This window comes from Zingiber officinale, chromosome 1A (genome assembly GCF_018446385.1).
Source record: "Zingiber officinale cultivar Zhangliang chromosome 1A, Zo_v1.1, whole genome shotgun sequence".
Taxonomy (NCBI): Eukaryota; Viridiplantae; Streptophyta; class Magnoliopsida; order Zingiberales; family Zingiberaceae; genus Zingiber; species Zingiber officinale.
This window is the reverse complement of record NC_055987.1, coordinates 60,546,465-60,618,553: the sequence shown is the minus strand read 5'-3', so window position 1 is coordinate 60,618,553 and position 72,089 is coordinate 60,546,465. Positions and strand designations below refer to the sequence as shown.

Sequence of the window (72,089 nt, the reverse complement as noted above, 5' to 3'; positions counted from 1 at the left end):
AGCTTTCCTTAAAAGGCTTTGCCTAGGCGGTGGTGGTTGCTCCCATATCCAAGAAGGTCATGTGCCTCGCCATGTAGTCCTGGAAGCCAATTTTGGAAATTAATATTTATGGAATTATTAATCTAGGTAGATTTGAATCAATAGTGTTAAGTTCCGCTTGCGATTCAAATCTAAACCATTAAGAACAGATAAGTTAAATTTGGAATCAATGATGTTAAGTTCCGTCTGCGATTCCTTATTTAACTTCTAAAGAACATAATAGGTTATTTAAGGAAAGGTTCGACACTTGTACAAAAATTTTTATACAGTGGAACCGGTATGTTTTCCTAGGTTTAACCAACACCTGTGTGGTCGAGAGGCTAGGACAATGACAACTGTACACACTACCAACAGTCACTACTCTTGAGTCGTGTGAGTGGACAGTTTGTTGAGTAGCTATCTAGCTACATAGCAACGTGGTCCTTACTGCTCGCAACTCCAACTAACACTACCCCTGAGTGAAGCAAGTTGGGCATGTCAGGACAAGCTACACTCACTCACTCCAAGCATACTACCCCGAGTGGTTGAGTGAGCAGTAATGGTCGATGACTCTCTCAACCAAAAGAGAGACATAGTCGTCGGCAAGCATGCAATGCTATGAGGAGCAAAATGTAAATAATCATCACCACATATATAGTAAACAACTATGCCACGGTATAACTAGCATGTCCATTACATGTATATACAATAATAAATACAGATAAACAAGATACCCAGCGTCTACTAAATATGATAGATGGCAAATATGAGACTATATAGATATGGAATTGATATTCTCAAAGATCAAGCAACCAAGTATTAAGCTCATAAACTAATTCAAATGGAGTCAAGGCAAATATAGCAACCTATATAAACATAGCTTATGTACTAAGGTCAAAGTACTAAAGAGACAAAGTAGGAAGTACCCGCCTTTATCTGTCGATCGTGCTAAACAATCCCATGTTGAGACGCTCGTCTCAAATTAACGTCCTGTAAATCACATAAATAATTTAGATATATCTGCAACAACTAGCTAAACCTCAGATCCAAACTATTAGGGAAAATCCTAATCAAAATAATCATTAATTATCCTTAATTAATGGTTAACTCCAATTATTTATTTACTGTTATCCATGAATCCTTTAATCTTTCCAACTATAATCTATAATCAATTAATCAATCCAATACAACTTAATCAATTTCTATAATCAATTAACTCATCATTCAATCCATTATATCATCTACTAAACATCATAAATCCAACATACATAATTCATCCACATGATCAATTGTTAACCACCAAATCTGATAATTAATCAAATTCATTAATCCAAAATTAACCTAACACAGAGCATATCTTACCCAAATCCGGAGGTGGTTGACAGTGATTCATGGCTAACAACGGTGGTCTACTACTGCCCCCACATCCTTCACTTGCTAGCCTAGCAACCCAATCATCAATTAGCTAGCAAATCTAATGCAAAACTGAATCAATTTTTGTATTAATTAGATACCCATCATAGCTTACCCTAAGATGATCTACAGTCGCATGATGAGGGACTCTCGATGCAGCATCGTAGAGATGGGAGCTCTCCACTTAGATCCACAGTCGTTTGATGGAGATCCAAAAAGTAGCTGTGAGGAATTGATGCTCCCCTCTTCAAGTCCGCAGAGAAGATGATGTCTTCAAGGGTTGTCCTCCTCCCCAATCTGGAGAGGACACAGCCTCTGGTCGTCAATTGGGCATGCAAAGCCCGACCCCTTGTCGTTCTCACGGCTCGATAATAAGTGAAGTGACAATGCTGGTGGCAAGAGATGGGGATGCCCACGTTAGCCTATGTTCGCAACAAGGTGCAAGTGGAGAGAGTGTTGACTCATGGGGAAAAGAGGTCTCACATGATCAGATGTGTCGCTGATCTAGCCTCATGCGAAAGGTCGGTGGCATTGGGTGGCCCTTAGGCCGGCAGTGATGGATCAGGAGCTAGGGCAGGGTGTCGATGTTGCTTAGCGTGAGGAGATTAGGAGAGGAAAGGCATGTTGGAGCAATCCCAATGGTCCATGCGATCATGTATTTTAGTGTTTGAGCAAAGGGTTTAAGTTAGGATTACCCTCGTTATTTGATATGTGTATGTGAGTGTGTAGGTTTGCAGGATACACATATGACTCACCTTGATGGTTTCGAATCCGGTGAAGAATGGAGCATCAGAGGGACCATGGACAGGCAGCAAGGAAAAGGGTCGAGGGAAGCAACTTTGAGGCATACACAAAGGATGACATTGGGGGCGAGCCACGGGCTTGGATGCATCCGAGGGACGAGAGCCAAAGGAAGTACGCTTGAAGGCAAAAGGTCAAGGCTGCAAAGAAGAGTCAAGTGAGTCGTGAGGGTATGAGTACATGAGAGATTATACCTAGAAAAAAACTTGGGGGGGTACTGTAGCAGTCAACGGGTACTATAGCAGTTAACGGCACTCTGTACCAGTCGACTGATGCATTATAGCAGTCGACTGGTGTACTGTAACAGTCGACTTGAAGCAGTCGACTGGTAGAGAGTCGTTGGGCTGGCACCAATCAACTAGTACAAGGACCAGTTGACTGGTAACGGTAAAATAGCAGGGTTGTTTTCTTCCAAGCTCTATAAGAATGAGCTTGGGATGGCCAACCAAGATGATGAAATTAGAATTGGTTAAAGCCTAATTAGTAGTCACAAGAGTTCTCAAGTGCTTGTGTAATCCAAGAGGTCTTGGTGAGTTTTGTGGTGAGATTTCTCCACCCACAAGGAGCGACTTGAGATAGTCGGAGTTTGTTGGGGGCTAATCCACCGAAGGATCGGGATCGTCCACTTCAAGGACAGCCGTGGAGTAGGAGCAAGTTATCTCCGAACCATGTTATATTGACGTACATTGGTTTGTTTGTTCTTTTTCATTGTCTTTAGCTTTCGTATTCATATTAGTATTTGTATTATTCTGTTGTGCAAGCTAACATATGTAGGAAGATATCAAATTGGGGGCACCGCCTATTCAACCCCCCTTCTAGTCGACCGTAAGATCCTCTACAAGTGGTATCAGAGCAAGGACGCTCTCCTTCGGACTAACCGCTGAGGAAGCAAGGATGACCAGCTTGACTGAACCGTCGAAGTTTGAAGGCGAAGGCTTATGGGACATCACCTATTGGATGATGAAAATGGAGGTCTTCTTCAACACGGATTGGGACACCATGATGGTGGTTAAGGAGCCATTTGAAGTCCCAAAGGACAAGAAAGGGAAGAAGTTCTGACCACAATATTGGACGGAGGAGCAAACCACACGATCGGAAGCAAATTCAAAGGTAACATCTATTTTGATTGATATTTTGCCTAATGATGTGATGAGTCATGTAGGTGAATACGAGAATGCTCACGATTTGTGGAGCAAGATAAAGAAGGTTCAATGGGAAGAATCTATGCCTACACAAGAAGAGGAAGAGCCCAAGGAGATAGGTTCAATTGCTCAAGAAGAGGAGGTGGAGCAACCGGAAGTTGAGTAATGCTCAACATCCGAGGAGAATAAGGAGGATGAGGAAGCATGATCAACATCCTCAAGGGTTGAAGAAGAATCCAAGATGAATGAAGAAGAGGTCTTGGAGGTCAACTTAATGAGTGTCTCCACCGAAGTCAAGTCAAAGGACCACATTATTTGCTTCAGGTGCAATGAGAAGGGACACTACAAGAGTAGATGTCCATTAGGTAAGAAAGAAGTAACTCCTAAACTCAATTCAATTCCTTTATAATCTAATTTGACTTGTACGAAAGAATAAGTCCAAAGAAGGAGAATGTGCATTAGATGCTTCACATGTGGGGAGAATGGGCACTTCCACACCAAATGCCCCAAGAAGAGGGAAATCAAGAAGATTGCACATTTAAATAAATGGGAGAAGAAGAAGAAGAGCTAAAGTCAAGGGGGAGCTTCAAGGGTAATGGAGGTTTATCCTAATTTGAATCGTAATTCAAATTCAAATTCTTATGTTCTCATGCATGCTAGAAGAAATGATTTTGATTATCATTGTATGCCCATGTCAATTTTCATATTTAAATATCATGATAGAAGTAGGGTTAATGTGAATCATAACCCTAGGAGACCAATTCATGATAAATCTATACACGGTAGCCCTAAGGAGAACCAAGAAATTAATTCCAAGAAAGGGAGACACATGCCTAGAAAGGGTAGGTCTAGGAATGTCCAATGTGGAAAAATCAACTCTAGGGTTAGGGACCTAGAAAGATAAAATCAATCTTTGAAGGCAAAGCTTGATCAATTGGAGAAAACCCTAGCTAGATTCACGGTTGGATCTAGAGGGTTGAGTACGGTGTTGGGTAATCAAAAATCCAACAATAATAAATCAGGTTTGGGATACCGATCTAGTGTCTCCAAGGCTAAGGAGAGATCATATGCTAAGGTGGCAAATGATCATGGCAAGGGAGAATCATCCAAGGCTAAGGGAAAGTCTTATGCTAGGGTTGCATATGACTATAGCAAGGAGAAACCAATAAATGGCAAAGGAAATAAATTTAAAATTAAGGAGAAATTTGTTGGTTGCTACTCGGAAAACCTATAGGTTCTACTGTACAAAAATTTTGTACAAAGGTCTGAACCTTTTCCTAGCTACCATGTGTTCTTTTAAATTAAATTTTGGATCGCCTGCGGAACTTAACACGTTTGATCCAAAACTTAATCTATTTGTTCTTTTAGGTTTTGACTTGGATCTCCTGCGGAACTTAACACGTTCGACCCAAGTCTCCTTAAGTTATTAATTCAATTAAATATTAATTTCCATAATTGGTTCCCAGTACTGACGTGGCGAGGCACATGGCCTTCTTGAATATGGGAGCAACCACCACCGACTAGACAAAACCTTTTATAGAAAGCTAATATTTAATTTCCTAAAATAACTTTAGGTTAACCAAAGAGAACAATCAAATCACAAGGAAAAGAAAATACAAAAGAACACAACATCGAAAAACATATTCGAAATTCTAGAACGTAAGCCTCTTGTATTTGGTATTATTTCCATAAATAACTAGCATGATGCGGAAAGAAAAATTACTAGTTATACCTTGTAGAAAAAACCTCTTGATCTTCTACCGTATTCCTCTTCTAACCTCGAACGTTGTGTGGGCAACGATCTTCCGAGATGAGAAACCACCAACCACCTTCAAGCTCCAAGAGATGCTAGCTTTCTCTCCTTCTTCTTCTTCTTCTCCGAGTAGTATCCGGCCACCACAAGAGCTCCAATGGAAGAGAAGGGTTTGACCACCACAAGAGGAAGAGAGGGAGAGGATGGTCGGCCACACCAAGGAACAAAAGAGGGAGAGGAATAATAGAGTTGATCACCCATGAAGGCACCTCTACGCCCTCTTTTATAATCCTTGGTCTTGGTAAATAAGGAAATTTAATTAAAAACTTCCTTAATTCTTTTGCCATGAAAAATAAAAATTTATTTAATTAAAAACAATTTTCCTATTCTCAATTTACATGGCCGGCCACCATCAAGCTATAAACAAGGAGAGTTTTAATTAATTAAAACTTCCTAATTTGTCTCCAGAAATTTATAAAAAATTTCTCCAATAATTTTCCCTTCATGGTGGTTAATAAAAAGGAAATTTTATAAATTAAAATTCTTCTTTTAAACATGTGGATAATTTCCAAAAGGAAAGTTATCTCTTAAAAATTAAAATCTCTTTTCAATCTACAAATAAGGAAAGATATCAAATCTTTTCTTAATCTTTTATAGAAACTAATAAAAGAGAATATTTAATTTTTAAACTTCTCTTTTAAATTATTATCATGGTTAAAAAGGAAAGTTTTTCTTAAAAATAAAATCTCCTTTCAATCAACAAATAAGGAAAGATTTCAAATCTTTTCTTAATCTTTTGTAGAAAGATATTAAACGGAAAGATTTAATTTTAAACTCTCTTTTAAAACTATGATATCCACCTAAGAAATAATTTTAATAAAAATCCTTTTAATATGATGTGGCCGGCCCTATTGGCCGGCCACCTTAAGGCCAACCTTTAGGCTTGGCCGGCCCTAAGCTTGAGCTTCAAGCTTAGCTTGGCCGGCCCCTATTGGTTGGGTAAGAAGGTGGGTATGTGGTGGGTATAAATCTCTATATACAAGAGGCTACGATAGGGACCGAGAGGAGGAATTAGTTTTGGTCTCCCGATAAAATTAAGCATCTCGTGCTCGCCCCAAACACACAACTTAATTTTATCAATAATAATTCATTCCACTAGAGAACTATTATTGAACTACCGCACCAATCCCAAATTACATTTTGGGCTCCTTCTTATCATGAGTGTGTTAGTCTCCCTGTGTTTAAGATATCGAATGTCCACTAATTAAGTGAGTTACTGACAACTCATTTAATTAATATCTTAGTCCAAGAGTAGTACCACTCAACCTTATCATCATGTCGGACTAGGTCCACCTGCAGGGTTTAACATGACAATCCTTATGAGCTCCTCTTGAGGACATTATCAACCTAGTATCTCTAGGACACAGTTTCCTTCTATAATCAACAACACACACTATAAGTGATACCATTTCCCAACTTATCGGGCTTATTGATTCATCGAACTAAATCTCACCCATTGATAAATTAAAGAAATAAATATCAAATATATGTGCTTGTTATTATATTAGGATTAAGAGCACACACTTCCATAATAACCGAGGTCTTTGTTTCTTTATAAAATCAGTATAAAAGAAACGACCTCAAATGGTCCTACTCAATACACTCTAAGTGTACTAGTGTAATTATACAGTCAAGATAAACTGATACCTAATTACACTATGACCTTCTAATGGTTTGTTCCTTTCCATTTTGGTCGTGAGCTACTGTTTATAATTTATAAGGTACTGATAACATGATCCTCTGTGTGTGACACCACACACCATGTTATCTACAATATAAATTAATTAAACAACTACATTTATCATAAATGTAGACATTTGACCAATGTGATTCTTATTACTAGATAAATGTTTATACCAAAAGCTAGGCTTTTAGTATACACCCTAACAATCTCCCACTTATACTAAAAGACTAAGCTGCCATACATCTGATTCATAACCCTTCAACATGTCCATCAAAAGCTCTTGCCTTAAGGACCTCGGTGGAAGGATCTATAGGTCATCACCTGATGCAATCTAGGCAGCAACAACTTCTCCTCGTTTATACGATTTCTCGTATTGGGTGGTACTTGCGCTCTATTGTGTTTACTTGCCTTTATAGACTTATGGTTTCTTCGAGTTTGCTACTGCACCAATATTATTACAATAAATTGTAATAATCTTTGGACAAACCAGAAATCATATCTAAGTCTATCTTGAGATTATTGAGTCATTCAGCTTTTATAGCTACCTCAGAGGCTTGCCATATACTAAGCTTCTATGGTGGAGTCCAGAAAAACACCTATGCTTATCACTCTTCCATAGTTATGACTTTACCTCCTAAAGTAAATACAAAACCCCGAGGTTGACTTATTATTGTCCCTATCCAATTGGAAGTCAAAATCCATGCAACCCACAAGGACCAAATTAACTGTCTTGTAAGCTAGCATATAATCTATAGTGCCTCTAAGGTACTACAATATATGCTTTACTGCAGTCCACTGTCCTTGTCCAGGGTTACTTTATATCTGCTAACTATGCCTTTGGCAAAACAGATTTCTGATCTCGTACATAACATACATTAGGCTTCCAACAGCCGTAGCATAAAGAACTGCCTTTATTTCCTTTATCTCCTTTGATGTCTACAGAGACATATCTTTAGATAAAGTTACTCCATCCTTAAAAAGTAAGAAACCTTTCGAGGAGTTTTGCATGCTTAAAACGAGCAAGGATTTTCCGATGTATCAAGCTTGGGATAAGTAAAATATATTTTTCTTTCGATCCCTTATTATTTTGATCTCAAAAATATATACATTCTCCCAAGTCCTTTATATCGAATTATTTGGACAACCATACCCTTACTTCTGACAACATTTTGATATTGTTTCCAACTACCAAAAATGTTATCTACGTATAGTACAAGAAATACCACCACGCTTCCATCACACCTTTTATATACACAAGACTTATCCAGTTACTAAATAAATCCATAGATCTGGATTACTTTGATAAACCGGATGTTCCAAGACCTTGAAGCTTTGCCTCACTGACTGATTGAGCTTACACAAGATGCTCTTAGCCCTTTGCAATGAACCCTTCTGGTTGCTTTATATGGATGCTTTCTTCAAAACTTCCATTAAGGAATCTTGTCTTGACATCCTCTTGCCAAATAGATAAAAGAATCTGGATAGACTTAAGCATGACTACCAGTGAAAAAGTTTCCTTTTTCATCAAGCCTTGCTTTGAAAGTTACTACCTTCCTGTCTATCCCTCTTTTCCTATTATAGACCTTTTTATACCCAACGGCTTTTACACCATTTGGTGATTCTACAAGCTTCCGGATTTTATTAGAATACATATATTCTAATTCTTTTATTCATTACTCTTTGCCAAGATGCTGCATCTTTATCTTGGAGTGCTTCATCATATGACCGGAGATCAGGTTCATGCCCTCCAGGGATCGAGTCCAAAAACTCTCCCAAAACATGAACCTCTTTAGGTTGCATAACAACCCTCCCACTACAATAAGACACTTTCTGTAATTGTGTATCAATTTATGATACGTGTTGCAGTTTTCTTGTGGTATCTCATCTTGTACAGTTGGTACTAGGTTAGACATGTCCTTTATTATTTCCTTAAGAACAAATTTACTTATGAGCACGTGGTTCATTATATAGTCCTTTTCTAAAAAATCAATCATTGATGCTAACAATGACCTTCTGATTTTTAAGACTATAAACCTACTTTTGTTTATCTAGGATAACTTACAAACAAGTGAACTCCTATCCAACTTATCATTGTCTCTCTTTAACATATGTGCTGGATTACCCGAATCCGAATATGCTTCAAAATAGGTTTTCACCTATTCAGCAATTCTATATGAGTAGAGAGTTCTAACTTGGAAGGTACTATGTTCACTTTCGTTATCAGAGTTTATCCTTAAAACAAATTTGGTAATTTTCTAAATAACTCATCATCTATCTAATTATTTCATAAGAGTCCTTTACCTTCTTTCTACTACACCATTCTGTTGGGGTGTACCAGGTGCAGTTAGTTGGGATTGAATCCCTACTTTTGATAAGTGACTCCTAAATTCTCCCAAGAGGTACTTGCCACTACGATCTTACCATAGTGACATTTACTTTAACATTTCTCCGCATCAGCCTTGTACTTTTTGAACTAATCAAAGTACTTAGTCTTGCGGTACATTAAGTAAATTTATTTGTATCTTGAATAGTTGTCTATAAAATAGATGAAATATTCAATACTACCTCTTGTTTGGATAGTCATAGGATCACACAAATCAGAATGAACCGATTTCAACATATCTTTGACTCCATACCCCTTGGACTTAAAAGCTTCTTGGTTATTTTCCTTCCAAGTAAGACTCGCAGGTTGGAAAGATTTCCACTACTAATGAACCCAAAAGTTCATCAGCTACCAATGAATCCTACTTAAGTTAATATAACCTAGCCTTAGATGTCAAAGATATAATTGGTTCATTTTCGAAGGTTGCTTTCTCTTAAGTTAGAAGATGTGTTATTAATTTCCATTTGTTGCATCATGGGAGTTATTGGATTATAAATTGTCAACCAATCATAGAATAGATAACTTGCCTATTTTTCTTGATAACAACTTTGTTATCAAAATAGACACAATATCTATTCTATAATAGTTTAGAAACTGAAATCAGGTTCTTTCTAAACTTAGTATGTAAAGACAATTCCTAATAATCCAAATTTTATTCCTATTAGAGAATAAACCTCTCCCACTGCAACAGCTGCTACTTTTGCAGTAGTGCCCATGTGGACGGTGTTTTTTATTTTCATTTACAATGAATTGCAGACATGATCAGTGACTCCCATATCTACACACCAGGTACCGGTAGATAACTCCACTAAACATGTATCAACTAATGAATAAAATACACCTATATTGTTCTTAGTTCTAAGAGGATCTACCTTAATGTCCAAATTCTATTTCCAATCAATTATAATTGAGACCACTAAGTCTATCCTAAAGTATATCAGCTAGGGATTGACCTTCTTCCTAAGAATCACAAAAATATTTGGTTAAGACCAACTCCTTAAAAATCCCATGAATTTTGTATGCCACGTTAGTGTGGACGTATACAAATTCAAAGAGGGTATGTTATCATTTAATCTTATTATCTCGTCAACCTTACTTTATTTATAACATTAATAGTTGGTCTATCTTTAGTCAATTTTTTGTTCAAGACTCTAAATTTAAAATAATATTGATTCCTCTAACAATACTATTTAAATTTACCAACACCTCAAAACACCGTGAATTTTGCATGCCACGTTAGTGTGGACGTATACAAAATCAACATTTGTAAGAGGAGGGTTTTACCCATTAACTATCTTGTCAACGTAACTTTATGACAAATAAAATTATCTCAAACACCGTTAATTTTGTATGCCACGTTAGTGTGGACGTATACAAAATCAATCATTTGTAAGAGGGTTTTAACCCTTTAATTTTATTATCTTGTCAACCTAGTTTTATGACAAATTAATAGTTGGTTTCATTTGGTCACACAAATAATAGCAGTGACTCCGATGGGGAGGATACTATTAGATGTGTCTAAGTGTATACCATTACTTGACACTAAGTCCATTAATAAGATTATGCCCCTTCCGTTGGGGAAGATCACACGCTCTTAATTAACTTCCTATAGTCATCCAAAAATGGAAGTCTGTTCTAGTGATCCGCAAACAAGCTCATCCGTTATGGAGGAAGGCACTCAGAGCCAACGCGCAAGCTTGTTTGCATCACTTACAAACCAGTAATGGAGACCATGGGATTTACTTAAAAATTCCTCTCCCACTTAGTTATTTATAAATGAGGAATTTTAACTATGCTAGCCTACTAAACTTGTAAACTAACATGCACACACAGCACAATATAAAAGCAATAAATAGAAAATCTAATTTTCAACTATTATGGCTTTTGTCTCTAGTTGTCCTCCGTGTGTTGTCATCCCAAGCTGCTGCCATATTTGGCCACCGCCATCGGGTCTAGCTGTCGCCTCCATCTTGCTCCTAGTTCCGCTGCGCCTCTGGTCCTTAGAAGGTTCCACGCTTTGCAAGATTCGATCCGCGACATAAATAGAATTTTACAATTTTGATCCTATATTCCATAAAAGGAATGTACATGTATCTAGATCAAAATAAAATCCTAATAAAACTAAATACAGCTGCCGTATTTTATAATACAATCATGCACACACATATAAATGCCCTTGACATGTCCAAGGGTCCAATCACACACATAAAACTATAAGCCATAATAGTTGGATCCTGCATCCACAAAGTTAGCACATCCTACTATTATCCTGCCTAAATTATGTATGACATGTGCATAATTAAACTAATACCAAATACACAGAGGCAAAACCCTAGCTCTGATACCAATTGTTGGTTGCTACTCAGAAAACCTATAGGTTCTACTGTACAAAAATTTTATACAAAGGTCTGAACCTTTTCCTAGCTACCATGTGTTCTTTTAAATTAAATTTTGGATCGCCTGCGGAACTTAACACGTTTGATCCAAAACTTAATCTATTTGTTCTTTTAGGTTTTGACTTGGATCTCCTGCGGAACTTAACACGTTCGACCCAAGTCTCCTTAAGTTATTAATTCCATTAAATATTAATTTCCATAATTGGTTCCCAGTACTGACGTGGCGAGGCACATGGCCTTCTTGAATATGGGAGCAACCACCACCGACTAGACAAAACCTTTTATAGAAAGCTAATATTTAATTTCCTAAAATAACTTTAGGTTAACCAAAGAGAACAATCAAATCACAAGGAAAAGAAAATACAAAAGAACACAACATCGAAAAACATATTCGAAATTCTAGAACGTAAGCCTCTTGTATTTGGTATTATTTCCATAAATAACTAGCATGATGCGGAAAGAAAAATTACTAGTTATACCTTGTAGAAAAAATCTCTTGATCTTCTACCGTATTCCTCTTCTAACCTCGAACGTTGTGTGGGCAACGATCTTCCGAGATGAGAAACCACCAACCACCTTCAAGCTCCAAGAGATGCTAGCTTTCTCTCCTTCTTCTTCTTCTTCTCCGAGTAATATCCGGCCACCACAAGAGCTCCAATGGAAGAGAAGGGTTCGACCACCACAAGAGGAAGAGAGGGAGAGGATGGTCGGCCACACCAAGGAACAAAAGAGGGAGAGGAATAATAGAGTTGATCACCCATGAAGGCACCTCTACGCCCTCTTTTATAATCATTGGTCTTGGTAAATAAGGAAATTTAATTAAAAACTTCCTTAATTCTTTTGCCATGAAAAATAAAAATTTATTTAATTAAAAACAATTTTCCTATTCTCAATTTACATGGCCGGCCACCATCAAGCTATAAACAAGGAGAGTTTTAATTAATTAAAACTTCCTAATTTGTCTCCATAAATTTATAAAAAATTTCTCCAATAATTTTCCCTTCATGGTGGTTAATAAAAAGGAAATTTTATAAATTAAAATTCTTCTTTTAAACATGTGGATAATTTCCAAAAGGAAAGTTATCTCTTAAAAATTAAAATCTCTTTTCAATCTACAAATAAGGAAAGATATCAAATCTTTTCTTAATCTTTTATATAAACTAATAAAAGAGAATATTTAATTTTTAAACTTCTCTTTTAAATTATTATCATGGTTAAAAAGGAAAGTTTTTCTTAAAAATAAAATCTCCTTTCAATCTACAAATAAGGAAAGATTTCAAATCTTTTCTTAATCTTTTGTAGAAAGCTTTAAAAGGAAAGATTTAATTTTAAACTCTCTTTTAAAACTATGATATCCACATAAGAAATAATTTTAATAAAAATCCCTTTTAATATGATGTGGCCGGCCACCTAAGCTTGGGCTCCAAGCTATTGGCCGGCCACCTTAAGGCTCAACCTTTAGGCTTGGCCGGCCCTAAGCTTGAGCTTCAAGCTTAGCTTGGCCGGCCCCTATTGGTTGGGTAAGAAGGTGGGTATGTGGTGGGTATAAATCTCTATATACAAGAGGCTACGATAGGGACCGAGAGGAGGAATTAGTTTTGGTCTCCCGATAAAATTAAGCATCCCGTGCTCGCCCGAACACAACTTAATTTTATCAATAATAATTCATTCCACTAGAGAACTATTATTGAACTACCGCACCAATCCCAAATTACATTTTGGGCTCCTTCTTATCATGAGTGTGTTAGTCTCCCTGTGTTTAAGATATCGAATGTCCACTAATTAAGTGAGTTACTGACAACTCATTTAATTAATATCTTAGTCCAAGAGTAGTACCACTCAACCTTATCATCATGTCGGACTAAGTCCACCTGCAGGGTTTAACATGACAATCCTTATGAGCTCCTCTTGAGGACATTATCAACCTAGTATCTCTAGGACACAGTTTCCTTCTATAATCAACAACACACACTATAAGTGATACCATTTCCCAACTTATCGGGCTTATTGATTCATCGAACTAAATCTCACCCATTGATAAATTAAAGAAATTAATATCAAATATATGTGCTTGTTATTATATTAGGATTAAGAGCACACACTTCCATAATAACCGAGGTCTTTGTTTCTTTATAAAATCAGTATAAAAGAAACGACCTCAAATGGTCCTACTCAATACACTCTAAGTGTACTAGTGTAATTATACAGTCAAGATAAACTGATACCTAATTACACTACGACCTTCTAATGGTTTGTTCCTTTCCATTTTGGTCGTGAGCTACTGTTTATAATTTATAAGGTACTGATAACATGATCCTCTGTGTGTGACACCACACACCATGTTATCTACAATATAAATTAATTAAACAACTACATTTATCATAAATATAGACATTTGACCAATGTGATTCTTATTACTAGATAAATGTTTATACCAAAAGCTAGGCTTTTAGTATACACCCTAACAAAATTAACTAAGGACAAGATGTCTAAGGTTAAGAATGTTAGGTTTATAGGCCAAGTATTACCGGAGGTGCACCGATGTGGCCTAGCAATTGTGGATGAGTCGCCTAGGATGGTGGCTAAGGTTAAGAGCTCTAAGGGGAGCTCAAAGAGTCAAATGAATCTCAAATGGATTTTACTTAGGAGTCTAGAGAAGCCATAGAATGTGCCAAATGGTTTGGAGACGGACTTGAGTCTCAAACCTAGGGATTTGGCACACATGGAATGTGTTTCATGCAAGGAAATATGACATTGGGGTCATATTACATTATAATTGGTTTTGGATGTATAGATGTCATATAAACCAATGCTAGGGATACATTGTGAGTTGGTATGCGCAAATACATCAAGAGGAAGTCAAAACTAGAATTTTAGGTCAAGGTTCAATTGAACCATTTAGCTAGTTTTGGATTTTATGTCAATCTTAAGATTGGTGATAGATACATTTTGTGATGTATTTTTTCTAAGTAGACATGAGTAAAACATACCTCTCCATAAAATTTGAAAAATTTTAGAGGTCTGTGAAATTTCTGGTGCGTTTTTGAAGTTGGTTAGAAAAGGCTAATCTTTATAGAAATAGGGTACCAATCGACTGGTGCAGATACCAGTCGACTGGTAACAGTATTTTTGAGCATAGAATGTCTCTGTAAGCTCATTTTAATGAGGGCAGACGATTGGTAATAGTATTTTTTGACCACAGAATACTTCTGTAAGGTTATGTCGAAGGGATTAGTCGACTAGTACTTGTGGACAATCGACTGATACCAGCCTGAAAGTATTTTTCAGCGCTGTTCTTGACCGGGTCATCTCGTTTAGATGTATAAAATCCATGGGGGATAAATACACGAGTTTAGGGTCAGTTTGATGATCAAGTTTTCGACAATTGGGATATTGCTGGAAGCTTTTTAATGTTAGGCAAAGGGGGAGAAGCAAGGTTTAGTTGGGAAAACCTTAAGTACCTTTGCGTAAGGGAAGCCTTGTGATAGGTTCTTAAATATCCCTGTGGTAAAATTCCTAGCTTAATGGGGAGTTTAGGTGTAGAGGGGCCTTGGGATAGGTTCCAATGCCTGTTGCATTTTGTTTCGGTGGTATAAGTCCAAGTGTGTAGCCTTGGCAACGTAAGTTCATTCTACGGTGTAAGTCCAAGTGTGTAGCCTTGGCAACGTAAGTCCATTCAGCGGTGTAAGTCCAAGTGTGTAGCCTTAGCAATGTAAGTCCATTTGTTATTAGCATTTTTATTCGCTATTTGTTTTCCCTAACTTAAACGTATTGCCAAACATCAAAAAGGGAAAGATTGTTGGAGCAATCCCAATGGTCCATCCGACCATGTGTTTTGGTGTTTGAGCAAAGGGTTTAAGTTAAGATTACCCTCGTTATTTGATATGTGTATGTAAGTGTGCAGATTTACAGGATACACATATGACTCAGCTTGATGGCTTCGGGTCCGGTGAAGGATGGAGCATCCGAGGGATCGTGGACAAGGCAGCAAGAACAAGAGCCGAAGGAAGCGACTTCAAGACATACGCGAAGGATAACATTGGGGATGAGCCGCGGGCTTGGATGCATCTAAGGGACGAGAGCCAAAGGAAGTAAGCTTGAAGGCAAGAGGTCAAGACTGCAAAGAAGAGTCGAGTGAGTTGTGAGGGTACGAGTATATGAGAGATTGTACTCAGAAAAAAAATTCTGGGGGGTACTGTAGCAATCAACAGGGCACTAGGGGGATCGCTATAGCTGCCAACGGACACTGTAGCGGTTACTATAGCAGTCGACCGATGTACTGTAGTAGTCGACTGGTGTATTGTAGCAGTCGACTGGTGCAAGGACCAGTCAATTGGTAACGGTAAAACAACAGGGTTGTTTTCTTCCAAGCTCTATAAGAAAGAGCTTGGGATAGTCGGCTAAGGTGACGAAATTAGACTTGGTTAAAGCCTAATTAGTAGTCAAGAGTTCTCAAGTGCTTGTGTAATCCAAGATGTCTTGGTGAGTTTTGTAGTGAGGTTTCTCCACCCACAAGGAACGACTTGAGATAGCTGGAGTTTACCGAGGACTAATGCATCGAAGGATCGGGATCGTCCATCTCAAGGGCAGCCGTGGAGTATAAGCAAGTTATCTCCGAACCACGTTACATCGACGTGCATTGGTTTGCTTGTTCTTTTTCATTGTTTTTAGCTTTCATATTCATATTAGTATTTATATTATTCCGTTGCGCAAGCTAACATACGTAGGAAACTATCGAATTAGGGGCACCACCTATTCAACCCCCCTTCTAATCGGCTGCAAGATCCTCTTCAAGGCCGAGTGAAGGTTGGCATTGACATTGTCGACGATCAATGGCGCTACAACTTCGGGGACGGGAGGGCAACGGTGGATGAGGGGAAGAGGATCGAGAGAGAAGGGGAATTGGGCATCAGTGCAAATAAGGGAGAGAAGAAGGGATCAAGGATAATAAAGTGAATAGGATTAGAAACATATGTTTAATTAATTAAATTCTAAGTTTATTTTTCAATCAACTTCTACTTAATTAATATTTCAAACAGACTTTCTTTAAACTTAATCGATTCATCCTCTTAAATGTGTTATATAAATTCTGTTTAAATTCTAAAAAAATTCTATAAATCCTCCAAGAAAACCCAATAATACTTATTATTTATTTGTCGTATCTTACCCTTCAACTTTTAAAGTATTTTTGTTATAAACTCTACTAGTGATTGAATAGCTAATGAGTAAATACATTTTTACCTACTTTTGTTAATTAGTGGGTTTAATAAAAGTAGAGCTTAAGAGACTTTATCCTTAATATAATTCAACTTAGGTAAATTTTTAACTAATCTATTGTTGCCTACTTTGTTAACCATGCTTCCTTTTGCTATAGCATAAGATACTTGAGTCAGGAAATATTGATTGAGTAAATATTTTCTAATATACAGCAGCTAAGAATCAAATCTTAGGTGTATTTGGTTAAATAATTGGAATGACTATGGATATGAATTTGATAATGAGATGAAATGAGAATAGAAATGAAAATAAAATTCATCTAATTATATGGGTTTGACTAATTCCCATAAATATTAAAATTATTCTCAAATTATCATTCGTAAACCCACAATCTAAATACTATCTTTTACTATTATTCCATTTCCTTATTCCTAAATCCACCAACCAAATGTCATCTTAAATTCCTTAGTTATCCATGAATGAACTTAATCATGGCATCATCTTTCCAACTTCATATTAAAGTGATATCAGACCATCTAATGTGCTTTACCAAACACTTAGTAGAGACGATCTAATGTGCTTTATCAAGCAATTAGTGGACTGGAACTTTGCAATGTATCTAGTAATACTAAATAAGTTAACTTTAATATTTTTCACAATCAAGACTTTCTTAATTATAAACTGAGTGTTAGGTTATTGTTATTTGACTCATGCACTTTCAATTAATGACGTCAGTGTTGTTGCCAAAAGACATTGTTCCTCGGTTTTGAGTTTGAGGTTGATAAATTTTATTTTATTCTGGTCTTGTGTCTAGAATGTCCAACGTCCATTATTGAAAATAATGTTTTTTTTATGGTGCACGATAGCAATAATAGCATTGATTTTGCAAGGAGATGTGCTTTTCACACCTCTCCTGACACATTCCCCTCACTTGCTTTTAGGTTTATGTCTTTTTTAGTTTTGTTTTTTTTTTTTTTTGTTTTTTTTTTTTTTGAACTAGGTTTTTTTTATTTAACAATGCTGTTACAGGTTTAATTGTAGACTTTCCTAATGCAAGATTCGTCATCTTAAATATATGATGGAGCTTCCAAGAATAAATATACTTCTCTTTTAAGATTGATGGCTATAAAAGTTTGATTCCTAATTTGTCTCAGTAGATAATGATTCATTTGTAATCGTGATATCATTTTCAATTTGTATTGACTTTCCTTAGTTTTACATTAAGTATTGGATCAAAGTTTCATATTTACTAGATATATTTAGTCTATTTCGAATTGTTTTATTATGAAAAATATCATCTGTTAGTTCATCTTCAGATCAAATGAAAAAGATCATCTTGTATATCAATTCTTGTATACTAACAAAAGATAAATATTCTGAAAACTTTCTCAAGTATAAAACCTTTTTCTCTAATCTCTATCGGTGCAATATGTCTTCTGTCGAAGTGTGCAGTGCTTGTTGTTGAACAGCAAAGAGGAGACTCGATCTTTAATCAGCGAAGATGAACAAGAACAGACTTATTGGATAAAAATTCGAGTTTTTTTTTTTTTTTTGGATAAGATCGTCTAATTGAATATAGACTAAGAAAGAACAGTTAAAGAATTACAAGTTGACAATCGAAATTGCCAAAATAGCATAAACATGGTCGTAGTCGCGAGCAAAACAGAGCGCTGGAGCAGGGAAAAGAATAACTTTTTGGTGGAGCATCAACCGCAGAGTACGAATCAGAAGGCGGGGAAGAAGATTCCGACAACGGAAAGGAGGCAAATGGGGACGAGGTTGCGCGAGCACCAAGCGAGCGACCTCCATTTGACATCCACGCTTGAATTTTTCATCCACTTCAAGCTCTTTTGTGGCTCCTTGGAGAGGTCGAAGTCCAAACCCTTCATCCGCATCTCCCGCACGCACCGCGCGAGAGCCCGCTCGTCCTCACGCTCCCTCTGCAGCCGCCACAATATCTGCCAATAGGCGCGCACAACGACCTGCACCACGATGATCACCGCTAGAGAGGTGGTCAGGGAGAGGCTGCAAGGGAGCCACCAGCTGTGGCAGGAGGCGCCGGCGACGGAGGCGAAGAAGAGGAGCGTGAAGGAGAGGTCATGGAAGGCGAGGAGGAGGCAAGAGAGGTGGAAGACGGCGTGCTTGGCGGCGTCCATGCGAGCCTCGAGGACTGCAGCGCGACGACCATGGTGGTCCTCCTCTAGCTACCAGAGATTGAAGAGGAGGAGATGACCGAAGTTCTCCACGATTTGATTTAAAGGATGATATTGCAGCGCTAATTATTAGATAAATCATAAAATATAAGTAGAGAGGTATAAAAGTCATTTCAATAGGAATAAAAAAAAGGTGTGGTGTCAGAAGGATGGGAGAAGCAATTTACTTTTGCAAGTTGAACTGGACCATATCGATGGACAAAGCATCAGACGGGGCAGGGCTTTTCTTTATTTGTTTCTCTTTTTGTGTTTTGGCCGTAGCTACGTGAATTTCTGTCTCTTTTGTGTTCTGGAAATTTAGGTGAGCATATTAAGAAGACCATTTTATTAAAGGGCCCATTTAAGTTTTCAAATTCTCAAAAAGGCGTACTGCACTTTTATATTTCTCAAATAACACCCTTCTTTCTCAAAATACCCTTTTTATAAATAAGTTTTTTAAAAAAAAATCTGCTACTCAAGTTGGCCAACCGAAGGGTAGGATCGGCTTAAATCTATCTAATGCCTTAGACGGAAAAAAAAAAAAATAGACTTTTGACATTTAAAAAAAATTTCTCACTTTTTTCATTTAGATTTGGAATCAAAAATATGGATTAAATTTTTTTAATAAATTAGAATATTATTTTTTATAAAATTTAATTTTCTCACTTTTTGAAATGTAAAATTATTAATTAAAGTTTTATATTCATATTTTTTATAATCTAATTTAGAGAAGTATAAATTTTATTATATTAAACAGAATATTATTATTAGGTATAATAATATACCTCAAGTCAATAATAAATTTACGATTTATTTAGCTAAAAAAGTAAATATATTCAAAATTATTTAAAAAAATAAAAAAAGATAAAAATATGTCTAATTACTTAAATAAAATATGGAGAAAATAACCCTTACAATAAGAATACAATTAAGAAAATAAGAACAATGAAATAGGATAACAATAGAAAAATAGAAAAAAATCATGCGCACATTCTCAACTCATTATCATTGGCAAAACTCTTACATTTCAAAAATTTGTTAATGATGCTCATGCATTTCTATGGTGTCAACCCTTAACCTTCCAATCGAACATCAACACTCAATCTGATGGTCTCAATGCTGCTAGACCATTGTATGCTCCCAAACTTGTGTACAAACTCAATAGAGAGAGAGAGAAAAAAAGTGAGTTCCAATATCTACAAATATATTAATAGAAATACTACGAACTAAAATGGTACTTTGGATAACAGAATCTCCAATTCTAATTGAATCTCCCACTCACTATGCCTCCTCTCAAGTGATGACATACAAGTGTTCCAACTCAGGACCATTTACTTGCCTTTTGTGTTGAATGCAACTGATTCTAGTCTTGAGAAGGATGATACGAATGCAATAGGGACTTATGTGGTGGTGATTACAACTATTGTAATGGAGGTGGTGGGTAGAGTTGTACCAAATGATACTGTTGTGACATTTGAGAAATGTAAATGATAAAGTTGCAACTACCAATAAGATTACGGAGGTGGGAGATTCTATTGCTGAAATGGTTAGGACCTATGTAGACCTATGTGTCGTTGGGATTAAGGAGGTCATGATGTAAATCGATAGTTGATGTTGAAATTCCTGAAATCCTACTCTATAATGTTGTGCCTTTAGGGCACAATCTCTACTCAGCATCTAGGTAACTTACGGTTAGGGCTCTAAATGAACCGAATGCTCATAAATAAGCTTGGTATTCGGCTTAATAAAAGCTTGTTTATGTTCATTCAATACACACAAGATCGTAAACAGTCTTCGTAAATAATGTTCGTAAACAATATTTGGGAACCATGTTCATCAATAAAATTTTTATCAACATGCTAAATAAACAAATAAAGAATCAAAATAAGCAAACAAGTTTATATTATCAAACTCAATAATCAACCAAACAAACTAAAAATATAAAAGTTTCAAACAATCAAACAAGCTTAAATTGAGAGTTTAATAACATCTAAATGAATCAAACTCAAACTCATAAAAAAGAAATTAAGTCAAACTTGAACAATCATTTCAAAAGCTTGGTTCATTTTAGATCGGCTTGGCTTGGTTACTTTATCAAACAAGCATGAATACCACAAAGCTTGGCTCAGCTTAGCTTGTTTACAACCCTAAAAACATATATTCTAATCCAAAGGACACTTAGACGCTCTATAGCTTCGTGTATTGCTTCTAAAACACTTTAATAGTTTTGTTAATACTACAATATAAAATTGTCTAACTTTGATAAGATGCTGGTGAACATAAGGAACCTGATGATGTCATGACCACCTTTGGTGTGTCTGAGATGTACTTCTTGAAGTTTTAGCTTGACTCTAAGCTCCTTGACCACCGGCGACCTCAATTTTGTTTCCTTGATTTTAAAGTTTGTCAGGTTTCCTTTCTCTTCTGAGAGACCTACGATTGGGTCATCCCAATGAAATATTTCAGGGAAGCACTTCTAGGTAGGTACTACAAGGAAACTCAAACATCCTAATTCAAATATAAGGTGCTAGTCCCTACAAGTTGAAGCATATGATCATAATCTCATGCTACCACATGTGAGCAAAAACTTTACAAATTTTCCAAACTCAACAAAGTATTAATTGTGCAATCCTTCCCTAAGTGATTGGGCAAGAATGAATTTTGATGTTGGGGTAAAAGGTTCTAAGTTAACATTACATTTGTATATGATATGTGTATAAAGTTGTGCAAGGACTTGGTTGAAATATGATTTTGTGTGACCAAGGTTTATGATGATTCAATGACTCAAGGTTTGTTATAGATTGAAAAAGGATAGCGTGGGGCATTCAAGAGATTGCAAGATAAGGAGCATTAAAGTGCAACTGAACCAGAGGAAGCAAACTACATAGGTGAAACATGAAGGATGATACATGGAATGAATCGAAGACTCAATACATCAAAGGGACAAGTAACCAGATGAGAGATGGCTTCATAGGCGAAGATAGTCTACCTCTTAAGCAGGGTATGAAATGTCTGTTGGTCCCCGGTTGGCCGGCTAGAGAGGAGGTTGAATAGCCCTGTACAAATTAAACAAGATACCCTTCTCAGACTTTAAAATAACACTTGCATAAATAATTAAAGAAATGAACTAAAGGACGAGGCTCACAATTTTTACTTGGTTATAACCGGGGAGGTTGTTAATCCAAGGAAGTTAATACACTAACGATCACCTTCAGGCGGAGAAGCCTCTTACAGCAGTGACAGCACAAAAAATGAGAAGCTAAACTAACAATGAAGAACGCACAAGTGTTGTATTACAAAATGCTTGTTGTTGTAAAGCTTCTAGACCAAGGCTGTATTTATAGCCTTAGTCGAGATCCCTAGAAGGGTTCCAGGCGTCTAGAAGGGGATAAAACTTTATCTCCTTTATAATGGTCAACATCCACGTCGACCGTGGATAAAACTAGGTTCCGAGCGCCCGAAATCGCTCTGGGCGCCCGAACCCTTAAAGTCAACAAGGTTGACTTTTTCGATCCGGGCTCTCTACTCCGGTACTGCTCGCCTCGGTCCAGGTCTTCCGCTCCGGTTCCGCTCGCTTGGGTGATTTCGGTCAACCGAAATAAGGCTCACCTGAACCCAATTTTGGCCTTCTCCTCAAACAGACTTCCGCTCCGGCTTCTCGTCCCTCGAACGTCATGCACATTCTTCTCATCCATTGGTGTACTCTTCCACGGCGCCTCGTCCCTCAGATGCACCGAGCCCGTCGACTCTCTCCCGTGACGTCCTTCTCGCTAGCCGCATCTTCCACTCGACTTCCTGTGCTCCTAAGCTCCTGCACACTTAGACACATGAATCAAAAAACCACAGGACCTAACTTAACTTGTTTGATCACATCAAAACAACCTTGGGGTTCCAACAATCTCCTCCTTTTTGATGTAAGCAACCCAAGTTAAGATAGGGTAAACATACATAAAGTTAAAGCAATAAATTCTGCAATAAAGTGCAAAAATAAAATTAAAAAAACATTAATTTGAGAATCTACCTCCCCCTAGACTTCATCTTTTCCTTCTCCCATGATCCGGTGGTAAGAGCCCGGGACCCCCTAACGAGGGGTCAACGCCACGTGGAGGTCAAATGGCCAAGCAACCCGCCGGAGAAGGGTGAGCCGACCGGACTTGGAAGAAATGGACAAGACCGATCGGCCGACCAAGGGACATTCGGTAGTAAAAGGCGCCCTGACCGGGTCGGGGTTCCGACGCTCTGTCGAAACAGTAGTTAAGAGCCGAGCAGAAGAACAAGGAAAAAATGACACTGCTAACAGTCTCTACATAGCGCCTACTGGAAATTTCCCCAGCACACCAATGTCAACGGCGGGCCAGACGCGAGGTGAGTGTCGTCCGGCCAGCGCGTAAAAGGAGGAAGGGCCGGCCGGACGGACTCCCTGTCCAGCCGGTCGGACGCCCCGGATTATGAGCAGTAAAGAGGGGCGAACATCTTCTGACAGTCGTCGAATCATATGGCTAGGCCATACTCCTAGTCTGACAACGGGGTATCCTGTTGTCCCATCGAAGGCGCAATGGGACTGTCGCAGTATGGCGTCAGGTAAGCTCTCTGACAAGTACACACCGAGGCATGGGCTGCGGACACGCACGCGCCTCGATAGGCGTGTAGGAGCTTTTTCATCGCCCTATATAAAGAGCCGTAGACTTCGCCGGAGGTACGCATTCTACAAGCTTGGGAGCTCCTTTTTCCACCACTTACCTGACTTGAGCGTCGGAGGGTCGCCGCCGGGAACCCCTTCCCGGCCCGACTTCTGTGCAGGTTCGCCGGAGATCCGTGCGACCAGACGGAGACCTACACCATCGACTAGGAGCGCGCCACGTGCCCAGCGTCCTTTGGTTCGGCGATTCGGACAGGATCAATTTGGCGCCGTCTGTGGGAACGCTCCTGCATCCGAACGGGAACAATGGACGAGGCTGGACGACAACACATGGTGACGCTTTCGAACGAGGAACTCGACGCTCTGATCGAGATAAGGGCCGCCAAGCTTGTGGAGCAAAAACAGAAGGCAACAGCCGAGCGGCCAGAGCAGCAAGCCACGTCAGCATCGGGTGGCCGAGCAGAAGCACCACCAGCGACAGTGTCATTCCATCGGGCTCTCTTCCGCACTCCTCCTGAAGCCATAGCAACTAATCGAGAGCGGGGATCATCTTCGGATGAAATACCAAGACGAGACAACAGAAAAGGGAAAGCCCCCCGAGTGGACGCATCTCCCGAGCGGATCAATCGCCAATTTTCGGAGGTTATTCTACAAGACCCTCTGCCCAAGCACTACGTGCCTCCGACGATCGGCGAGTACAATGGGACAACCGACCCGGATGATCATCTGAGTAAGTTCGATAACACAGCCACTCTCCATCAATACACAGATGGAGTAAAGTGCCGAGTTTTTCTTACCACTCTCTCGGGATCGGCTCAACGGTGGTTCCGGAGGTTGCCGGACGGATCCATCACAAGCTTCAAGGACTTCCGAACGGCCTTCCTCCATCATTTTGCAAGCAATCGGCGCTATCAAAAAACGAGCGTGATCCTGTTCGCCATCAAGCAAGAAGCCCGTGAATCGCTTCGAGCTTATATCCAGCGGTTCAACCAAGTGGCGATGGACATTCCAACGGCCACCTCAGAAACCATGATGAATGCCTTCACACAAGGCCTGGTGGATGGGGATTTCTTCCGATCGCTCATCCGAAAGCCGCCCTGAGACTATGATCACATGTTACACCGGGCGAACGAATACATCAACGTGGAAGAGGCACAAGCGGCTAGGAAAAAAGAAACTCCAACCGAGCGGGCTCCTTCAGCCGAGCGGAAGCAACACATCACTCATCAGCTGCCCAGAGGACCAAGGGCCGAAGCAATCCGATCCCCCCATGCCAGGTCCCACGTGCAAGAGGTAGCCGCCGCCCGGCCCAAGCCAAAAAAGAAATGGACCCCGATGTTCTGCTCCTTCCACCGGACGGATACGCATAACACAAGGAATTGTCGGTCTTCCTTCGTGTGTCTCATCCGTGCCGGACGACGGTCTCCCTCGATCGACAGGCGACGGAGAATTCAAGAAGCCGATCGGACGCGAGCTGATAGGCGACAGCAACACCCGACGCACCGTTCCCCCAAGGGGAGAATCGCGGCGTCTAGAAACGGTCTCGACCGTCCGGGAAGAGGAAAATAAAAGCAATACCTCCGAGGCGAAATCAACGTATTGTCAGGGCGACCGAGGAGACTCCAATGATCAAGAAAGCGGCGTCCTAGCTCCAATCCATGCCGCTTATCGCACCAAGAACGGCGAACTGACCGAAATCGAGTTTGGGACTTGGAAGGAGTTGAAGTACCCCACGACGATGCTCTACTCATCAAAGCGGTAATAGCCAATTACACAATTCACCGCATATTTGTTGACACAGGGAGCTCTACCCATGACAACTCCGCTCTACGGGTTTACGGGTAACGAAGTTCAGCCGGTCGGACAGATCCGGCTGGCTACCTCGTTGGGAGAAGAGCCGCTCAGGAGGACAAGGACAACAAGCTTTGTGGTGGTGGACTCTCACTCGTCCTACAACGTCATTCTGGCGCTCAGCGAATTCCGAGCGGTCGTCTCAACCTTCCATCAGAAGATCAAGTTCCCCGTGGAGGACAAAGTGGGAGAAGTACGGGGAGATCAGCTAGCAGCTTGGCGATGCTACATCGAGATGGTCCGAGCAGAATCTAATTTCGCTCGGAAGGCGCCCCGGATCGAGGTAAACACCATCACCGAAAAGTCACCCTCTTTAATTTATGAAGAAAAAGAGGAAGTGCAGATTCACCCATCCCGATCGGAGGCCACAACCTTTATTGCGTCCGATCTGGAAGAGGAGCAGAAAGAGAGGCTGATCCAATGCCTCAGAAGAAATCATGATGTCTTCGTTTGGTCAACACTTGGGCTGCCTGGCATTCGCCTAGCATAGCGCAGCACGAGTTACATGTCCGACCAGACGCCCGTCCGGTAAAGCAGAGGAAAAGAGATTTCAGCGCCGAGCAGAATGCCATCATCCGTGCGGAGGTAGAAAAGCTGCTGGAAGCCGGGCATATACGCGAGGTCCAATTCCCTAGCTGGTTGGCTAATGTAGTACTAGTCTCCAAGCCGGGCGGCAAGTGGAGAGTATGCATAGATTTTCGGGACCTCAACAAAGCCTGCCCAAAAGATTATAGACCATTTGTGAACTCTACGGTCAATTGAATTAATCAGATGCTCGACGCCTACCGGGGCTATCACCAAGTGCCGCCGCCTGAAGATCATGAAAAGGTCACCGTGACGACGGCAGACTTATTGCTATAATGTGATGTCATTCGGATTGAAGAATGCAGCCACCTATCGGCGCTTAATGAATAAAGTATTCAGAGAACGGATCGCGGAACCTAGAAGTTTATGTGGACGACATTCTCATCAAATCCGTCCGAGCGGCAAATCTCTTCAAAGACTTGGAGGAAACCTTCCGAACGCTGCGCAAATATGGAGTCAAGCTAAATCCCCGAAGTGCCTGTTCGGAGCAAAAGGGGGCATTTGGAATCGAAGCGAATCCCAGCAAGGTGAAAGCCCTACAAGACATGCCGCCCCCAAGAAATACAAGGGAAGTGCAGCGTTTGACCGGTCGGATAACCGCTCTGTCCAGATTCATCTCCAAAACCGCCGACCGGAGCCTTCCTTTTTTCAAGATCTTACGCAAGGCTACAAAATTTCACTGGGACGAAGAATGCGACCGGGCGTTCGAAGATTTAAAGGCATATCTGAATTCGCTCCCGGTATTAGCCAAGCCGACTATTGGCGAGCCACTTTGTATTTATCTATCCTCGACCGAGCAGGCAATCGGCTCAGCATTGGTGAGGGCGAGCGGAGAGGAGCCTGTGTATTTCCTTAGTCACATTTTAAAAGATGCTGAATCTCGCTACACTGGGCTCGAAAAGCTAGCCTTCGCTCTGGTCCTCGCCGCTCGGCGCCTTCGTCCATATTTCCTAGCGCATACCATTATTGTCAAAACCAATAGCCCGCTCGGACGTGTTCTACTAAATCCAGAGGCATCCGGACGGCTCATCAAATGGACGACAGAGCTAAGTGAATTTGACATCCAATACCAGCCCCGCTCGGCGATCAAAGCGCAATCCTTGGCCGATTTTGTGACTGAGGTGCAAAGGCCGGAGCCGGAAGCTATGTGGAGAATATATGTGGATGGGTCGTCCACTCGGCTCGGAAGCGGGATTGGAATATTGCTGCTCTCCCCACAAGAAGAAAAGATGCACCTATCCGTCCGACTGGATTATAAAACTACCAACAATGAGGCGGAGTATGAGGCCCTCATAGCTAGCTTGCAGGCTGCCCGGCATGTGGGAGCCGGTCGGGTAACACTCCACTCGGACTCGCAATTGGCCGCTCAGCAACTCTCTGGTACCTTCGAAATCAATAGTGCTCGGCTCAAGCTCCACGCTGAAGCCTTCGAGAAGCTGAAAGCCGATTTTAGAGAAGTTATTGTCCAGAAGATACCCAGAGCAGAAAATCAAGTAGCTGATGAGTTAGCCAAACTCGCGAGCTCAATAACGCTGGTCGCCATTTAGCAGTCAATTGAAAAAGTACTGTTGGTGGCGCACGTCGACCGGATGGAATGCCTCACATTTCCAAGCGACTGGCGGACGCCCATCATAGAGTTCCTCCGCTCGGGCGCCACACCATCCAATGAGTATGAAGCCCACCTGCTAAGGAGGAGAGCCGGTCGGTTCACACTCATTGGCGATTAGCTTTATAAAAAGGCTTTCTCACGCCCGTTGTTGAAATGCGTGAGCTCGGAGGACTCGGCTTACATCCTCCAAGAAGTACATCAAGGATCGTGCGGAGGACATCCGGGCGGACGAGCACTAGCTAAGAAGATCCTGCTAGCTGGATACTTCTGGCCGACTTTACAAGCAGATGCCGCTCGGACAGTGTCAACGTGCCTTTCATGCCAAAAGTGCCATTACTTCAACCACCGACCGGCAGAAGAAATGAAGGCATCAACAGTTTCATGTCCGTTCGATCAATGGGGAATGGATATTGTTGGTCCATTCCCGATGGCGACCGGGCAGCGGAAATTTTTGCTAGTGGCGGTTGATTATTTTTCCAAGTGGGTGGAGGCCGAGCCGCTAGCCAAGATCACCGAACAGATGGTCAAAAAATTTATCTGGCAACACATCATCTGTCGGTTCGGCATCCCTCGCCGATTGGTCTCAGATAATGGGCGGCAATTCACAGGGAAGATACTAGAGGATTGGTGAAAAAGCTACGGCATCGAGCAACACTTCACGTCCGTGGCTTATCCCCAAAGCAACGGTCAAGCCGAAGTGGCCAATCGGGAAATTCTTTATATTCTGCGCGCTCGGCTCGACCATTTGGGAGGAAGTTGGCCGGATGAAGTGCCGGGCGTCTTATGGGCCATCCGAACGACTCCGAAGGAAGGGACGGGCGTCACACCGTTCCATTTGGTCTATGGCGGCGAGGCGGTCATTCCGGTTGAAGTCGGTGTTGAGTCCGTCCGGAGGATGAGCTATGATGATGGCAACGCCGAACGGAGGAATATGGAGCTGGATTTGGTCGACGAGGAGCGAGCCAAGGCGTCCGTTCAGCTGATGGCGTACCGGCAGCGGATGAAGCAAAACTACAACCGCCGCGTAATCCCCAGATCATTCCAGGTCGGTGATCTCGTCTGGAAGAAAGTCAAGCCGGTCGGCGACGTCGGCAAACTGGAGGCACCGTGGGCGGGCCCCTTCAAAGTTATTGAAAAGCTCCGCTCGGGCGCATATTATTTGGAGGATGAAGCCGGGCGGCAGCTGGATCGACCGTGGAGTGCAAATCATCTCCAGCCTTATCGAGCTGGATGAAAGGTGCACGAATGTAATTTATTTTTGTGTATATGCTAGTCGCCTATGTACTTGTAATGCAGGAAGCAAAAAGATGAAAACACATTGAACATTCTCCGCCGAACGGCTTACTGCGTGAAGACCCCGTGCCGTTCGGCCGGGGCATATAAATATACGAGCCGAATGCTCGATGACGAAGACCCCGCGTCGTTCGGCAGGGGGAATTGTATCCGAGCCGCACGCTCGATATCGAAGGCCCCGGACTGTTAGGCCGGGGGTATATTGTACGAGCCGCACGCTCGATAACGAAGACCCCTCGCCCCTCGGCAGGGCGTATATAATCAGTTAAAGTTAGCCGTAAAGGTCGTCGAGCTCCGACGTTAAATATCGAGAGACGAGCCGGCGTCTATAAACGTCCGAGCGGAAGACCGTCGAGCTCCGTCGTTAAATATCGAGAGACGAGCCGGCGTCTATAAACGTCCGAGCGGAAGACCGTCGAGCTCCGACGTTAAATATCGAGAGACGAGCCGGCGTCTATAAACGTCCGAGCGGAAGACCGTCGAGCTCCGACGTTAAATATAGAGAGACGAGCTGGCGTCTATAAACGTCCGAGCGGAAGACCGTTGAGCTCCGACTTTAAATATCGAGAGACGAGCTGTAAACCCTCCGAGAGGAAGACCATCGAGCTCCGACGTTAAATATCGAGAGCAGAGCCGCTATAAGCGCCGAAGCGAAGACCGCCGAGTCGGCGTTAAATATCGAGACGAGGCGTCTATAAACGTCCGAGCGGAAGACCGTCGAGCTCCGACGTTAAATATCGAGAGACGAGCCGACGTCTATAAACGTCCGAGCGGATAGCCAGTCACATGATACAATCAACGATAGCCTGGTCATACTGCTGAGCGGCTCGCTTATCAAAAATGTATGGAAAACCCCTTTGGGGGTAAGGCACGTTGAAAAAGTTGGTCAGTGGAAGTTAGGGATATTAGCATGTAAATGCCGAGCGATTACGTTCGAAAGCCTAGCGGCTGCGCGGTCGCATGATAGATGTCATTAAGACGATCGAACTGAGCCGGACAGAAGCGTGGTGCCGAGCGGAAAGGATATAAAGAACACTTTGGCGTGACAAGGGAAAAATGCCTTGCTAAAATAGAAGTGAAAGGAGCAGAAGGTCATCTATTACTCATTAGTTAAATCAAACAAGTCATTACAGAAACAAGTTGGGTCGAACGGCGGGAATACAAAAAAGTTCATAAAAACGCTCCTCACACATCAAAATAAAAAAGAGCGTCGGGGATGGAGTCCATCACGCTCGCGAGGTCCTCGGGGGGGATGGTCAGCTCGGCAGGCAGGTGGCCTTTGGTCTTCAGATAGCCCACCGCCGCCTTGATCGCCTCCTCGAAAGTGAGGGATATCTTATCGGTAAACTTCTCTCCGAAGTCTTCCGAGCGGAGGAACGCCTTCCTCACTTCGTCAGAACGGGCCGACTCCCCCTCTTGATATTCTTTGAGTGCGGCGTGGGCAGCATCGCTGGCAGCTTGGAGATCCTTCAAGTCTCCATCAAACCTTTGGAGATCGGCCGAGCGGCTCTCATTCTCGGTAGCCAGCAGAGCATCCAGATCCTTGATGCATTGCTCCAGCCCTCGGATCTCCACCTTCATTCGATCCATATCATCGATGGCCTGAAGCTTCCGGGTGGTCGCCGTCTTGATTTCTTTATCTCGCTGCTTGATCATCGCCTCAAGCCGAATGACCTTGCTCGCCAGATCGGAAGCCCTTTTCCGTTCGGCTTCCAATATTTTTTTGGCCTTCTCCAGAGCGGCCGTCGACTGCTCGGTGCCCCCCGCAGCTTTTTATTTTTTCAACTCGTCCTCCAGTTCGGCCAATCGATCGCTAATGGCGATCTGCTCAACCCAGTTCTGCTAGCAAATGTGGACAGGTTAAAAACATAATTCAAATACGCAAACAAAGAAACAGAGCATACCCCGGTGGCCTGTTGTAGGTTGCTGTCGCCGAGCTGTCCGAGAGTCATCTTGGCTATTCGACGCCGAGCGTCCACCCAAGCTTGGGCAAGAGGGCCCGTCAAGGTAATCTGCTGCTCAGGGACCATTGGCCGATCAGCAGCAGCCATGTACGCCTCCGAAGGAAGGCGCAGAACGGTTTTAATTAAATTCTGGCTGCTCGGTTCGCTCTGAGAAGCAACGGCCTTATCGGATGGCCCACCGGTGGACGAGGAAGGAAGCTTGCCCAAACGCCTGATACGGCGCAGGGTTCTTGAAGGGCTGGGAGGCGGCACCTCAGAGCTGGCCCTCGGAGAGCCATGTGGGGTCGGAGTACTCTCGAGGGAAACCATCACGGACAGCACCGGAGTATCCGCGCCCCGCTCGGACTGGGGCTCATCAAGTGGAGTTGAGGCAGAGGAAGATTCCGGTCGTCGACACTTCAGAGTGACTAGCGGAACATCATCTGCCGAACGGCCCTCTACCTCAGCTTGGTTAGAAGGTTCAATGCCGCCCGCTGCCTCGTCGTGAAAGGCAGCAGCGGCTAAGGCTTCAGGGACCTCCTGAGTCCCCTCACTTGTTTCGCCGGTCGGATCAGCGGATCCAAGGCCCCGCTCGGCGACCTCCTTGTTCTTCGCCGCCTCAATCTGAGCGGCTTTCAGCTTGAGCTTTTCGGTTGCCTTGGCGCGCCACATGACTTCAGCTGCAAAAGCAAAAAATAAATCAGTTAGAACAAAACAAACGGGAAAATAAGGGAACTTACTCATGCTGCAGGGCAGATCGGCTGTGGTAGAAGACAAGCCGAATATGTGCATTACTCCCGGAAGGAGCAGCTTGTCGATATGATAACGCTGACCAACTAGCCGTTCGGCTGCATGAAGGTAGGCCGCGTCGCCTCTAAACTTGCCGAGCTCCGGTTGCGCTGGCATAGCCGTTTGCCACTTGGTGCGAAAAGTTGGCCGCTCGGGAAAACGTATATAGAAAAAATGCTCCTTCCAATATTTGTTGGAGCTCGGCATGCTATCGAAGAGGACGAAACCTATCCTAGATTGAAAAACAAAAGTAGCCCACTCGGCCTGCTTGGGATAGTAGAAGTAGTGGAATATTTTTGGGTCTAAGGGGATGCCGTTCAGTTTGAACAAAACTATCACTCCGCTCAGCAGCCTAATAGAATTGGGAACTACCTGGCCGAGCGGAATGCGAAAATAATTGCAAACTTCTAAGAAAAACTTGTGGGGTGGAAAACGCAGTCCGGCCAGAAATTGGTCTCGGAAGAAAAGAACGGTGCCGGGCGGCGGTTCATGAGGCCGATCGGCCGGTGTGGTTAACACTATTTGGTGGTCGGTCGGCAGGTCATAGGTTCGAGTGAGGCGCAAGGCGTCCTCCTCGTCGAACCGGCTTTCCATGGTCGTGTACCATAGACCCGGAGCACCGCCGGTTGACTGCGAAGTACTAGTCATGGGCGAAAGACGAGAATACGGGACCAAAAGGGAAGGTTCAAGCAAGGAATGGAGGAAAACCGACTGAAGGAAACGAGTAACAAAGAGAAGAAAATGTTGGGGAACAAGAAAGAGGGTCTTACGAGCAAGAAAGATGATCGACGAGGCCTGGGGTTTGCCGAAGAGTGGAGGGGCGAGGTCGCCGGAGAAAAAAACGAGCAGAGAAGCGCCGGAGGAGGATGAAGCAACAAGGCGGCGGAAACGGAGTCGCGGGCTTTATATCGCCGCCCGGGAGCAACCTCCACCATCCGATCCAGGTCGTCGATAACGAGGTCATCATCCAGCCGTCCATTTCAAATGGCGGCTGTCCCATCGGAAGTGACGCCACCGCCATACGCTGACAAACGCATGATCGCCACGTGTCAGCGGGATACTGGCCGCATTTAATGAGCTCCCCTTACCGTGCGCAGTGCACGTGATGAATAGTAGGGGAGAGCATCGGACATGGGGTCCAAGAGACCACAAGGCACGGACCAGATACCGCCGAATGGACGAGCATCATTAGGCCTGGCCGAGCGGCCCAATGCCATGATCGTTGTTCTGTCAGATCGGCAGTCCAGTCAGTCGGACTTCGCCTCCTTCGACTAGACTCGAAGGGAAGGCAAGTGATCCGGTGGTAAGAGCCCGGGACCCCCTAACGAGGGGTCAATGCCACGTGGAGGTCAAATGGCCAAGCAACCCGCCGGAGAAGGGTGAGCCGACCGGACTTGGAAGAAATGGACAAGACCGATCGGCCGACCAAGGGACATTCGGTAGTAAAAGGCGCCCTGACCGGGTCGGGGTTCCGACGCTCTGTCGAAACAGTAGTTAAGAGCCGAGCGGAAGAACCAGGAAAAAATGACACTGCTAACAGTCTCTACATAGCGCCTACTGGAAATTTCCCCAGCACACCAATGTCAACGGCAGGCCGGACGCGAGGTGAGTGTCGTCCGGCCAGCGCGTAAAAGGAGGAAGGGCCGGCCGGACGGACTCCCTGTCCAGCCGGTCAGACGCCCCGGATTATGAGCAGTAAAGAGGGGGGAACATCTTCTGACAGCCGTCGAATCATATGGCTAGGCCATACTCCTAGTCTGACAACGGGGTGTCCTGTTGTCCCATCGAAGGCGCAATGGGACTGTCGCAGTATGGCGTCAGGTAAGCTCTCTGACAGGTACACACCGAGGCATGGGCTGCGGACACACACGCGCCTCGATAGGCGTGTAGGAGCTTTTTCATCGCCCTATATAAAGAGCCGTAGACTTCGCCGGAGGTACGCATTCTACAAGCTTGGGAGCTCCTTTTTCCACCACTTACCTGACTTGAGCGTCGGAGGGTCGCCGCCGGGAACCCCTTCCCGGCCCGACTTCTGTGCAGGTTCGCCGGAGATCCGTGCGACCAGACGGAGACCTACACCATCGACTAGGAGCGCGTCACGTGCCCAGCGTCCTTTGGTTCGGCGATTCGGATAGGATCATCCCCCTTTGATCACACAAAAATGGGGTACTAAGAAACATCTAAGGATAATAACTTTGAAAAAAACTTTGAAACAATTTGAAAATTATTTTGATATAAAAATAATTTCTAAGTAAATTTTTTTTAAAAAAAAAAAATCTAAGCTAAAAATGAGAAATTTTGAAGTAAAAAAGAATTTCTAAGTAAACTCTGATTTTGAAAATATTGAGAACAATTTTGATAGCTCTAAAAATGTAATAATTTTAGAAACATTTTCTAAGTAAAAAAAAATTCTCCGTTAAACAAATTTTCTAGAATTATTTTTTGTAGAAATTTTGGTAAAGTAAATCTGAAAAAAAAACTTTAAGTAAAAAAATTCTAAGTAAAATTTTTTTAAAAAAAATTACTAATTTAAATTTGTGCAACATGTAAAATACATTTTGGTAAAGCACAAAAAAAAACTTTAAGTTAAATAGATTAGAATTTTCAAAAACTTGAATAACTATTCAAAGTATTATCCAATTTTAATTTTTAATGTTTTATCAGTTAGTCAATTAAATATTTTATTTCAATATTTGGCTTCCAGGCTGTGGCAAGGCACTAGGCCTTTTTGGTTATTAGATCATCAACCACTTCTAGACAAAGTTGCATAAAGAAATTTAACGTTTAATTTTCTCGCTGAAAGCTCAAAGTCTACAAAAGGTTCAGGTTAGGCAAGACTTAGGAACCTAATATAAGTTTCAACGAACAGGATTGATTAGGTATTTCCTAGGGAATATTTCTTTGAAATATTTCTAATTTATCCTTTGTGATATCTAAAATACCAATTTAGATTATTGAATTTTCTAAAACTTGTGTTATATGAGCATGCATTATTTTTCATGTTCATTATTTCTTTTTGCAAAAACTCATTTTCTAGTTTTATTTTGTCAAATTCCTCTAATGGACAAGATTTTGTTAGAATTAATTTTATATTTTTAATTTCTTTTTCAAGTTTGCAACAATCTTTGGTTAATAATTTTACAAACTTAAATAACATATCAGGTGGGAGAGATCATACCTGACTTACCTTGTCGATCTCGTTATCCGTGACTCCCCTTGAACTGCTGCTTTCTTCGAATGTGGCTCCCCCTTCATCGATGCTCTCGATGCTCATTTCGGAAGAGCTTTCTTCGTATTCGTCTTGATGACTTGTCATTAATGCAGTTCGGAGAAAGCCTCGACTTCCGATTCGGACGACGTATCGTCTCACGTCGTCTTTAGTGTCTTGTACTTATTCGTTTGGGCAGGCTTCTTTCCTTTGTCCTTGTCCTTGTTCCTTATCTTGGGGCAGTTGTCTTTGACGTGCCCTTCTTCGTTGTAGTGGTAGCAACTGATCGTCCTTTTCTTTCTACCCTGCGAATGGTTAGTTTTTCTAGATTTAATTAATTTCTTAAATCGCCTTACCATCAATGTCGTTTCTTCGTCCTCAATGGAGGATTCTGTTGGTGCAGCATGACCGACAAGAGGGGATGGGTGAATTGCCTGCAAAAAGAAAATGCCCTCCTCGTTCTTTCAACTCTAAAACAACAACAATAATAAAATAAAATAACAGAAAAGAAGAGACAAGAAATTTAACTTGGTTACAACCTAGGTGGTTGTTAATCCAAGGAAGTTGAAAATCTCCACTAGAAATGTCTCCTTCATTGTACGCGGAGAAGCCTTTTACACACTAAGAAAGCTCTAAGAGGTGCTAGGAATTGAATACTGAGTTGAATGATTAATTCCTAGCTCCAAGGGTTTTTATATAGCTCCTCGAAATTCTATCTCGAGTCTTGAGGGCACCTCCAATGGGGTTGAGGGCCCCTCGAAGGGGATAAGCTGATAAAACTTTATCCGCTCGCAAGCGGTCTGTTTGATCCAGTTGAGGGTGCCCTCAAGGGCATTGAGGGTGCCCTCAATGCTGTTGAGAGCGCCCTCAAGCCAAGAGGGCAGAGGCGCCTCCAACGACTGTTGAGGGCACCTCCAGTTGCTTTTCAAACATCTCTTCATCTTCTCTTTAGCTTCCAAAGTTCCGATTGCTTGGGTGATTGTGGCCAACTGAAATAGAGCTCACCCGAACCCAACTTTCGGCCTTTTCCTCGAGCAGGCTTCCATCCCGGCTTCTCGTCCCTCGAACGCCGTGCTTCTCGTCCACCGGTATACTCTTCCGCAGCTCTTTCGTCCTTCGGTACGACGTACCGATCCCGTCGGCTCCCTTCCCGTGCCATCCTTCTCAGTAGTTGCATCTTCCGCTCGACTTCCTGCACTCCTAAGCTCCTGCACACTTAGACATAGGGATCAAAACCAAACAAGACCTAACCTAACTTGGTTGATCACATCAAAACAACCACAGGGACCAACAATCTTTCCCTTTTTGATGTGCATCAACCCAAGTTCAAGTTAGGAAAAAAATCAAACAAAAAGTAATTTAAAGAAATTACTAAACTAACATTTTAAGCACAAAGATTGCAATAACTAGAATTTACAATTTTCTAACAAAAAAAATATTAACTTGTTCCTATTCAAAAAAAAAGATTTAAGTACCAATTTTTTTTAAAAAAAATATTAACTCCCTAAATTTTAAAAATATTAATAATCCCTAAACTTGTTCCTATCTCTCCCCCTTTGATCATAGCAAAAACGGGGTAGGAATTTTTCAAAATCAATTTTAAGTTAACAAAGAACTCTAACCTTTAGGCAATTTAAACAAAATATTTTTGAGAAATTTTCAAAAAAAATATTAAAAACACTTGTTAAAGAATTATCTAATTTCTATTTTCATGCTTTATCAATAAGTTAATTAAATATTTTATTTTAATATTTTACCTTCCAGACAGTAGAGAGGCACTAGGCCTTCTTGGTTATTGGAGCAACAACCACTTTTTTATACAAAACCTCATAAAGAAATTATCTGTTTAATTTTTCTTGCTGAAAGCGCTAACTTAAAAAAATTAATTTAGAAATGATTTTGGAACCCAGTATAGGTTCCTTCATACAGAATTAATCAAAAATTTAAGGGGTACATAATTATTGGGAATTTTTCTGAGTTGCCCCTGATGTATTTTCCATACAACTTAAGTTTTGATTTTTGAAATTTATTTAAGCATGCATGATCATCTTTCAATTTTTCAATTTCAATTTTCAATTTTTCATTCTCTAATTTTAGATTATCGTACATTTCTAGAGGACATGCTTTTACTAAGTTTAATTTTAACTTGTCATTTTCCTTTTCTAATTTAACTAAATCTTTGGTAAGCACTTTAATGAACTGAAAGGACTGCTGGGAGTTAGAGCACGTACCTTACTTACCTCAATTTCTGATGCTCCCCCTTCATCGCAGCTTTCTTCTTCTGATGATCCTCCCCCTTCATCTATGCTCATCTCTGAGCTGGTTTCTTCTTCAATTTGATGGTTGGCCATCCAGGCTAATCACAAGAAGGCTTCGACTTCAGATTCGAAGGATGATGATTCATCCCATATAACCTTCAGACTCTAGGTTTTAGAGGACGTTGGTCTTTGGGACTTCTCCTTGTCCCTTTTCTTCAATTTTGGACAATCATCCTTGATGTGCACATCCTCATTACAGTTGTAGCATCGGACAGTTCTTCTGTTGCATTGATGCTTTCTCGACTGCGATCTAAATTTATTAGTCTTAATAAACTTATTTAACTTCCTTATCAATAGCGCCGCTTCAGTTTCGTCGATCGACGTTTCAGAGTCAGGATCGTCCATCTCGGCTTGTAGGGCAACATTGAGATTTGACTTCTCTATTTGTTTAGGTTCTGCAATTCGAGATTCGTGAAGTTCAAATGTAGAAAATAAATTTTCTAGCGTACTTACCTCAGAGTCCTTAGAGATATAGTATGCATCTACTAAGGACGCTCATCCTGAAGTTCTTAAGAAGGTGTTGAGCGCATACCGGATCGAGTCTCTATTTGTTACCAATTCTCCGAGGTTGTTCAGTTGAGTTATTAGTTCCTTTATTCTTTCTTGAAGTCGCGCTACCTTCTCGCCATTGTTCATCCGGAGATTTGTAAGCTGAGTCCGGAGGATGTCGCGCCTTGCTAACTTCGCGTCTAAGGTGCCTTCGTGGAGCACTAGGAATTTTTCCCAGAGGTCTTTGGCGAAATCGTAGCTTCCGATCTGGCTTACCTCCTGGGGCGGCAGAATGCTGAGCAGATGGAACTCTGCCTTTCCGTTAGCCACGAAATCAACTTGTTCCTTTTTCGTCTAGTTGTATTGTTCCTTGTCTTTAGGGACTGCAAAACCATATTTCATAACTAAAAGAATATCAAATTCTGTTTTGAAGAATACATCCATTTTGCGTTTCCATGTAGCAAAGTCTCCGTCGAATTTTGAGGGATGAATACTTGCGTCGGCCATCGTCTTAATCTTGATGCTTCAATCGGCGGTCAGTCTTATGAGGCTGTCGGGCTCTGATACCACTTGTTGGTGCAGCGGGGCCGGCAAGAGGGAAGGGTGAATTGCCTGCAAAAAGAAAATATCCTCCTCGTTCTTTCAACTCTAAAACAGCAACAATAATAAAATAAAATAACAGAAAAGAAGAGACAAGAAATTTAACTTGGTTACAACCTACGTGGTTGTTAATCCAAGGCAGTTGAAAAGCTCCACTAGAAATGTCTCCTTCACTGTACGCGGAGAAGCCTTTTACACACTAAGAAAGCTCTAAGAGTTGCTAGGAATTGAATACTGAGTTGAATGATTAATTCCTAGCTCCAGGGGTTTTTATATAGCTCCTCGAAATTCTATCTCGAGTCTTGAAGGCGCCTCCAATGGGGTTGAAGGCGCCTCTAAGGGGATAAGCGGATAAAACTTTATCCGCTCGCAAACGGTCTGTTTGACCCAGTTGAGGACACCCTCAAGCTGAGAGGGCAGAAGCGCCTCTAACGATTGTTAAGGGCGCCTCCAGCTGCTTTTCCAGCATCTCTTCATCTTCTCTTTAGCTTTCGAAGTTCCGATTGCTTGGGTGATTACGATCAACCAAAATAGTTCTCATCCGAACCCAATTTCCGGCCTTCTCCTCGAGCAGGCTTTTGCCCCGACTTCTCGTCCCTCGAACGACGCGCACATTCTTTTCGTCCACCGGTGTACTCTTCCGCAGCTCTTTCGTCCTTCTGACACACCGAGCCCGTCGGCTCCCTTCTCGTGCCGTCCTTCTCGCTAGCTGCGTCTTCCGCTCGACTTCCTGCGCTCCTAAGCTCCTGCACACTTAAACACAGGGATCAAAACCAAACAGGACCTAACCTAACTTGGTTGATCACATCAAAACAACCACAGGGACCAATAGATTCTGAGTCTTGTTCGTCCATCCTTGCCTTAAGGGCAATATAATGCGTTGGCTCCTTCTTCATATCTGCACATCTCGACTCATGGACTTCAAAAGTCGAAAATAATTCTTCTAAGGTAACAATTTCTAGATCCTTAGAGATATAGAAGGCATCTACTAGTGATGCCCATTTTATATTCCTAGGGAATGCATTAAAAGTGTACCTTAGCGAATCTCGGTTACTTACCGTTTCTCCGAGATTCGAAAGTCCGGTGATGAGCTCCTTAATCCTCGAGTGAAGGTGTGCAATCGTCGGAGGTTGCTGATCTGGTTACGAAGTAAGTCCCGTCTCGCAAGTTTCGCTCCCGAGGTTCCTTCGTAAAGTTCCAGGAATTTTCTCATAGCTCCTTGGCGGACCCGTAAGCACCGATCCGGTTGACTTCTTGTGGTCGGAGAACGCTTAGCAGATGAAACTCTGTTTTGTCGTTTGCCACGAAGTCAGCTTGTTCCTTCTTCGTCCATCGATATTTTTTCTTGCCTTCGGATGCTTCAAAACCGAATTCCATTATTAATAATAATCGAAGTCTGTTTTAAAAATACCTCCATTCTCTTCTTCCAACTATTGAATTCCCCCTCGAACTTTGGTGGGAAGATGCTTGGTCCGGTCATTTCGTGTGCTTCGTTCGGCAATTAGTCCTCCTGAAGCGTCCTGGCTCTGATACCACTTGTTGGTCCCCGGTTGGCCAGCTAGAAGAGGGGTTGAATAGCGTTACACAAATTAAACAAGATACCCTTCTCGGACTTTAAAATAACACTTGCATAAATAATTAAAGAAATGAACTAAAGGACGAGGCTCGCAGTTTTTACTTGGTTACAACCAAGGAGGTTGTTAATCCAAGGAAGTTAATACACTAACGATCTCTTTCAGGCGAAGAAGCTTCTTACAGCAGTGACAGCACATAAAATGAGAAGCTAAACTAACAATGAAGAGCGCACAAGTGTTGTATTACAAAATACTTGTTGTTGTAAAGCTTTTGGACCAAAACTGTATTTATAGCCTTGGTCGGGGCGCCTGGAAGGGGATAAAACATTATCTTCTTCGCAACGGTCAACATCCACGTCGACCGTGGATAAAACTAGGTTCCAAGTGCCCGGAATCGCTCCGGGCGCCCGCACCCTTAAAGTCAACAAGGTTGACTTTTTCGGTCCGGTCTCTCTGCTCCGGTGTTGCTCGCCTCGTTCCAGGTCTTCCGCTCCGGCTCCGCTCGCTTGGGTGATTTCGGTCAATCGAAATAAGGCTCACCCGAACCCAATTTCGGCCTTCTCCTCAAGTAGACGTCCGCTCCGGCTTCTCGTCCCTCGAACGTCGCGCACGTTCTTCTCATCCACCGGTGTACTCTTCCATGGCGCCTCATCCCTCAGACGCACCGAGCCCGTCGACACTCTCCCATGCCGTCCTTCTCGCTAGTCGCATCTTCCGCTCGACTTCCTGTGCTCCTAAGCTACCGCACACTTAGACACAGGGTTCAATAAATCATAGGATCTAACTTAACTTGTTTGATCACATCAAAACAACCTTGAGGTTCCAACAATGTCGTTCCATGCCGCCCAGCACAGACGGTTTTTACGGTTCCGCCGGGCGACCGAAACCGGCACGGGAGGCGTCCCTGTCTCGACGGCGCCGGAAGAGACGCGGGACGCCTCCGTCGACACCGGAGGAAAAGCAGGACGGCTCCACCGATGTTCCGCGACGCCTTCAGCACCGAAGGCGTTGTGCGCGACGCCTTCTACGGCGCCGAAAGCGTTCGGCAGGGTCGCCAGATGCTTCCGGCCACCCTTCCGACGCCGCCGGAGGCATTCGGCGACGCTTCCAGTGCCACCGGACGCCCCCGTGGGATCACCCACGATCATCGCGGGTGATCTCGCATACGCAGGTTTTTTTTCTTTTTTAATAATTATTTATTTTATTTAATTAATTTAAAAATTGCTAAGGAGGATGTGTGATATTTCAAAAAAGCTTTTATAAACCCTAAATAAATTATCCTAATCAAATATATTTAAAATTAAAATAAATTAAATAAATTTTATTAATTAATATTTTGAAAAAATAATATTTTAAATTTTATTTAAAATTTTAAAAAATATATATAATAATTCTTATTTATATTCTAATATATTTTTTATTATTTTAAATTTCATTTAAATTTTTAAAAAATTCTTAAAAAATTTAAAAAAATATAAAAAAATTTTAAAAAAATCTAATAAATTATATTTATATTCTGATATTTTTTAAAAAAAATTACTTGATATTTTTTTTACTATTTAAAATATATATTATTTAATTAATAATTAATTAAATGAATAAATAGTTAATTTATATAATTATTATTAATATAAAGTAATATCTTGAATTAATTTATATTATTATTGATCCGGCGGTAAGAATGGGGGGCCCACCCTCTGAAGGGTCCCAGCCTAAGGACGGATGGAGGGCTGGCCCAGCGGATAATGGTCCGAGCGGAGCTATAGATAACCCATCCATGGGCTTGGGTTTCTGACGCCAAGGCAGGAGGATCTAAGGGCCGAGCGGGTGGTCCGCTTGGCCAAGATAAGGGCGAGGGTACAAAGGTAGCCGAGCGGCCTATGCGCTTGTCTCGAGATATGGGATGTCAGAGAAGGCACGTCTGATGATAAGGCCGTACACAAGATTGCACGATGGAAGATCCCGCCGTCACATCAGGGAGAGGTGGATACAGTAGCAGTATGGCCTCATATATGCTCTTCTGACAGGCCCATACTTGGGTATGGTCTAAAGTAGATGACTGCTTCGATTGACGTGCCTGGGCTCTTTCGATAGTTCTATATAAGGCCTCCATTTCTTCACCGGAGGTACGCGCGTCTGGATCTCTGAAGCCACTTCTTTGCTATTTCCTCGCCTGACTTGAGCGTCGGAGGGCCGTCGCCGGGACACCCCCCCCCCCCGGCTCGGTTTTGTTGCAGGTTCGCCGGAGCACCTGAGGATTTAGTAGGGAGCGCCACATCCCCAGCGTTCGTTGACTCCTGGTTCGGACAGGATCAATTATTATTATTATGGATACTTTCATTTTAATTTGAATTATTAATATATCAATTCTATTTAAATAAAACTATTTTTAATTATTTTTTCTAACAATATTAAATTATTCAATAATTGAGAACTTATAATAAATCAATATACAACTTATTTTTATATACACAATAAACATATTTGTCTTATAATTACTATAGATAAATAAAAAATATCGAAACTGTGTCGGCACGGCACGATATGATACCGAAACTCTATCTTTCCAATCTGAGATCAAAATCTCGGCACGAGTTGAAATTTTAAACCTTGCTCTTAAGTAAATTGAGAGGCTTATATTTGGGAGAGCATAGCTCTCAACTTAGATGAAAACTCGACCATTATGATGGCCATAGTCGATGATATAGTTGACTAAAGGTAGTCTCTTTTGCTTCTTGAGAAATACTTATAGTGTAAACCTAGAGTACAATAATAACTTTGCTTCCTGGTAGTCTACTTTCAATCAAAGCAAATAACTTTAGGTTAGTTAACTCTTCAACTAATAGATAAGATGTAAACCTAGAGTACAATAATTATGATATAAAGATTTAAAGTAAAATAATAATGATTTTAAATAGAGAAAATAAATACTACAACAACAACCAAGTCTTATCCTACTAGGTGGGGTCGACTATATGGATCCTTTTATACCATTGAGCTCTATCTCTTACTATATCATCATCTATATTTAAATAAATTTTATCTTATTTTATTGTTATTAATCAAGTCTTCTTTGGTCCTCCTCTTCCTCGTTTGATATGTGTATTTGTCATAATTTCATATCACCTAACTGGAACATTTATTGGTCGTCTAAGTACATGTTTGTATCATCTTAAACGTGTCTCTCAGAGTTTTCCTCAATAGATGCAACTCCGACTTTCTCTCTAATGCTCTCATTTCTTATTCTCTCCATCCTCGTATATCCACACATCCACCTTAACATTCTCATCTCTGCAACTCTCATCTTCTACTCATGTGCTCAAGTCATAGCCTAACATTCAGCTTCATATAATATAGCAGGTCAAACTGTGGTTTTGTAGAACTTTCCTTTAAGTTTACGGTCACATAAAACACCTGACTCAGTCCTCCATTTTAACCATCATGTTTGTATTCTATGTAAGACATCTCTCTTAATCCATCTATCGTTTTGCAAAAATGATCTTAAATATTTAAAGTTCTTGATTTCGGACAACTCGTTATCTCCTATCTTAACAATTGTCTTATTACGTCTAATATTGCTAAACTTAAATTTCATATATTCTGTTTATATTCTACCAAGCCTAAACTTTTTCCTTCTAGTGTTTCCCACCAAGATTCTAATTTAGCATTTACTCCTTCACGTGTTTCATCTACCAAAAGAATATCATCTACAAACAACATGTACCACGATACTGTATCTTGAATGTATGTAGTGAGTTTGTTCATAATTAATGAAAAATGATAAGCACTTAGAGATGATCCTTAATATAACCATATCTTTATTGGAAATGCTTCAATTACTCTGCCTGAAGATTTTTACTTTGGTCATTATATTCTCGTGCATATCCTTAATTAGTTCAATATATGTTATGCTAACACCTCTCTTTTCTAAAATTCTCTATATAATTTCTATTGAGATTCTATCATAAGATTTATCTAAGTCAATGAATATCATATGTAGATTTTGTTTTTGCTCCGATATTTTTCAATTAGTTGTCTAAGAAGATGTATAACTTCTATTGTCGATCTTCCAAGCATGCACCCAAATTGATTTTCAGTCACCGAGGTCTCCTTCCTTAATCTTGTTTCCCTAGGCACTTCTATTCCTCTATCGGAATATTATTTGGTCCAACGATTTTTCCGTGCATCCCATTTAAAGCTTATTCTACTTCTAAAGTTTAAATTCTACGATAAAAATTTAAATTTCTATAGTCATTTAACCTACTTAAATTACCTAAGTTAATTTAGTCACCTAAACCTTCATTAAAAAATTAATGAAAATATCTATTCCACCGCTCTTTTATTTCTCCATCATTTACTAATACCTTATTACATTCATCTTTAATACATTCTTTGTTTCATTCACTACTTTCTTAGCCTCTTTATTGGCTATTGTATATTTTTTTAAGTTTTCTTCGTTCTTATAAATATATAATTCCTTATAAGTTGTTTATTTTTCCTTCACTTTCTCTTGTATTTTCTCATTCCAACACCAAGATTCTTTACTTAGTGGTGCATATCCCTTTGACTCACCGAGTACGCTCTTAGCTATTATTTTCAACTTTGATATCATCTTATCCTATGTTATATTAGAGTCATCATATATTTCACCTAATACTTGTACTCTTACCTTCTCCTTAAATATATTTTGCTTCTTATCCTTTAACTTCTAACACTTAATTTTAGGAGTCGTATATATTTTCTTTCTATTAATACTAAGCTTGAGGCGTATATCCAACACTACTAACCTATGTTAATGTTGGGTAGTTAAGTTTTTTCCAGGGATAACCTTACAATCTTTACAAATCTTTCTATCATTCTTTCTAACCATAAGAAAATCAATTTGTGATTTATTATTCCTACTTTTGAACGTCACTAAGTATTCTTCTCTCTTATTAAAAAATGTATCAGCTAATATAAGGTCATATGTTATCACAAAAACTAATATAGTTTTCCCTTATTTATTTCTTGTTCCAAACCCTTAACTCCCTCATATTCCTCATTTTTCACTCAGATATGCCCATTTAGATCACCTCCTATTGAAATCATTTCATTTGATAGAATATTTTGTAATATTTCATCTAAGTCATCCCAAGACATTGATTTGGTAGCTTCATCCAATCCTACTTGTTGTGCATATACACTAATTATGTTCATAATTTTTGTTGCCGCTATTATCTTAAAGGTTAAATTATATCCCCTTTTTTAAGTACTACAACTTTATCCTTTAATGAACTATCTACAACAATACTAACTCCATTTTTTGTTTTACTTTTTCCTGTGTATCATAACTTAAAACTCGAGTTTTCTATCATCTTTGCCTTCTCCCCTATCCATTTTGTCTCTTGTACACACAAAATACTAATTCTTCTCCTAATCATCGTATCTACTACCTCTATTGATTTACCAGTAAGGATTCTTATTTTCCATGTTCCAAATCTTAGAAGATTAATTTTTCTATCATATTTGTTATTATCCAACGTATGGTGTGAGAACTCGTACTTATTTAACACTACACCCAAGTTCTCATGAAGATGTAGCGGTCCTTACCGATACGTTATAGTCGGACCCTGCAACGTAAACTTTTGCATATATTTAACACTACAACCCAGTTCCGGAGATGTAGCAGTCCTTACTGAGACGTTACAGTCGAACCCTGTAATGCATTCCTTCCTAGGAATAATCTAGCATTAGCACAATAATTTAATAGATCCATTCATTAAACATTCGCCATAATTTTAACGTTGGTTGGCAACCTAATACAACCCTCCTTTATTCGGGCTTAGGATCAACCATGACTGGTTCGTCATGGGCTGAGTTAGAGAAAATAAATACTAATAAGTGAAAAATAAGCCTAGCATCAAAATATATTATCACTAACATGAGATTATGGTAATGACCAATTTGTTTGTGGTTCGTAGTTATTTAGACAAGGGCGTTATATTATTGTATGTCACTTGTGAGGGTTTTCTAGCTCATACAGCAGATAACATTATTATACTATGAAGAGACTCTAGTAATTCACTTCTTACTAAATTTATTGGTAATATAATTGATTACAAATTTATTAGTGGTGACTAAAAGATGATAATTAAAAGTATATTAAATTATGAAAAAAGATGATAATAAATAAGATGAAAGATTGTGATAAATAACTGAAATGAAAATATACCATATATATAAAAACTAAAGATCTCAGGACTTTGGTTTTCTTTAATCTCTTAAAGATTGAATTCATCTTTTCTTTTCCTTTTATTTTTGCTCTCTTATTCTCATTGTCATTCTCTTCCCTCTCATTCGCATTGTCATTCAAGAATTTTCACTTTATATTACAAGAATGATTAACCAGGTCAGGTAACGTCGAACCTGGGATAACCGGGACTCCACGTAAGTTTTCCACTGGTCGCGTTGGTAAATTGGGGATGTGCAGACCCATCCTGACAGCTAGCATTCTCAGGCCCGCTATCTATTAAAGAAAAAAATTCTCAATAATACGTCACAGCTGAATCTCAAACTCTAGATCCTGATCTAACATTGGAGGGCCATGACACCTTATACCTGGGGGCAAAAAAGAAAAAAAAATAATTAACCAAATCAGGTAACGTCGAACTTGAGGTGACCGATCCAGCCACACGGAAATTTTCCACTAGTCACATAAGTAAATCGGGGAAGTGCACATGGAGACTCATCCTGACAACCAACATTCTCAGGTTCGCTACCCATTAAGAAGAAAAATTCTTAATAATACACCGCAGCTGAGTCTCGAACTTTAGATCCTTGATCTATTACTGGAGGACCTAACCATGACACCCTGCCCATGGGCAAAAACTACAAGAAGCTTTGATGGGAGATGGCTAGCGTTGACCTCTCTCTTGCCAAAAAAACAAAACAACAATGAATTTGTTTTTTTGCTAAAACAGTTTGTTGTATAAGGGTATGATTAAAGCATTTTATTTTGATTTTTCTTTTAGAAGCGGTCTTGACCTCCTATATACCCATTTGATCACGAGACTACTTATGGACAAAATTTGATCTTGGGCTTAATGAATTGGAAAAGCTGCTACCTTTCTATGTTTATGTAGGAAAGATTTGACTCTGATAATTTGAACTTGCCACACCTCTTATTGATGTTGGGTACTTGGATTTAGATTTGTATATATTCGAATGTCATTTGTAAGGGATGATGACCGATATGTCTACTTGGTCGTGGAAAATCATACGTATTTGTAAGGGATGATGACCGATATGTCTACTTGGTCGTGGAAAATCATACGTATTTGTAAGGGATGATGACCGATTTGCTACCTTTCAATTGACTTCTCTGCTAAGTAATCATTACTACTTCCATTCTTACATCTTTACTTTTCTTCCACTTCTTAACAAAATTAAATCAATCATTTAAATATTTCCATTATATAGTCGAATAAAAAGTTTTATTTGATTAAATACTTATATTTATTTTTAAAATGATAAAAATGTTAAATTGAAGAAAAAAAATAACATTGTTATATTAATAGGGATTTTAGCATTTTTCAAAACTCATTAAAATCTATCTCTATGCTTATGGTATATTGTACTAATCTTTTATAGTTATTTAGTTTGAATATGAAATAATATGCATAATTTATGAAATTTTTATTAAATTGTCTAGATTGTAAAACTAAAGGGAGCAAAGCACGTCCAATTTCTCTTGAAATAAATGTTATCTTATAATTATTCATCATTAAAAAATCTCACTAAAAGTTGGTGATACTTGAGCTCTTCTTGCACTCTCTGGCTATTTCCTAACCTCCTTAGGACACACTGGAAAAGAGATTCTATCAATTATATTTATGGAGAGTAGGGGACAGTGAATTGGTGAACCCAACCATAGATCACAGTTTCAAATTAGATGGAAGAACTCACAATCGATGTGACAGAATTGAATGCATTCAATTCTTGCTGTAAGAAAGCTGAAATATAAATTGTCAAAGCATAAGGCTAGAAGTGTATGAAAGAAGGCTGATACCAAGGAAAGTCGTTAAATTGTCAGAGAATTTGATCTGTTACATTAGAACATCTAGCAAAGGCCAGAATAAATAAAACATAAGAAGAATGCTCTGTTACACTCAGGTTCTTGTTTCAAAAATGACTAAAAAATGTTAAGTTCAACACCCAAGCTCGTTGCCCATGCTATATTTCAGGAGTTGTTAAGTGCTAGGGATAATTGTAAAAACTAATTGTTTCACAGAAGGTTCTGTGCATGATGAATGACAATCTAGAAAATCAAAAAGCAGCAAAGGAAATAAGGGCTTCGTACCAAGTCTGTCATGGGCCATCATATCTTCACTATGTGGGTCTCTGCTAATGATGCAATAAGATCTTCTCTTGACTGAGATCTCCGGCTTTGCAGTGTTGTCTGACCACAATGAGGTGGCTAGAATGATCCAAGTCTAGTCCCAAACTGCATTTAGACCGAAATACCAGATGAGTAATTATGGAAAGCCACCTAAGGAAGCACAGAAGATTGACTGCGCTGAGTGTTGCTGCCCCCTAAGCCTTGTTCCATGCCAAATGGATGTAGATCTGAACCAGCAGTTGCAGGATTAAGTGTTCTTTTACTCATCCATCACCTAGAATCGTATCAACATAAACTGAAGATATTCAAATTTTGGTTTCGAGCCCTTTTGTCATGAAATTTGAGTAAACTATATATAAATATATCATAAAAAACATACCAGCAAAGTAACTCTGAACTTAGAGCAATTCACTGCTATCATCAAAGGAACATGCTAAACATTTTGAACTGGAAAGAAAATTAATCTGGCTTTAAAGTTAAAATTTGAAATAATTTAAGAGTTAAGAGGTATATTTCTGGAAATACCTCAGCGAGGAGAAAAGGTGTCACTAGTGACTTCATCGTTTCTGGCAATCAAAGCAATCAAGACGTACATGCCAGAGTTCTGGCAATAGTAATTGATCCTGTCCGTGTACTGAGTTGATGAAAGCTGGGGATGTGGCGCTCTCTGCTGCTCCCCGGTGATCTTCGCAGCGACGTAACCTCCGATGAACCTGCAACAAAGTCGGGCCGGGAAGAGGTTCCTGGCGACGACCCTCCGACGCTCAAGTCAGACGATGGCAAGAAGAGACAGAGGCAGAATAGACACTGTGGCTACAGTAGATAAGGAGAAAAATCATACCTCCGTCGAAATCCGGGGGTCTTTATATAGAAACCCGGAGAGGCGCGTGCACGCTTCCCAAGGCGTGCACGTTCCTCAAATCATACCTTGGAATGGTTGTGTAAAAAAAACATGTCTGACGTCATACCTCAATTGTCCGAGCATATCTCTGTCATGGCAGCGGAAACTTCCTCCGTACGATCCTTGGTACGGCCCGGCCGCCGACCATGCTGCTTGTCGGCGGCAGATGTCTCAAGAATGATATCACTAGCTGCCCCTTTTGTCCTCTTCTAAGCCCTTTGTCTTTAATCGGGCCGGTCGGGCTGACCGCTCGCCCTCCAGGGCGCCCGGGTATACACGCACCTCGGACCGGGTGAGACGGTCGATCGGTCACATACTCGGATGGGGCACCGACTAGTTGTTCTGTCGTTCGGCCTAACAGCTCAGCTACTCGGCATAGCGGTTCTTCTATAAAGGAGCTTGTGAGCGTCGGAAGCTCAACCCGAGGTCGAGCTGTCTTCGTGCCGGCCCGGGGTCTACCTAGGCCGGTCGGCCAAGAGATTCCTCCCTACTCGGCCGGACCTTTGACTCTCCCATGCCATTGACCCCTTCCTCTGTGGGCCCCCGATCCTTAACACCGGATCACATGTCTTCCCTTCAAGTCTAGTCGAAGGAGGCGGCAAGTCCGACTGACTGGACCGTTGGCTTGGTGGCGTGTCTGCCACTCGGCTGTTGATGTTAGTGTCTATCCGATCGGGGACTACGCAAATGGGTGATGCCGATCGGCACGTCACCGGTTAGCACTTGGCAAATTGTTTGCCAGTGGTTGTCACGCCGCTCCGACAGTGGTCAATGTCGGTATCCCTAGAAGCTCCTCGGGATTTGTGCAAATCAACACCATTAAGGCTGAACACGCGACCATGCCCACATAATGGTGCTTATTAAATGTGACCTATGGGCGGGTGCCACGTGGTTGCGCCGCCGTCACCGCTCGCTCGAGCTGTCAGGGCTGATGTGACCTTTGGCTTTTCGAATTCGACGGTCGAATTCGCTCCTCAGATCTCGTGACCTGGATCAGACGGCTCCGGTCGATCGAGCCCAACGTTTATAAGGAATCTCCTCTTCCCCAGCCGCTTCGCGTTATCGTGTGTGTGCATCCGAGGGCTTTCGCTTAGTCTCGCTCAGTGTTCCAGTGAACTCGTTTCTCTGCACTCCGGTGATCCCTCGCTTCCTCCTTCGGTCACATCTTCTGTAAGGCTCCTTTGCCCTCTCCTTTCAGTTCTTTTGCGTTTCTTTTTGTACTTTCACCGTATTCGTGCCCCCCTTAGACACTGTTCCGGCCATCCTTCTCCTTAACCTTTGTCATTTCTTGCTTTGGCCCTTATTACCAATAGCCAGTTCCTCTCGTCAGTCCGACCTCGCCCCTGGCCTCTGGTATACCACCACAGAGAGCCGGTTCGACGAGAGGGATGCGCTGAGCCTCACCCGAACCTTCGAACTTCCATCTGACCACGAACTAATACTAGTCACACCCTCCGATCGGCCACACGACCCTCCGACCGGCACTGTTTGCTTTTTTCGAGACCAGTTTGTGGCCGGTCTACGCTTTCCTATTCATCCGTTCATCCTTGAGGTGTGCAACTACTTCCGCCTCCCGCTCGGCCAACTCGTCCCTAACTCCTTTAGGTTGTTGTGCGGGGTAGTTGTCCTCTTTAGGCTGCACGGCATCCCCTTAGTCCCCAAAACTTTCCACTACTTCTATTATCCCAAACAGTCCGAGTGGGACACTTTTCTCTTCCAGTCGCGGATCGGTCTTGTTTTCTTCGACAAGATGCCGACCTCGAACAAACATTGGAAAGAGAACTACTTCTACCTTCGTTTTCCCGAGCGGCCATCTTTCCGTACTAAATGGCAGACCACTGTGTCGAGCCCGCCGGACCTTGGCAAATACAAGAGCTAGCCAGATTACCTCCACGCAGCCAATCTGCTGGCCCGGTAGAGATTCAACATCCACAAACTGCTCTACGAGGGGGTGTTGTACATATTCGGATTGAACCCGATCCGAACGCAGCTTCCGGGCAACATGGGTAAGCGTTTTCCTCGTCCCCCTTCCTTTTGGTCTAACTGATTTATTCTTCTTTTATTCAGCAGACATCATGTTGCGTGCCAAGGCTACTGATCGAATGAGGTTGAAAGTTGTCGAGGTAGAGGCGGCGGCCGCTAAGGAGATGGCCGATCTAGGCATCGAACCGATCGGCTCACACGAGGGTGAAAGCGAAGAAGCTCCACCCGCGATCGGAGAGTCGTCCGTTCGGATCCCTACAACTGCACCGGTCGGTGATGCTATCTCGTCTGCCGGGCAACCAGCGTCGGAAGAAGCGGGGCACTCGGCCGAAGACTCCCCATTGATAATACGGAAACGGCGCCGGACGGATCTCCACACCCAATCAGCTACATCTGTGGAACCGGTGACAGAGCAAGCCGGCACCCCCTCTGCCGCAATCACCCCAGCCCCCGCTTCAGTCGAGGCCATATCTTTGGACCGCACTCCCTCCCAGCTGGATCTGCCTGTGGCTTCCCTTAGAGCGCAACCCGTCAGTTCCCAGCCATGAGCTCATCTTCGGCTTAGGCGCTCTGGTATAATCTTCGCCCCTCTCGGCGAGTCGTCTGGTCGCGCTGCTTCAGCCCAATCAAATCCGAGCGGTCGTCGAGTGGTTAAGGTCGTCCTCCATCTCCCAACAGAAAAATTTCTTCTGGCGGCTGATCGGTCAGTCGCCCCAGAGCATCATATCACTATCCGCGGATCGCTCGCCAAGATATGGGAGGATGTGAGGGTCCGCGTTGCCTTGATGACTCCTGGCCAGCTCGGCGACAGCCACTTGCAACAAGCTACCGGGGTATGCTTCTTAACACACTGCATGACTATTTAACTTGGTTCTTGATATTATTTCATCTGAGCGCAGAACTGGGTAGAGAACATCGCGGTCAGCAATCGTCTGGCTGCGCTGGAGGAAGAGTTGAAGAAACTCCAAATTTCTGGAGGGGCGCCTGCTCAGGGGCCTTCGTATGCCACGCTTCGGTCCGAACTGAGCAAGACAGAGAAACTGCTTGCGGCCGAGCGGCACAAGTCTTCTAGTCTGGAAACCCGGGTAGCTGGGCTTAAAGCCCAGGTTAAATCTCACGACCAGGAGATAAAGCTAGTGACCAACAGAAAGAATAGGGTCATCTCTGATTTAGAAGCAAAGAATATGCAGGCCCGAGCGCTGGAGCAGCGCGTCCAAGAATTAGCCGACCTGCTATCCACCGAGCGGGAAAGTCGATCGGCTGCTGAAGCTAAACTTCAAGGAGATAAGAAGGATCTCCAAGACGCTCTCAACGCTACCCGAGCTGCATTAAAGGAATATCAGGACGGTGAATCAGGCCGCTTCGCGGTGCTGAAGCAGAACTACTTCCGCTCGGACGAATTTGGCGAGAAGTTTAGCGATCGGCTAGTCCTAGCCTTTGAGGAAGCCATCCGGGCGACAACTGTTTATCTGAAGGCTAAGGGCCAACTCCCGGAGACGGCCTCTATCCCTCCCAAAGACTTTGCCAGACTGCTAGAAACCATCCCCAAGCCCATTTTTGAGGTCCTGGAGTGAGGAGCGTTTTTAGCTTGTCTTTCTTTTTATGTTTTGAAGCTGCATTTGTATGCTCGTCGTTCTGCGAGTTAAAATTATCCGCTTTAATCTGACTTTCAACCTACTTGACTGTGTTATTTTTATACGATGCGTCAATATAAAATTCCGTCTCTGCTAATGTTACTTCTCCGCGCGCATTCTTCCCGAGTGGTATTCAGTAGTCTTCGGGTCGGGGGGTTTATAGTCGCCGGTCCGACTCTGGGATTTAACGTCGCCGCTCAACGATCTTCAAGCCGGGGTTTTAATAGTCGCCTGTCCGACTCTGAGATTTAACGTCGCCGCTCGACGGTCTTCAAGCCGGGGTTTTTATAGTTGCCGGTCCGACTCTGGGATTTAACGTCGCCGCTCGACGGTCTTCAAGCCGGGGTTTTTATAGTCGCCGGTCCGACTCTAGGATTTAACGTCGCCGCTCGACGGTCTTCAAGCCGGGATTTTTATAGTTGCCGGTCCGACTCTGGGATTTAACGTCGCCGCTCGACGGTCTTCATTCGGCATAAATTGTTCCTTTGATTTTACTCCTGCGATCAAAAGATACAACAGGATTGAACATTATGAGTTACAATGGCACACCTTTCACCCAGCTCGGTACGGCTAGAGGTGATTTGCGCTCCACGGTCGCTCTAGCTTCCGTTCATCTTCATCCTCGAGGTAATAGGCGCCCGAATGGAGTTTTTTGACAATCTTGAACGGCCTGGCCCAAGGAGCTCCCAGCTTGGTCACGTCGCCGACCGACTTGACCTTCTTCCAGACAAGATCGCCGACCTGAAAAGATCTGGGAATTACCCGTCTGTTGTAATTTTGCTTCATCCTCTGCCGATACGCCATCAACCGAACGGCGGCTTTAGCTCGCGTCTCGTCCGCCAAGTCTAGCTCCAAATGCCTCCGCTCAGCATTGTTCTCATCGTAGACTTTGATCCAGTCGGATTCTATCCCGACTTCTACCGGGACGATGGATTCTACACCGTACACCAGGTGAAAGGGGGTTGCTCCTGTTCCCTCCTTGGGCGTCGTTCGGAGCGCCCATAATACCCCGGGCAGCTCGTCTACCCAACTGCCGCCTTCATGGTCGAGCCGAGCCCGGAGAACTCGTAAGATTTCCCGATTAGTGACTTCGGCTTGCCCGTTACTTTGGGGATATGCTACAGAGGTGAAAGCTTGCTGAATGTCGTACCCCTCGCACCATTCCTTGAGCTGCTGACCCGAGAGCTGTCTCCCATTATCGGAGATGAGCCTCCGCGGGATGCTGAACCGATAAATGATATGCTGCCATATAAGTTTAGTCATTCGGGAATATGAGTCCCTCCATCCGATCGATGTGGGCAACCAGGGACACTTGCTCGACTGGTTGTTGAATGACGATCGGTGATATCGAACTGGCCAGCTTAGCCAGTTCATCTGCAGCCTGATTAGCCGTGCGGGGAATCTTCTGTACCACCACCTCTCGGAAACCGGCCCTCAGTTTGGCGAAGGCTTCCGCATAAAGCTTTAGCCTAATGTTGCTTATCTCAAACGCTCCCGAAAGTTGCTGAGCGGCCAACTGTGAATCTGAATGAATTAAAACATTGCTAACTCCCACATGCCGAGCAGCCTGCAGACCCACTATAAGCGCCTCATACTCCGCTTCATTGTTGGTTGCTCTGTAGTCCAGCCGTACGGATAAGTGCATCCATTCTCCATGGGGGGATACTAGCAGTACGCCTACTCCACTTCCCTGCCGAGTGGACGATCCATCTACATACACCTTCCAGGTGGCTTCGGGCTCGGGATTTTGTACCTCAGTGACGAAGTCTGCCAACGCCTGCGCCTTGATTGTCGTCCGGGGCTGATATTGTATGTCAAACTTGCTAAGCTCTGTGGTCCATTTGATCAGTCGCCCGGACGCCTCAGGGTTCAGTAGAACTCGGCTTAAGGGGCTATTCATCATGACGATAATCGTATGACCCAGAAAATAGGGACGGAGCCTTCGAGCGGCAAGAACAAGTGCGAAGGCAAGCTTCTCAAGACCAGTGTAGCGGGACTCAGCATCCTTTAGAATGTGACTAAGGAAATACACCGGCTGTTCTTCGCCGTTCTGCCGGACTAGCGCTGAACTGACCACGAAATAAATGCGGAGAGGTTCGCCAACAGATGACTTAGCTAATACAGGTAATGAGTTGAGGTAGGACTTCAATTCTTCGAACGCTCGGTCACACTCCTCATCCCATTGGAATTTGGTTGCCCGACGCAAGATCTTGAAGAAGGGCATGCTCCGATCGGTCGTCCGGGAGATGAACCGGGATAGTGTTGTTATGTGGCCCGTAAGGCGTTGGACTTCCTTCAAGTTTCTGGGCAGCGGCATATCCTGTAGCGCTTTGACCTTGCTAGGGTTGGCCTCAATGCCTCGCTCGGTGACTATGTAGCCTAGGAAACGGCCACTTTTTGCTCCGAACAGGCACTTCAGCGAGTTCAATTTGATCTCGTACGCTCGTAGTGTCTGGAAAGTTTCCTCTATATTTGCACAGAGGTCGGCCATTCGGAATGATTTAATGAGTATATCGTCAACATATACCTCTAGGTTTCACCCGATCTGCTTCCGGAACACCCTGTTTATGAGTCGCTGGTACGTAGCCCCTGCGTTCTTCAGTCCGAACGGCATAACGTTGTAGCAAAATGTGTCGTCCGCCGTGATGAAACTGACTTTCTCTTGATCCTCCCGGGCGAGTGACACCTAGTGATAACCCTGATATGCATCCAGCATGCATATCAGCTCGCACCCGGCGGTCGAATCCACCATTTGGTCAATCCGGGGCAGTGGGTAAAAATCCTTCGGACACGCCTTATTCAGGTCGCGAAAGTCGATGCAGACTCTCCATTTGTTGTCGGGCTTGGAGACTAGCACCACATTTGCGAGCCAGCTTGGGAACTGCACCTCGCGTATGTGGCCAGCCTCCAGAAGCTTTTCGACATCCGCTCGTATTATGGCGTTCTGCTCGGCACTATAGTTCCACTTCCTCTGCTTGATGGGTCGAGCGTTCGGCCGGATATATAGCTCGTGCCGCGCGACGCTCGGCGAGATTCCTGGTAGCTCGTGCGTCGACCATGCGAAGACATCATGGTTTTGTTGGAGACATCTGGTCAGCTCCTCCTTCTGGCTTGCCTCCAGGTCAGAGGCCATGAACGTTGTGGCCTCCGGTCGAGCCAGATGAATCTGTACCTCCTCCTTTTCTTCATAAACAAAAGTAGGCGGCTTCTCGGTTATAGTATTTACTTCGATACGAGGGCCTTCCGAACGGATCTCGCCTCTGCTCGCACCATCTCCACATAGCAACGTCGCACTGCCAACTGATCGCCTTTAACTTCTCCCACTCGGTCTTCCACGGGGAATTTGATCTTCTGGTGGAAAGTTGAGACGACTGCCCGAAACTCGTTGAGAGCCGATCGGCCCAAAATGATATTGTATGCAGAGGGAGCGTCCACAACGATGAAGTTAGCAGTCCGCGTCCTTCTGAGTGGCTCTTCCCCGAGCAAAATGGCCAACTTAATCTGACCAACTGGCTGAACCTCATTCCCCGTGAATCCGAACAAGGGCGTGGTCATCGGTAGTAGCTCCGCCCTGTCAATTTGGAGCTGGTCGAATGCCTTCTTGAAGATTATGTTGACCGAACTCCCTGTGTCAATAAAGATGCGATGAATAGTGTAGTTTGCTATTATCGCCCGGATGATAAGGGCGTCATCGTGCGGCACTTCGACTCCCTCGAGGTCGCCAGGACCAAAGCTGATCGCCGGCCCGCTCGCCTTCTCTTGGTTGCATCCCACAGCATATACTTCCAATCGTCGGGCGTACGACTTGCGGGCTCAGTTGGAGTTCCCACTTGTTGGCCCACCGGCGATGATATTGATTTCCCCCCGAGCGGAATTACTTCTATTTTCTTCCTCCCGAGCAGACGGTCTGGCTTGCACGTGGATGACTCAGGGGCTGGCCCTTGGCTGGCGCTGTTGCTGCTGATGATGGTGTCGCTCGGGTGAACGCCGAATTATTCGCCGCTCGGCGTGCTGATGATGAGCTCGCCTGTCCGGTGAAGGTGACCGGCGACGATAGATCCTCGGCTCAAGTTGGCTGACCGGGGGGAGACTTCGGCAGTTTTGAGTGTTATGGGTGGCTGATTGATGGATTTTGCAAAACATGGGCGTCCATACCTTGCCTTTTTATCGAGGTCGGTCGGTCGCAATGTGCCGAACGGCTGGCGACCTGGGATCTTGAGGTGGCCTCATCCCCTCGGCACGCGGTCCTTTCGGCGGCTGCTAGTTAATGTGTGTTCTCCGTTCGGTTTGGGCTGGCGGCTCGCCCGGCGCTTCCTTCTTTCGGGCCGCCTGCGCTTCCTTCACATTAATATACTCACTTGCCTTTTCCAGCATGTGGTCGTAGTCGCGAGGCGGCTTCCTGATGAGCGAGCAAAAAAAGTCCCCGTCGACTAAGCCTTGTGTAAAGGCATGCATCATTGTCTCAAACGAGACCAAGGGGATGTCCATAACTGCTTGGTTGAAGCGTTGGATGTAGGCTCGGAGAGTTTCCCTTGGCCCCTGCTTCATGGAAAAGAGGCTAACACTAGTCTTCTAATAGCGTCGGCTGCTGGCAAAGTGATGGAGGAATGCCGTTCGGAAATCTCTGAAGCTCTTAATTGATCCGTCCGGCAACCTCCGAAACCAGCGTTGAGCCAAACCGGACAATGTAGTAAGGAAGACTCTGCATTTGACTCCGTCGGTGTATTGATGAAGAGTGGCAGCATTATCGAATTTACCGAGATGGTCGTCCGGATCGGTTACACCATTATACTCCCCGATCGATATTGGAGCGTAATGCTTTGGGAGAAGGTCTTGCAAGATCGCCTCAGAGAACTGGCGATTGACCCGTTCGGGGGATGACTCCGCGCGCGGCGCTTTCCCCTTTCTGGCGTCCCGCACGGGTGCTTCATCGGACGATCCCAGCTCTGACGAAGTCTGGAACAGTGCCCGATGGAACGGAATAGGGGCGGCTGACGCGTCTCCTGGTGTGCCGGTCTGCCCCTTGTTCTGAGCCCAGGTAGAATATTGTTCCGGTCGGTCCTCCATTGCCGCTCGGCCTCCAGAAACCGAGGCGGCCTGCTGCGCTATCCTTTCGGCTTGGGCCTTCTGCTGTTGCTCAACCATCTTTGCGGCTCGCGCTTGGATGAGTGCCTCTAGCTCCTCGGGAGAGAGCGTTACCATGAGTTGGCGTCCAGCTTCTTCTATCTTCTTGGCTCGGATTCAGGTGCATTCCCACAGACGGCGCCAATTTGATCCTGTCCGTGCACTGAGTCGATGGAAGCTAGGGATGTGCCGCTCTCTGCTGCTCCCCGGTGATCTTCGCAGCGACGTAGCCTCCGATGAACCTGTAACAAAGTCGGGTCGGGAAGGGGTTCCCAACAACGACCCTCCGACACTCAAGTCAGGCAATGGCAAGAAGAGACAGAGGCAGAATAGACACTAAATAAGGAGAAAAATCATACCTCCGTCGAAGTCTAGGGGTCTTTATATAGAACCCCAGAGAGGCGCGTGCACGCTTCCCAATGTGTGCACGTTCCTCAAAGCATACCTTGGAATGACTGTGTCAAACAAACATGTCTGACATCATACCTCAATTGTCCGAGCATATCTTTGTCATGGCAGCGGAAACTTCCTCCTTACGATCCTTAGTACGGCCCGGCCGCCGACCATGCTGCTTGTCAGTGGCAGACGTCTCGAGAATGATATCACTAGCTGCCCCTTTTGTCCTCTTCTAAGCCCTTTGTCTTTAACCGGGCCGGTCGGGCTGATCGCTCGCCCTCCAGGGCGCCCGGGTATACACGCACCTCGAACCGGGTGAGACGGTCGATCGGTCACATACTCGGATGGGGCACCGACTAGTTGTTCTGTCGTTCGGCCTAGCAGCTCAGCTACTCGGCATAGCGGTTCTTCTATAAAGGAGCTTGTGAGCGTCGGAAGCTCAACCCGAGGTCGAGCTGTCTTCGTGCCGGCCCGGGGTCTACCCAGGCCGATCGGCCAGGAGATTCCTCCCTGCTCGGCCGGACCTTTAACTCTCCCGTGCCATTAACCCCTTCCTCTATGGACCCCCGATCCTTAACACCGGATCAGTAATAAAACCTTGGTCAAAACAAAAAGCAAGTGTTTTGGAAGGATAACGAATCATGGATTTTAAGACAACAGATATCACATAAACTAAATTTATAAGTTAAAATATATTTTAGAACATCAAACAAATTGACACAGAACTTGGGGAACCAAAGATTTATTGAATCTGCTGAGGGTGTGGAATTGAAATCAATTTACAACTCATGCATGTAAAGCCAAAGATTTTCCAAATTTGAAAAAAAAATGGAGATAAAACAAAGTATTCAAAGAAAAACAAAATCATACATAAATAAATAAAGTTCACAATGTACTTTCTTAACATATAAACTTGTAAACCTAGTTCTCCAATTCTTGTTTAGCTTATTTTTCAATACAGTAAAATTACATCTTGGCTAAAATTCGTACCCAAATTAGAGAGACTAAAATTCCAACTCTAATATGTAATAAAGCTAAAAAAAAACATTTTAAGAATGTATATTTGTACTATATAAAATAAATTAAATTTATTTGGATAACAAATACCTGAGACACTAAACTCATCCATATTTATTAATGGTATCTAATAGTTTATCCAAATCCATCTCAAACTCATTTAACTGCTACTCAAACCCATTTAAGCTAGTTGCATACTTGCATAGTCATAAATATCTCTGGTTGCCATGCCTACACACCGACAATAAGTGACATTCTTAGGATCATTACATTATATCCATCATTTATTTGAAGGATAACGAAATAATTATTATACCATACATTTTAGATTGACATAATAACAAATGATTGAATATTTAAATACGGGACTATACCTATTAATAGTGCACCTCAAGTTGGCACATAAATATTGATTTGACTCCTAACCTATTATACAAAATAAAAAGTCTCATGCTCCCATGCATGGTGCAACGACAAAGTGTCCAGTAGTTTACCAAGCACCCATGGTTTGAATCCCAGTTACGGCGCACTGTAGGGCATCGTGCTCCAATGGGGGCATTGGCTAATTGGCCAAGGAGTCACTTGCACTTCTGGATTTACAAACTGGGGGAATGTCGCCCACCTCTAGGATTAGTTAAGCCGAAGACCTAGATACCTAAATTATCAAAAAAAAACAAAAAAAAAATAGAAAGTCTCATAAATAGAAAAACAAATCTAATAAGACACTCGATGAAGATGGTGAAATAAAAGTCTAATTTCTTGGTGGTGAAAAAAAAATCATTAATTTTAAGGGAAAGAGGAATAATAAGAGAGACTTATAGAGGTTACTAAAAATAAATGTCTTCAAATCTTTCATCACATTTTTTATTCACTACTATAATCTCAGTCACATCCTTCTCATTATTTGACCGGACTCATCAATATGTCACTATCTCCTTTTCTTTAAAAAAAAAAGTGAAAATTTTATTTTTCCACTTATGTCAATGGACTTGCCATTCATGTGCAATGCACATGAAAAAATATACCACGAAATTTACAAATTAACTTCTGGTCTAAATGTTAGAGATTTTAGACACTTTGTGTTTGTCAACACCACTTAAAATCATATCAAAAAAAATTCACCCAAAAAACTCATTTTAATAAAACATTTGATGCAAGCTTATTTGCAAATCAACTTAGAATGGAATTTTCTATGGCTTAAGTTGATTTTGACCACTTTAAATTTGTCAATGCCGCCAAAGAGACAAAGAGACATATTAAGATTTTGTTTGCTCATAACAACTTATTCTAATGAAAATATTTTGTGTGGGTTCTAAAGGCACAAATCAATTTAAAAATTAGCTTGCAGTAAACAAAAATTCAAAAATTTTGGCCACTATGAGAATGCTAACACCACTAGATGGCATATCAGGATTTTTAAAAGAAAAAAAAAATAATTTTGATGAAAATGTGGTTGATCTACAATGACAATGGCACAAACTGATTCTAAACTAAAAACCTTTGAATATTTTGAGTTTGTCAACATCACTAGAGAGGCGTCAATTTTTAAAAATTGACTTGCTATACTTGTCATGTGCACTATGCATAATTGGTTAATCTAAAATGCTCATAGAGGAGGGGGTGCATTTTGATAAGGATTTTAAAATTTGAGTTTTGAGGTGAAATGACAACTTTGAAAGTGTATGAGGCATTTTGAGAAAGTAGATAAATTAAGGGAAGATTAAATTGTTTCTAGAAAGAAATGTCCTATCTTGTTTAGTGAATTAACTTCCTATTTGATCTAGATTACACCTTTGTCGTCCTCACGGTGTAGCAAAGTTGGTACTCGAGTGGCAGAGTTGCTTCGTTGGACAGGATTGATTCGAGCGTGGTCATTCCCCTGAGGATTAAATGTCCTCCCACCTAGGAGGTCTTTCAGTACGTGATTTACCTCCTTTCATCTTGCTATGGAGTTGGCAATGAAGGGCGCTCAGGGTGAGCGTAATCACCTTTTGTTTCATAGATTACACCTTTGCCAAGCTTTTTAGGCTTGTTGTTGCTAGATCAAAAAGACTATAAACTAGTGTGGATTAATGTAATTAACGCCCACATAAAGGGCAGCCCGGTACAAGAAGCTCCCGCTATGCGGGTTCCTAGAGAATGATCCATTGTACGGAGCCTTACCTGCTTTTTGCAAGAGGTTGTTTCCATAATGTAATTAATGCCCACATACAACTATTAATTCTTGCAACTTTAAAACATTGAATAACTTAACAACACTTTGTCTTTAATATAACCAATAAATGAGAACAAACATTACACCACATATCAACAAAAAATTCAAAGAATGTGAGGGCCAAAACAATCAAAGTTGAAAAGTTGAATAAAAACAATAAATGAGAATAAATATCACACCTCAGGTTAATAAATAAATAAATAAATAAAATGTGAAAAGACCAAAACTATCAAAAGTGACGAGCTAACCTGATATAGTTTGACTCCACCTTAATTTGAAAGAAGGGAAATTGAAACCAGGGTTCGTTCCATATTTACTTCCGAAAAATGAAATGTATGATCTTTGGAAAATTGCGGCAGCCAATTGCTTACACATGATAGTGTACAACAAAGTAGTATAATTGAGATCACACTCATTACAACAAGAATAGCTGATTGTATGTCACTGTGCAGTAACTTGTAGCTTTGCAATTCAACCATCTTGGACAATTCTTGCCCGGCCTCTATCGAGGCAACCCATAGAGTCCAGGTAATGCTTCAAGCACTAATATATTTGATGTGTAACCATCACTCAAAAGGGATGTAATATAAGGAGTCCTAAAGCAATATTGTCCTATAAAAGGTTGAGGTGCAACACTGTTTTTTTTTTTTTTTTTTTTTTGCATCTTCCCATGTTTTAAAAAACACTGAAAAACAACAAAGAAGCCTGACATGGCACTGTACTTTCCATGTGGCTGGTAAACCATCAGAGAGAGAACAGGCCTTAAGTTTACAAATCAATTCCAGAACTCAAATTAGACCATGCAGACTGATTAATTGTTAACTTTGTAAGAGCACTACATTTTTTTTCCGTTGAGGAGCACCAAGCAATTCTACAACTATACTGGTGTTCTTCTTGCTCATGGTTTTCCCTCCAACTAAAGGGCTTCCTTTTGTGTTAACTGACATACAGCAATAACATGTATATGTACTCCTCCCTATAGCTAGTATTCAAGCAAGGATATTTAAGGAGGAACTTACCATTAGAATCAGGTTTTGAATTCACGAGTTTTTTTTAAAAGATGGGCCACGGACTCATCAACTGCATCATTCAACCCAAACCTTGCCAGAGAATAAGCACTGAGATGGTGACTAGAAGAAGCAATCCTCTAACTTACACTTGTATCATCATGTGTGGGTGTATCCATCTCAAAAATAACTTGCAAGGAAGAACCACCTAGATCAAGAAAGAATCCAATAGACCCATATGATGTTTGAGAGCTATCCATCCATAATATGCTTCTTCCATGCTAGATATTATCCTAATCCTGTCTCTTCTGCAAAAACAATGATGAGTTCTTTAAAATTGCCCATGCCTTGTCAAGAAGACACTCTGAATCAGGACTAGGTAATCTATGAACTCCAGCTGTGACATACAAAAAAACAGATGCATCTTTGTGGACGTGATTTGGTATTTGTATCTCAGCCCACTGTATAAGTGGCAGCAAAGCAGCTTTAAGCCAGATTCATGATGAACAATTTTATCAAAACCATTCTCTGTCTCCATATGCTGATAAGCACGCCCGGACTGTGCCCTAGTATTCCCTTGAGGGCATTCAAGCAATGATCTCAATGCAATAGGCAAATTTATTTTCTTTTGGTCAATAGACTGCTTGTAGACATACACCCATGTACCAGTCTGCTGCAATCAGGTATAACATAATAATCAGATGATTCATGTGACAAATGAGGATAGAAGAATTGTGAACCTAGAAAGATTAATGAGAACAATAATAAAAGTGCAACAAACCCTACAATTGCCTTTATCCAATTTTTCTGTTTAGTTGTAATTTTTTAAGAAGTGAGAGCATGACAAATATATTCATTAATCGACAAAGACAGAGACCAAAGTAACCTAATTAGCAACGATAAAATAAGATAAAATTTAGTTAAATATAGACGATGATATACATTTCTAAGAATCTGCAAAACATGTGAAGCTTTAATTTCAAAAAACACTAATATGGACAACAACTAGTAAAAAGTTTTATCAAACTTATACATGGTAATGCACTACATGATTTCATTCAACAGCATGCAATATGCAGACATTCTTTTCGCCCAGATCTCCTTAGATGTATTAGACTTATGGCCATGATTAGTGTCCATCAATACAGGAGAGAAGATATTTTCTTCTTGGATTCATTCATATAAGAGGGCCTAGGTTTCTTGGAAGAGAAAAAAGCAAAGCCTCCCTGTGTCATTGTTGGCAAAAAGTATTAGATGTATATAATAAAAAAAGTTAACAATTTGTTCCTAATTCCTATAAATTCAGTCTAATTCTCATAAAATAAACTCATTCTTATTACCATGCTCTACTTTACAACAACTATCGAACCAATATCAATTACAATAATAAAATAAAATATAATTAAGATGAATAAAATACAACCTATAAGGATGCACTGATGGCCCAGGTATATAATATTGTTCCAACAGAATGGTTCTAGCACCAAATCGTGGTGAATTTGGCATGCTTCAAAACTTCAAAGAGTGCCAAGATAATTCAGATGGGTTTTAAATAACTTATACTTCAAATAATTAGAAGGGATTTATTAATTGGCTGTAAAGTACACGTATTACTTTCCATGCATAAACAAATATTATCAATTAAATAATACTAATTAGCTTTTTACTAATGAATTATAAGAATTAAATTCTAATTTACATAAATTAACTACAAATAAAGTAAACTTAAATTTAAATATAAATTAATAGTTTTTGTTATAACTTAATAAAAAAATATTATTAATCATTTTTTATCTATATTATTAATCAAAATCTACTAATACTTAATTAAAGTAATATTTATCATATCTTAATTTTCCAATTAACTAATTACTTACATTTAAATTTGTCTAATTCGATAAACATCAATGGTATAATCAAATTATTGGTTGTGGCTTTGGGTGTTGTGAAACAACAAGAAAGACGGATGGAAAAAGGAAGAGAAAGAGGTTGCGATGGTGGCTTGCTCTTGGCTTGGGCTAGACAATGAGCAGTGGCTACCATTGCCATGCACACGAAGGTAGAGAGAGAGGAAATGACAAATAATGCCAACAAGAAGGAAAGGGGAAAAGAGTGTGTGACGATCTCAAGTGAGGTTGAGAGATGTGTGGGAGAGAGAGGAGAGAAAATATATTTTCCTCAACTCTTTAACAAATCACATAATTCGTCCCGGTATTAAATGAGGTTATCCCCACTTAGAAATTCAGTTTAATCGTAAACTAACCAAAACAATTCCAAATCGACTCTGATTTGAACCTACGTGACTTTAATCACCAAGCCTACTAGATGGGTTCGATCCGAACCCAATACGACTTCAATTTGATACCCAAAGTATAATTTATCAATTCAATTCAACTTATTTTATTGTCTAAAATTTCTTAAAGATCTAATTTAATATGAGAAAATTTAAATATCATAAAAAACTAGATATCTAATAGATATTGCTAAAGTTGGAAACTAAAGATGTTATGATCGAAGAAAAAAAGCGGGATGGAGACTTTGTGGTTGAAGAATATGGGGAAGGGGCATATGTAGAGATGGGAAGAGATAGTGGGAGCTAGATTGATAGTGTGGAAACAAGAATAGAGAAGCATAAAGTTTTTGTTTATTATTTTCTTTTAAGGGAATAGGGGCTAGAAGAAGAAATAAGACAAAAGTAATATAAAAGAATTAGGATGACAAAGATGATCAAAGGGAAGTAACGGCATACCTAATTAAGGGAAGTACTATCAACAATAAGTGGAAGAACGTGGTGGGTGAGGTGAGATGAGCAAATCCAAGATTATGAACAAATATTGAGTTGTGATATCGCTTTATAGATGCAAGAAGAGTTGTATGTCTTAGTCAATGAGTTCAGGAAGAGTTGTGTGCCTCAACCGATAATTAGGAAATAGAATTATATATCTTAATCAATGATCTCATGAAAGATTTTGTCCCTCTCAGTTGTCAATGACAATCCATAAGAGATAAGAGATTATATGAATATAAAATGTATTATTTCTTGAATGAAGAGAATAATATAATGCAGGCTTTTGGATTATCATGGTTCATGGCGACAAGCAAAATAGATATACTAGGAGTAAATGTCGAAGTAGAATAAAACAATATTTTAGGCCCTATATTGATTTATTTTAATAGATTGATATATTTTAAAGTGGTGTATTTTATTTGCATCATTAGGAAAGTCCAAACTACATTACATGAGATATCACCTCCATTAGGAAATTTCATAACAAACAAACCAAAGGCACCCTAATAAGGTATCAAGTCTATTGACTAGTACTATGGCATGGTGAATATCTAGTATCTAAAATGAAAAAGAAGTGCATCGTGCATACTAATTAGTTTGTTTTAACATGCCATTTGTTAAGTGTACAAGTGTACTACAACAAATGAATCATCTTAAACAAAAATAGGATACTCATATTGCAAGATCACTTACACCAAAATGTATAGTCCTTGTCTCCTTCATGTTATTCTTTGTGCAATGACTCCAATTCCTTGCGGTCACTGTCTTTTTTGATCAAGCATTCCTCTATTGCACACTTTGAGTGATGATTGCTACATAAAAGGACCCAGAAAAGGACTTGGGATATCCTAAACGCCACTTTATTCAAAATGTCAAATCAAGGGAAAGTTCAGCTGACAACAGAAATCACAATAGAAATCAAGAGGGAGCATTGAGAAGTGTGAGAACCAACTCAACATAGAGAAAAGAATTCTAGGAGAAAAAGCAGAAGCTTGATGTTAGATTCAGCTTAGCATGGAGAACGAACAAAGTTGTCACATAAGTGAACTTAAGGCCATCTTCAATGCAGCAGAATCAGATCAACAATCAGGAGCCTATCCTTTCCAGGCAAAACAAAAAGTTTGATTAGCATCTGTTTGACATGAAAAAAAGAATACAATGCATGAAAAGAAGGGACCTTGGTGACATTCAAATGTATATATCTTTGAGAAAGGTCAGCATTTGATTATACTTCCTTATGATCTTTAATAGCTAACAAATGACTACCTCAATCCAGAGAAGGAAATGGAGGATAGTAGGATTGACATTTCTTCTTCTTTAACAAATTCATCTTATTAATGAAACCTTGTGAGTTAAGCAATAACAGGTGAGTAAACCATTGTTGGATGGCCTGGATAACATCAATATCAGCCCTTCCTGCTCACAACTCAAATTAAACCAGGTCAAACTAAAAGTCAAGGCGCGAGCACGCTAGCACAAGGTCATTTTTCTTTAAGATATCAGACTGATGTAGAGCTGCAAATGTGACCAATTTAATCCCAATAAATTACCCTATGATCTAAGTAGTTCGTTTCTGCACTCATCGATATGCTCATGAAATTCATCATCAGTAAAAAACACATGTACAACATTTTTTCTCTCAATCCAGCTTAACTCGGGTTCCTTATCTAACATTACTCTTCTGACCTTCTTCCTAATTCCTTTAACAACATCCCATTTCCCAACAGAAGCATAAAGATTTGAAAGGAGTATATAGGTCATAGTGTCCTCAGGTTCTATGATTAGAGCTTGTTGTGCAGCATGTGCACCAATTTCCAAATTTCTGAAAATAACACATGAACACAATAAGATTCGCCATAATTCACATGACCCAGCAAAAGGTGATCCCAAGATGAACTGCTTGGCTTCTTGCAATAGTCCCGATCGACTTATTAAATTTACCATGCAAGCATAGTGCTTACAACCTGGAACTATACCATCCACCGACATGCAAAACCAGTAGAATCCTCCTCTCTCCACTTGGCCTGAATGACTACAAGCAGAAACCAGAGAAAGGTAAGTCACATGATCAGGTTGCAGCCCTTTCCTTACCATTGAATTAAACATCTTAAATGCCTGCTCAGAGTTTCCAATGTTACCATAACCTCCAATCATTGAATTCCAGCATTTTAAATCAGGATTCTGTATTCTACAAAAGATAGAGTCAGCTCCTTGAAGAATACCATTTTTAGCATACATGTCGATCAAACTCCTACAAACACAGATGTTTGATTCATATCCAGATTTCACCACCAGAGAATGGATCATTTGCCCTAGGTTCAGCACTACAAGATCAGCACATGATCCCAATGCATTGCTGAGAGAAAAGTCATCAATTTTATGTCCTTCGTTTAGCATTAAATAAAAATATCTCAAAACTAGCTCGCCTTCACCCAACTTTGAATGACCAACGATCATTTCACTCCAAAGTATTGCATCTTTAATCAATATGAAACCAAACAGCCTCTGAGCAGAATCAGAGTCACCATTTGTGAAATACATATTGATTAGAGTGTTTGCTACAAATATGCTTAAATTAAACCCTGACTTTATAGTTTGTGCATGAAGAGGCCTCCCGTAACATACAGAAGGTAAAGTAGCAGTAGCATAAATAACTGCAGCAAAGGAATAGTCATCTGGGTATGATCCTCTATAAGAAGGCACATCCTCTAACTTGATGAAAACTTTCATGGCCTTCTCGCCTTCACCGGAATCAGAATAACCAGCAATGAGGGAGTTCCATGAGACCAAGTTTGGCTTCTCCATATTGTCAAAAACCAATGCAGAAGACGGCATGTCTCCGCAGCAAGCATACATGTTGACTAGTGCATTCTGCAACAGGATATCAGGCTTGATATCTGATTTTAACATCTGTGCATGGACAATGCGCCCTCTTTTTCCATCCTCCAGTTTCCCGCAAGCATTTAGAATTATAGAAAATGTGGAATTATTAGGCATTAAGCCAGTCCGGATCATTTGGCAGAAATGCTGGAAGCCTTGCTCGACACTACCATTTTTGACATTGCTGAGGACTATCGAATTCCAAGAGACAACATCCTTCTCGCTCATTTCCCAGAAGATATTCTCGACAGCTTCATGACTTCCGTTGTCGGAGTACATCCCGAGAAGCGCAGTTTGAACGCGCACATTGTTAGGGAAACCATACCTGACGACTTTGGAGTGCAGGCCGCGACCAAGAAGCGGTTCTTGAAAGGACGCCGAAGCTCGGACGAGGCTGGAGAGCGTGGAGGCGCTGGGCCCCAAGCCGACGAGGCACAGCTCGCGGAAGAGTCGGAGGGCGGACTGAGCACCAGCGAGGCACCTCGAGTGTGTGTAGGCGGCGATCATGGCGTTGTAAGAGACGAGGTTTCGTGGAGAAATTGCATCGAAGACCTTGCGGGCGTGACCGAGGGCGCAGCATTTGCCGTAGAGGGAGAGGATGTTGTTGAATAGGAAGGGAGGGGAGTCGCAGGGCAAGGCGATGAGGATGAGAGCGTGGAGCTGGCGAGTCTTGCGAAGGGTGGCGGTGCTGCCGGAAGAGGCGCAACGATGTAGGAGGGAGGCTGCAACAGCGGCCAAGGGGGATTCGCAATTGTAGTGGTAGAAGGGCGTAGAGGCCATGCAAGCAATTAGTCATCTAGATTTTGTTAAACAAGTAGTTCCAATCCTATAAAATGATTAACTGTCAATATAATCCTAGAGGTCTAACCATTGCCCTCGTGCACCCACTATTTTGATCTTGAATTAATAATATATGAGTTTATTAAAAAATAATTTTTATAACCATTATTTAATTTAAATAATAATTTTTTAAAAAATAATAATTTATTTAATAATAAAATTATATATATAATTTAAAATTTAAAATACTAATGGGATATACCTTTAGGGTTCAAGATTTTAAAATTTAAAAGTTAGGTTATAATAGATTTGAGTGTAAAATTTTTCTTTTAAAATTGAGATTTCTTTTTAAATTTATAATATTCATAACTAAAAATTTTAAATACTCATGATATAATATTATTTTAAAAAAAATTATTAAATCAGGTATCTGGATTGCGCAGCGCGTATGAGTCCACGGCGTATATTGTATATATATCGATTGACCGACAGGCGTTGGGTTTTTTAAAATAATATATTTTAGAAAAATAATATATATTTCTTTTAGAGCAGCAGGTAGATAAAGGAGAAACGACGAAATGGAACAGAACGCCACGATCGATGGACACAGAAGGCTTTAGCGCGATGAGCTCTAAGATTTGAATTTCGGTAAAGTCGAGGTAAATGTCTCTCTTATGTGTTAGTCACTATTCCAAAGGCTAGTAGCCACCCGTGATTTACCTCCTTCATGTTGACCTGGGATAAATTGACGGAAGCACTGGGATGAACGTATTCGTCTTTTGCCACCAGCTATGGAGGGCACTTTACTATCAGAAAAATTATCTATAGCAATGATGGTCGAAAACAGATAGTACAATGCAACTGCTACAGTGGCAGGTGAAATTATCTCCAACACTGTGTCCCATATTAGTAAAATAAAGTCATCTTGTTCCAAAATAGCGTGGTTCAGTAGTTGATCATATGAAAACTTCGATCCATTTTGTAAGACTAAGGATGTCAGTGCTGAATAGGAAAGGGGTCTCGATGTTAATCTTTCAACGCTCAAGTTAGTTATCGGAATATTAGAAACGGCAAAGAAAACTGTAACAACAACAAGAGCCTAAGCACAAATAATGTATATCTCCATCGGTGTATGGACCTCCTTTATATAGTACTCCAGTAATAGACATCCATGCTTCACAAGGCGCGTGCACATTTTCCTAACTGTCTTATAAAAAGACATGTCAAAAAAGAATCTCTGACATCATTCCTTAACAGGGCGTACAAATCCCTGACACGGTAGTGGAAGCTCCCGTCGTATGATTTACCTATTAACTATGCCCGACGATCAACGACACAACTCCTAAAAAGATATAATGAGCTAAGCAAGAGATCCCACTTAGGGTCGTCTCAACTATTCCTAAGGCCCTTGCCACCTAAGGTCCTAGGTAGGAAAAAAAAAAGTAAGACATTAATATTTTTTAAAAATATATATTAAAAATATTAGTAAAGATATTTTATTTTATTAATAAAATTTAAAAGAACAGTTTCTATATTGTCAATGATTATTTATCACGTAACAATAACTTTATCATGTGTCAAACCTCACCTCTTTATTAGTAAAATTAAAAAAAATAAAAAATAATTTATGTTAACTAATTTGACAATGAGTAATAAATTATTATAATACCATTAATATATATTTTTAAAGAAAATATTAATTAATTTTAACTTCAATAAAGAAAAGTCTTGACACAATGATAAAAATTATTGTTGTGTGACCCTTTTTTTTTACTTTCAAAAGTAATTTTATAAAAAAATATCAATTAAGTATAAGCAATGAGATTTTTTTAATTTATTAACCAAACTTAATTTTGATTATTAAATTAAATTTTTATCAGTAAAAAATAAAAAATTAAGAGTCAAATTTTAATAAAAAAAAATAAAAATAAATTATCAACCAAATCTAACTTTAATATTAAAAAATTTAAATTATCAATCAAAACTAACATGAGTAAAAAAAATTAAAATGATCAAATTTAACTTTAATCTATAAAAAATTAAAATTATTGATTAGATCTAAAAAAAAAACTAAAAATTATTGACCAAATATAATTTGACTAGTAAAAAATTAAAATTATGATGAAAATAAATTTTCGTCCAATCAAATTTAACTTTAATGTATAAAAAATTAAACATTATTATTTAAATCTAAAAATTTTAAATTATTGACCAAATATAATTTTAAATATATATATATATATATATATATATATATATATATATATATATATATATATATATATATATATATATATATATATACTATAAGAAATATGATCTATTATGACACTTTCTTTATGACATTTAATTTTTAGTGTAATTATAAATAATTTATAATGACATATATCAAAAGGAATTTTTTTAAATATTAAAATATCATTTTAGATCATCTATGATGACAAAATTTAATAATGTCATCATATAACATACTTAAATATAACCCCATTAGTGTATTTTTTTTCCACAGCCGTGTTTTTGCCCGATCATATCGCGAGGTTTCTGTTCCCTCAAGCTAGCGCCGATTGTTTCTTCTTGCCGAAAATCCCTAATTTTCGCCGTCACCGCTCAGATCCACTCAAGCACCGCGACCTCCTCTCCTTTTCTCCTCTCTAACCTGCTCTTGTCATCGCCACTTCTCTCCCCCACACTCATCATCTCTGTCGCTGCTCCTCACCCTTTTTCCTCCCTAACCCATTCTCGCCGTCACCGCTCCTCTCACCCACGTTCACGCATCCTTGTCGCCGCCACCGTCGGCCTCCATCGCTCGTCTCCACCACGATTCCTCCACAGCACAGCCTCCTCTGTGATTCCTTAGGTTTACGGAAGGAAGTAGTGAGTGGAGGTTTTGGTTTAAGAAATTTGAAGTTTTAAAGGTATTTCTTTGTTACATGTTACCTTTTGTTTTTGTGTACTGTTAATTTTTTCAATCCGAACCCTACCTCCATGAAAGTAAGACTGATTGATTCCCCAACAATACAAATAATTCCT

General features: G+C 41.4%; 1 protein-coding gene and 1 pseudogene across 1 annotated transcript; both read right to left on the bottom strand.

Annotated features, from left to right (window-relative positions):
• Positions 1-18,520: 18,520 nt before the first annotated feature.
• On the bottom strand, positions 18,521-41,105 carry LOC121998158 (annotated as a pseudogene).
• Positions 41,106-62,668: 21,563 nt separating this feature from the next.
• LOC122025575 (pentatricopeptide repeat-containing protein At3g50420-like) lies at positions 62,669-69,095 on the bottom strand. The gene is made up of 2 exons (XM_042584406.1): positions 66,093-69,095; positions 62,669-63,281 (listed from the first exon to the last, which is right to left on the bottom strand). The coding sequence occupies exon 1, from the start codon at positions 69,057-69,059 to the stop codon at positions 66,951-66,953; it is 2,109 nt and encodes a 702-aa protein (XP_042440340.1). The 5' UTR covers positions 69,060-69,095; the 3' UTR covers positions 62,669-63,281; positions 66,093-66,950.
• Positions 69,096-72,089: the final 2,994 nt, after the last annotated feature.

Coding starts and splice junctions, on each gene's coding strand:
- LOC122025575 (XM_042584406.1), bottom strand. CDS start 69,059: ATGGCCTCTACGCCCTTCTACCACTACAATTGCGAATCCCCCTTGGCC.